We start from the raw sequence: 60,948 nt of genomic DNA, 5'->3' as shown, positions 1-60,948 counted from the left end.
GGTCATATCCAAAAGAATCATTGCCAAGACCAATGTCTCGAAGCCTTTCTCCCATCTCTTCTTCTAGGAGTTTTACAGTTTTGGATCTTATGTTTATGTCTTTAAACCATTTTAAATGGATTTGTGTGTATGTTGTAAAATAGGAGTCCAATTTCATTCCTTTGCCTGTGAATATCTAGTTTTCACAGCACCATTTGTTGAAGAGACTACCCTTTTCCTATTGAGTAGTCTTGGTGCCCTTGTCAAAAATTAGTTGACCATACACATGTGGGTTTATTTCTAGGCTCTCTATTCTGTTCCATTGGTCTGTATGTCTCTCTTTATGCCAGTACCATGCTGTTGTAATTACTGTAGCTTTGCAGTGCATTTTAAAATCAAGAAGTGTGATGCCTCCAGCTTTGTTCTTTTTCTCAAGCTTGCTTTGGCTAATTCTGGGTCTTTTATTGTTCCAGGTGAATTTTAAGATTTATTTTTCTATTTCTGTAAGGAATACTATTCGGATTTTGATGGGAATCACATTGAATCTATGTATAACTTTGGGTAGTATGGACATTTTAACAATATTAAGGCTTCCACTCCATGAACATGGGATATCTTCCGATTTATTTGTGTCTTCTTTAATTTTTTTCGTGAATGTATTACAGTTTTCAGTGTACGAGTCTTTTACCTCCATTGTTAAGTTTATTGTTGAGTATATTATTCCTTTTGATGCTATTGTAAATGGGATTCTTTCTTAATTTTCTTTTTCGGTAGTTCATTATTGGTATATAGAAACACAACTGATTTTTGTATGTTGATTTTATACCTTGCAACTTTATTGAATGTGTTTATTAATTCTAAGAGTTTCTTTTGCAGAAACCTTAGGGTTTGCTAAGCAGATAATCAACTGGCTAACAGATATATGAAAGGATGCTCAATGCCACTAATCATCAGGGAAATGGAAATCAAAACCACAATGAGATATCTCCTCACATCTATTAGGATGTCTATTATCGAAAAACACAAGACAACAAGTATTGGCAAGGATGTGGAAAAATCGAAACGCGCGGACCCTGTTGATGAGAATGCAAAATGATGCAGCCGCTATGGAAAATGGTATGGTAGTTCCTCAAAAAATTAAAAATAGTGCTACCAAGTGATCCAGCATCTCACTCCTGGGTATATATCAAAATAATTGAAATCAAGATCTTGAAGAGATACCTGCACTCCCATGTTCATTACAGCATTGTTCCCAACAGCCAAGATATGAGAACAAGCCAAATGTCCATCTACAGATAAATGGATAAAGAAATTGTGGGATGTACATACAATTTAATGTTATTCAACCTTAAAAAAGAAGGAAATCTTCCTGTTTGCAACAATATGGATGGACCTGGAAGACATTATGCTAAGTGAAATAAATTAGTCACAGAAGGACAAATTCTGCATGATTTCACTGATATGAATAAGTATAAAACTGTCGAACTTATAGAAGCAGAGGGTAGAATGGTGGCTTCTAGGGGATGGGGGCAGGGGAAATGGGAAGTTGTTGTTCCATGGGTATAAAGTTACATTACACACGCTGAATAAATTCTAGAGATCTGTTGTGCAACATAGCGCCTATAGTTAACTAGACAGTTTTGTACACTTATATAACAAAATATTTATATAACATATTTATATAACAAAATATGTTATGAGGGTAGATCTCATGTTAAGTATTCTTACCACACACAACAAAGCAAAGAGACACAAGGAGACTTGGAGGTGATGATTTTGTTTATTACTTTGATTGTGGTGATGCTATCACAGGTATATACACATCAAATTGTGTAAATAGGTGCTGTTCTTTTTGTATATCGATTATACCTCAGTAAAGCTGTAAACAGTGTGTGCTATTTTACCATTGAATGCACTGCCTTCCTCTCAGACACTTACACTCCCCACCATGCTGTCTCTACCCAATATTTCCTCATAGAGAAGGAAGGAGGCGTTTCCCGCAGCCACCTGCTGGAGGCCTGGCTGCATAAATCTTTTCTAGAGGCTGTTGTCCCCAAGGAAGAATGTGACCCAGGTGGACAGTGGGCAAAGCTGTGCCACACTGACTGGTTCTTTATGATTCTGTTCAAGCTGCTCTCCTTTAAAATTCTGTTTAGAGGGACTAATTTTTGTGTTATCTCTTATCCATTTGCAAAATCATAACAAGATTATTTCATAAGGAATGAAGAAAAGAAGGCTTTGACACCCAATAGTCAGTATGCCTTTGTCCCCCTGCCCTTCCTTCCCTATACAAACATGGCCTTTCTTGTTCCTGTGACAAGTTCTGAGGGGCCTATGATGTCCATGAACGACTATATTCAAATGCTGAACTTTTGGTTCCCTCAGTGTCTCGGTCTGGGCAGCAGCGTGGGGAGATGAAACACACAGATGGGTGCAGACGCAGCTGGGCTTGAATCTTGATTGTGTCCTATACTCGCTGTAATAACAAGAATAAAAATATGAATAAAATGAACAGCAATATAACATGAGCTATGATCTTACCATTTATTGATGGCTACCTGTGTGTCAAAACCTATGCTAAGCTCTCTAAGTCCATCACCTAAAGTAACGCAAACAATAACATGACAGATAAGTATCAGTGTGCCTGTGTTCTAGGTGGAGTAATTGTGTCAAGATCTCCATTATCATCACATAGCTAGCAATGATGTAAGTTTCAGTTACCTCGTCTATGAAATGTTAACATAATAGTCCAGTGCGGTGTTCTATTGTGGGGTCTTGTTTTAGAATGCCAAGCACATTTATGAGGTGGACTAGGATGGAGTGGAGGTTTTATCTGGCTCTCTGGGTCTTGATTTTCCTGGGATGGAAATCCAGCTCCTTGCTTTCTAACACACTCCGTCTGCAGATTCACATTGGCCTGGCCACAACGTGACGTTTGTGAGGAGCTCGCCTTTCTGGAGCTGCCGCACAGCAGGCTGCTGATCCTGCCATTCTTTCACCATGTTGCTTCTGAATTTTCTTCAAAGATTTGTGTTAAAAATCTCCTTCTCGTAAATTAGTAGTGTTATAGCAAAAAAAAAAATAATAATAATACTAACACGTTAAAGAGAAGGAATTAAATTTTCGTATTCCCATTTGCCCTAAACCAGGCGTGCTTGATAAGGTTAAATTTGTCGCTAACTAGAAATTTCTATTTTTTTTTTAATTTTTTGTTTATTGCAGTAACATTGGTTTATAACATTGTAAAAATTTCAGGTGTACATCATTGTACTTCTATTTCTGCATATATTACATCATGTTCACCACCAAAATACTAATTACAACCCATCACCACACACATGTACCGAATTATCCCTTTCACTCTCCTCCCTCCCCCCTTCCCCTCTGGTAACCACCAATCCAATCTCTGTCCCTATGTGTTTGTTTATTGTTGTTATTATCTACTACTTAATGAAGGAAATCATACGGTATTTGACCTTCTCCCTCTGACTTATTTCACTTTGCATTATACCCTCAATGTCCATCCATGTTGTCACAAATGGCTGGATTTCATCGTTTCTTATGGCTGAGTAGTATTCCATTGTGTATATATACCACATCTTCTTTATCCATTCGTCCCTTGATGGGCACTTAGGTTGCTTCCAAGTCTTGGCTATTGTGAGTAATGCTGCAATGAACACAGGGGTACATGTACCTTTGCAAATTGGTGTTTTCAAGTTCTTTGGATAAATACCCAGCAGTGGAATAGCTGGATCATATGGTAGTTCTATCCTTGATTTTTTGAAGAATCTCCATATTGTTTTCCATAGTGGCTGCACCAGTTTGCACTCCCACCAGCAGCGTAAGAGAGTTGCCTTTTCTCCACATCCTCTCCAACACATGTTGTTTCCTGTCTTGTTAATTATAGCCATTCTGATCGGCGTGAGGTGATATCTCATTGTAGTTTTGATTTGCATTTCCCTGATAGTGATTTTGAACATCTTTTCATGTGTCTGTTGGCCATCTGTATATCTTCTTTGGAGAAACGTCTGTTCAGGTCGTTTGCCCATTTTTTTATTGGGTTGTTAGTTTTTTTGTTGTTGAGATGCATGAGTTCTTTATATATTTTGGAGATTAAACCCTTATCAGATGTATGGTTTGCAAATATCTTCTCCCAATTGTTAGGTTGTCTTTTCGTTTTGTTGATGGTTTCCTTTGCTGTGCAGAAGCTTTTTAGTTTGATGTAGTCCCATTTGTTTATTTTTTCTATTGTTTCTCTTGCCCGGTCAGACATGGTGTTTGAAAAGATGTTGCTAAGACCGATGTCAAAGAGCGTACTGCCTATGTTTTCTTCTAGAAGTTTCATAGTTTCAGGTCTTACATTCAAGTCTTTAATCCATTTGGAGTTAATTTTTGTGTATGGTGTAAAGTAAGGGTCTACTTTCATTTTTTTGCATGTGGCTATCCAGTTTTCCCAACACCATTTGTTGAAGAGACTTTCTTTTCCCCAGTGTATGATCTTGGCTCCTTTGTCAAAGATTAGCTGTCCATAGATGTGTGGGTTTATTTCTGGGTTTTCGATTCTATTCCATTGATCTGTGCGTCTGTTTTTGTGCCAGTACCATGCTGTTTTGGTTACTCTAGCTTTGTAGTATATTTTGAAATCAGGGAGTGTGATACCTCCAGCTGTGTTCTTTTTTCTCAGGATTCCTTTGTCTATTTGGGGTCTTTTGTTGTTCCATATAAATTTTAGGATTCTTTGTTCTATTTCTGTGAAAAATGTTGTTGGAACTTTGATAGGGATTGCATTGAATCTATAGATGGCTTTAGGAAGTATGGACATCTTAACTATGTTAATTCTTCCAATCCAAGAGCACGGAACATCTTTCCATTTCTTTGTGTCTTCTTCAATTTCTTTCAGCAATGTTTTATAGTTTTCGGTATACAGATCTTTCACCTCTTTGGATAAGTTTATTCCTAGGTATTTTATTCTTTTTGTTGCAATTGCAAATGGGATGGTATTCTTAATTTCTCTTTCTGCTACTTCGTTGTTAGTGTACAGAAATGAAACTGATTTTTGTGTGTTGATTTTGTATCCTGCAACTTTATCATATTCGTTTATTACTTCTAACAGTTTTCTGGTGGATTCTTTAGGGTTTTCTATATATAAAATCATGTCATCTGCAAATAGTGACAGTTTCACTTCTTCCTTTCCAATTTGGATCCCTTTTATTTCTTTCTCTTGCCTGATTGCTCTGGCTAGGACTTCCAGTACTATGTTAAACAGGAGTGGTGACAGTGGGCATCCTTGTCTGGTTCCTGTTCTTAGAGGGATGGCTTTCAGTTTTTCACCATTGAGGATGATATTAGCTGTGGGTTTCTCATATATGGTCTTTATTATGTTGAGGTACTTTCCTTCTGTACCCATTTTATTCAGAGTTTTTATCATAAATGGATGCTGTATCTTGTCAAATGCTTTCTCTGCATCTATTGAGATGATCATGTGATTTTTATTCTTCATTTTATTAATGTGGTGTATTACGTTGATTGATTTGCGAACGTTAAACCATCCCTGCATCTCTGGAATAAATCCCACTTGATCATGGTGTATAATCTTTTTTTTTTTTTTTTTTTTTTTTTGTGAGGAGATCAGCCCTGTGCTAACATCCGCCAATTCTCCTCTTTTTTGGCTGAGGAAGACGGCCCTGGGCTAACATCTGTGCCCATCTTCCTCCACTTTATATGGGACGCCGCCACAGCATGGCTTGCCAAGCAGTGCGTCGGTGCGCGCCCGGGATCCGAACCAGCGAACCCCGGGCCGCCGCAGCGGAGCGCGCACACTTAACTGCTTGCGCCACCGGGCCGGCCCCTGGTGTATAATCTTTTTAACGTATTGTTGTATGCGATTTGCTAGTATTTTGTTGAGGATTTTTGCATCGATGTTCATCAGTGATATTGGCCTGTAATTTTCTTTTTTTGTGTTGTCCTTGTCTGGTTTTGGTATCAGGGTAATGTCAGCTTCGTAGAATGAGTTAGGGAGCTTCCCTCCTCCTCAATTTTTTGGAAGAGTTTGAGAAGGATAGGTATTAAGTTTTCTTTGCATGTTTGGTAGAATTCACCAGGGAAGCCGTCTGGTCCTGGACTTTTATTTTTGGGGAGGTTTATGATTACTGTTTCGATTTTCTTACTGGTGATTGGTCTATTCAAATTCTCTACTTCTTCTTGATCCAGTTTTGGAAGGTTGTATGATTCTAAGAATTTATCCATTTCTTCCAGATTGTCGAATTGGTTGGCATATAGCTTTTCATAGTATTCTCTTATAATCTTTTGTATTTCTGAGGTGTCTGTTGTAACCTCTCCTCTTTCATTTTGATTTTACTTATTTGTGCATTCTCTCTTTTTTTCTTGGTGAGTCTAGCTAAAGGTTTGTCAATTTTGTTGATCTTTTCAAAGAACCAGCTCTTGGTTTTATTAATTTTTTCTATTGGTTTTTGGTCTCTATTTCATTTATTTCTGCTCTGATTTTTATTATTTCCCTTCTTCTACTGATTTTGGGCTTTGTTTGTTCTTCTTTTTCCAGTTCCTTCAGGTGCATTGTTAGATTGTTTATTTGAGATTTTTCTTGTTTGTTGAGATAGACCTGTATCGCTATAAACTTCCCTCTTAGAACTGCTTTTGCTGTATCCCATAAATTCTGGCATGTCGTATTTTCATTTTCATTTGTCTCCAGGTATTTTTTGATTTCTTCTTTGATTTCTTCGTTAACCCAGTCGTTGTTCAGTAGCGTTTTGTTTAATCTCCACGTATTTGTGGCTTTTCTGATTTTCTTCCTATAGTTGATTTCTAGTTTCATACCGTTGTGGTCAGAAAAGATGCTTGGTATTATTTCAATCTTCTTAAATCTATGGAGACTTGTTTTGTGGCCTAATATGTGATCAATCCTGGAGAATGTTCCATGTGCCTTTGAAAAGAACGTGTATTCTTCGGTTTTTGGATGAAATGCTCTGTATATTTCTACTAGGTCCATCTGTTGTAGTGTGTCGTTTAAGGCCAATGTTTCCTTATTGATCTTCTGTTTGGATGATCTATCCGTTGGTGTAAGTGGAGTGTTAAAGTCCCCTACTATTATTGTGTTACTCTCTATTTCTGTTTTTATGTCTGTTAATAATTGCTTTATATATTTAGGTGCACCTACATTGGGCGCGTAGATATTTACAAGTGTTATATCGTCTTGTTGGATTGTTCCCTTGATCATTATGTAATGCCCTTCTTTGTCTCTTTTTACAGTTTTTGTTTTAAAGTCTATTTTGTCTGATATGAGTACTGCTACCCCAGCTTTCTTTTCATTGCCATTTGCATGGAGTATCTTTTTCCATCCCTTCACTTTCAGTTTGTGAGGGTCTTTAGGTCTGAAGTGTGTCTCTTGTATGCAGCATATATATGGGTCTTGTTTTTTTTATCCAGTCAGCCACCGTATGCCTTTTAATTGGAGCATTTAGTCCATTGACGTTTAAAGTAGCTATTGATAAGTATGTACTTACTGCCATTTTTTAACTTTTTTTTTTTTTCTCAGTGTTTTAGTAGTCCTTCTCTGTTCCTTTCTTCTTCTATACAGAATTGATGGTCACTTTAGTTTGACCTCTGTCTGAAAGCTGTACTCTTTAACTCCCCTCCTCCCTCATGTTTTTGATATCATATCTAACCTCTTTGTTGTGCATTTGTATCCATTACGTTCTAATCATGGAAATAGATAATTTTTCCTATTTGTGGTCTTATCTTTTCCCCTTAAATCAGTCCTTTTAACATTTCTTGTAGCACTGGTTTCTTGGTGACAAACTCCTTTAATTTTTGCTTATCTGGGAAAATTTTGATCTCTCCTTCCATTTTGAATGATAACCTTGCTGGGTAGAGTATTCTTGGCTGTAAGTTTTTTCCTTTTAGCACTTTAAATATATCATGCCATTCTCTTCTAGCCTGTAAGGTTTCTGCTGAGAAGTCAGCTGATAGTCTTATGGGGTTTCCTTTGTATGTAACTTGACATTCTCTTGCAGCTTTTAGGATTCTCTCTTTATCTTTAATTCTGGACATTTTGATTATGATGTGTCTTGGTGTGGACCTCTTTGGGTTTAACTTGTTTGGGGCTCTCTGTGATTCCTGTACCTGGATGTCTGTTTCCTTCCTTAGGTTAGGGAAGTTTTCATCTATTATTTCTTGAAATAGATTCTCTGACCCCTTGTCTCGCTCTTCTCCTTCCGAGACACCTATAACACGGATGTTAGTGCGCTTGATGTTGTCCCAGAGGTCCCTTAGACTGTCCTCACTCTTTTTAATTCTTTTCTCTTTTACCTGTTCACCTCGGGTAATTTATTCTAGTCTTTCGTCCAGCTCACAGATCCGTTTTTCTGTATCCTCTACTCTGCTTTTGAGTCCCTCTAGTGAATTTTTCATTTCCAGTATTGTATTCTTCATTTCTGATTGGTTCTTTTTTATACCTTCCATTTCGTTGTTGACATTCTCACTGAGTTCGTCTATTCTTCTCCCCAGATCAGTGAGCATCCTTAACACTCTTAGTTTGAACTCTCTCTCAGGTAGGTTGCTCATTTTTGTTTCACTTAGTTCCTTTTCTGGGGTTTTGTCCTGTTCCCTCACTTGGAATGTATTCTTTTGCCTCTTCATTTTGCCTCTTTCCCTGTGCCTGTGTCTATGTATTAGGTAGGTCAGCTACGTCTCCTGCTCTTGGATAGGTGACCTTATGTAAGTGATGCCTTAGGAGGCTTCCAGTGTGCTTCCCTCAGTTCTCAATGTTCCAGGGGTGACCCCTATGTGGGCTACGTGTGTCCTTCTATTGTGGCGTGTTTGCTCTCCCTGTAGGTGCCCAGGGAGGCCGAGTTATGCTCCTGGCAAGCTGTTGTAATGCTCAGCTGCTTGTAGTTGTTGTGGGCCCTTCAGTCTCTTTATCAGGTGTGGGGAGCCCCAGCACAGTTGGCTGCAAGTCCTAATACCACATTTGTGTTGCAGTATTTCTTTTAAGTGAGTAGGCCCCCAGCGTGGCAGGTTGTTAGGCTCAGGGCCTTACAATTGCTGTAAGCCTCTAGCCTATTAGGTCTCTTGTCAGCTCTCTGAGGATTGCAGCTTGGTGGGGCTGGCCTCAGGCACAGGAGCACCCAATTGTTTCAGGTTTTGGAAGGTGGAGGAAACCTCCTATGTGGGTCTTTGAGAAGCACAAGTCTTCTGCGGCTGAGAAGCCCTGCCGCCCACAGGTCCACACACACAGTCAACACAGTCCTGCCCCGTGTGAGCGCCCCGACCTCCCCATGTGGACCCAGTCTCTCCACGGCGGGAGCCCCACACACTCCGCCACCGCCCCACACTCTCCACCCGCTCCTTGTGCACACCCTGCCCCTCTCAAGTCGGCTCAGTTGCCAGGCTGCAGAGAATCCAGTCACCAATCTATGCAGGCCCACAAGTTGCCTGAGGGCTTATTGTTGGGTGAGGCCAGTCTCTAGGGTGGGCTGCCCGCCCTGGCTGAGCTGGATTAAATCGGTGCTCTAGCGGGTGGGGCAGACCCTGGGCTAGCAGGCCTCAGGGAGAACTCCAATGGCGTCTGTGTCAGCACGCCCACACCAGGCCACAACAATGGCTGCCGCCAATGTCCCAGTCCCTGGAGAGGTCTCACCCCTCACCGAGATGCACTCAGGACCTATTAGGTGACTCTCTTGTCACCAAAGCACTGTACACCTTTCTTTCTGGTGATTTTAGGATGCTTTCTGAAACGGGTGAGTTTGCGCGCGGGCCCTTTAAGAGCCAGTTTTAGTTTCTTTGTGAACCGGGTTTTCTGGGGGTGCTCCCCAGTGCTTTAGTAGCAGGCACAGTCAGATATTATGCCGCTAGTGTCGATTGTGCTGGGTCCACAAAATGCCCACAGCGGGGGCGCTCCCGGCTCAGGGCCCCACGCCTCCAGCGAGGGCTGCGGACCTGTGAGCTGCTCCCGGCGGCCGTGAAGCTGGTGGCTTGTGAAGGCGGCGTTATTCCTCTCCGGAAGGGAGTCTCTGCCTCTTCCACCTCAGTTAGGATTGTCCGTTGTTGCAGGAGTTCCTCTCATCCAGTTTTCAGTTCTGTCTCAGGGGTAATTTTCCCACGAGTAGTTGTAAATTGGCTGTGTCCATGGGAGGAGGTGAGTTCCGAGTCTGCCTACGCTGCCATCTTGACTCCCGTTTAATGTGGTGTATGATAGATATTTTAATCTGATTTCTTTGAAATTAAATTTTGTTTACAATAAACTTCAAACAAGTCAAAAAGAGGAGAGACAAAAATGTGGTGTTTTGTGTTGTATTCTGCTTTTATGATTTTTATATTTGAAGAATTTTTAATTTGATTCTTCCAAAACTATATGCTAATTTTTTTTCACAAGGGCACCTACTAGAAAAACATTGAGAAGCAAATTAAGATATATTCACGGTACTTTAGGAGACTAGGAAACAGAGGTGTCCGAGCCTGAGGGCTGCTGTTTTCTTGGTGTCCAAACTCCTTTGGGAAGTCCAAGGAAGACTTTCCAAACTTTCTTTCTGTAGTAACACGTTCTCAGTTAAAAACATTTGACTGAAATGTTTACACAACTTCATATTTCTCATTTAGTTAGATTTCTACCTTCATCAACTGGAATATGGATTTCACCATCCTATTCCTCCTAGATCTAAGTTACAACTGTTTACGTAAGAGTGTCTTCATGGAGGCAGGACAATATAAAGTAGTGATCTGAACACTACGAGGAAGGGCCACATCAGGATCATTGAAGAGATTTTGTAAATCTCCATGTTTCCCCCCACACACACACTCACACACCGCCTGCATCATGAAAGTTTTGATGCTTTGCTCAGGGAGTGCCTGAACTTCTCAGTTGAATACAATGCCCACTGTGAACCATCATTACTAACGGAATCCTTCATCCCTTAACTCTGCTGAGGCTGGAGGAGGGTAGGAAAACACAGGTATAAAAGAAAGAGCAGAGGTTTCGTATTCAAACATGTCTAGTTTTAGACCTGGCTCTTAGTAGAAGAGCCGAGAACTAGGAATCATCACGGTTATTTGACAAAACTCTTGTTCACTGTGTCACCATAGGCCAAGACCTTGTTACTCCCTGATCTTCGGTGTCTTCACTAGTGAGAATTGGTAAAATGATACACGACTCTTAGAGCAGTTGTAAAGTTGAATGAGGAAATCGTAAAGCCCATAGCACAGAACCTGGCGCATCGAGGGGCTCTCTTCAACCATTGCTTCCCTTTGGTCTGGGTCTCAAAGAGTCATTTAATCCTGTCCACTACTTTCCCAAGTGAACATGCACACAGAAATATTTTAAAAGATCAGTTTATTGCCAGACAACACTATACATTATAGAAAAGAATTGCACTAGGTAGTTTTCTGAGGGGAAAAAGTCAAAGTCAAAGTTTTTAAGTGCTAGAAATGAAAGGGAAAATGCTTCATGGAGATAATGGTAATTAATGGTTAATTAAAGATTGAAAACCAGATCAAGGTTAGGACAAATGAGTTCATAGGTCTGTACACACTCTTAGTTAAAACAAGTCTCATTATTCCCTGGTCCAGAAAACAAAATCTTCAGTTATCGCCAATAAGAATCTGACTTGGTCAGTTTGTTAAGGCCATGGTTCTTTCAGAGCATTAGTGTTAGAACAGCGGATGTGAAATACTGCAGCATTGAGCAAGTAATGCTCTACATTGAAAGTTTTCATCTTACGGCACTCCTTTTTCTATGCAAGAATCCCCTTAGCGAAGCAGAAAGAGGTGGTCATCCAACTTCTAGATAGTAAACACACACACACACACACACACACACACGTTCAAAGTCTAACTGATATGGATCACTGCAATAAATCAACAACAAATAGAGAAAATACACTCAGCCACGGTTGTACATTAACTGGGATAGAACTTGATGTATGAAAGAGTAAGTAATTATATATGAAACTGAGAAATTTCCCCAAACCTCTTTTAGTGCTCTTTATTTTCAAATAATTTTAGCTGGAAAATATTTTTTTCTCTAACTCACTGGCCCATCATCCTTTCCAAAACATGTGGCTCAATGAAACCATTGCTGTGAACCTTTACAATTTGCATGTTATTATTCAGCTCTTGTATTTATCTTCATAAAAAATTTCAAAACCTTCTCTAGAAATTCCTTCAGCCCCCCCCGCAAGGGGGAGTGCTTACTTAAACATAATTCCCCAATAGGATATGTGCTCTTTGAAATCAGAAAATATGTCTTCATCTTTGCGTTCCCAGCACCTAGTCACATAGAAGGCAGCTGCATCAGTATTGGCTGCTGGAATAGGGTTTGGAAGGGTCGTGAGAGGAAGTAGCTTGTTTAGAATAACCCATGTGGCAATGGAAAAGAAAGCTGATCATGGGCATCAAAGAATCACTGGGCAGTGTGTTGATTGATTACATTTGGGACCACTCTTAGGTTTTCTCCCTAGGATTTCGATGTAAATGGTAGACATACAAATTATCACTGTAGGCTGTCTATAAAGAAAACAATAGAATCATATCACTTAATTCTCATTAATACTTTGATTTTGTTTTGTTTTATTTGTACTCTTCTTAGGTATGATCTCCTGTCAAGATGGACAGTAGACAGACTTGGCGTGTAGTCAAGTAAGTTCAGGGTTGGTTATACTCTAGATCAGATGCCCTATACACCAAAATCTTCTCTGTTTTCTTGAATAATTTAATATGCCCTGAATAAATCTGTCTCCCGGATGAGGCTGAGTGTGGAAAGAGAAGCTGATGTCAGTGCCTGCCCAGTGAAGTTAGTGAGAAAAGACAGATACAAGTAGGAAAAGAGAGAAGCAGGTCCTGAAAGTTCCAGAAATTGTTCAACTAAAACTAAGCGGTGACACCACATGGTCGTAACCAGCTCCTGTGGACTTCCATGTCTCCTTAATTTGCAGAGCGTTGAGAATAAAGACCTAAGAGACAGAGGATCCAGGCTAACAGGACAGCTTTGGAAATATGGAATAACGTGACCTTGTGAAGGAAAGAAACCCTCTCATCATGTTAGTTCTTACCTTCCACTGTTGATGTGAGGACCGAGCGAAACCAAGCATTTAACATGATATGAGGATTAAGTCATACAATACTTTAAACTTTGCTTAAAATTTGCTTGCTCCTTAAGAAAATTCTTATGGATTTTGAGCAACTGAACCCTTGGGTCACTTAACAATCCAAACTACCTGTATTTTGTGAGGCCACCATTTCTAAAGAGAGTCTGCAGGTTTTGTGGGTCTTAACTACTTCTGTCTGGACGTGACACACATGAATTTCTATCAGATCCGTTTGTCCAGCACTAGTCCCCTAACCTCACTTAACTGTAGGAGAAGGGATCTAACAAGTACAGGGCACATGGGTATTCAGGGAACACTGCTACATGGTTTCGTAGGACCTCAGCTAGTTACTTCATCTTCTTAATCTCCATTGCTTTCTGTAAGCTGAGTCTAATTCATGACTGGGACAAGGGCGGTTGAATGTGCACTCGTGGAGGACTGTCCTGTCTTCACTCCATACTACTGAATGAGCTTGTACAATTTCTAAACTTTCCTCAGTCTCAGTTTCTCTCTCTCTCATATGACAATAATCCTATTGAGGATTAAATAAGATTTAATTGGTTTAGTACACTGCCTAGAGTACAGAGTAAGTGCTCAAAAACGCTTACCTATCTCCATGATCATTATATAATTTTAACATAATTAGTATCATTTAATGATAATTATAATTACTGGACGACAATAAAAAGGTAAAATTCATGTGACCATATCCATCTTACTTTGTAAAAGCTCTCAATACTTTTAAAATATTTGTTTGTTTTCCTCCACTCTGAGATTTGTTATTTGAAGCATATACTGGGTTTCTTGTATTTTGCTATGGCCCTTTTTTAAATAGTTAAAGTATTCTGCACCCAGTAATTGTGCAATAAGTGTTTGTTTACTGACTGCCTAGCAGCGCCATAAGGCTGTTTGACGGAACTGGCAGACTATAAATACTATTTGTTTTGCAGAGTTCTTTCTCTGTACTTGACGAAGTTTAATTATATCTGGATGGCCTATGAAATGACATACTGAGCAGTGGACTTTGTGTTCAAGAAGTTAGATGACGCTATGATTCATACTGGGTGTTGAATTTCAGTATCTTATGCTTTGAAAGTGCACTTGCTGTGTGCCAAGTAGAAGGAGCAGAGGGAAACGTCATGGGAAGCAAGACTATTTTGCTTCTGACCGTGGGGGTCCTCGGGGCATATTACGTTTACACACCCCTCCCAGATAACGTTGAGGAGCCGTGGAGACTAGAGTTGATGAATGCGCATGTGAAAATTATAACAAATTTGGTGAGTATAGAGTTTTATTGACTCTGAATATTTAACAGTTTAATCAGAAGAAAGTAATTATCTGTTTTAATTATTTTTTAAAATTTCTACTATCTTGGAATCTTTGCTCTTAAAGTTTGCTTGCTGATCGTAAAACCTTTTTTGTACTTTAACTCTGCCGTAACGCAAACTCTTAAGAGAATGAATACGGAGGAAGTAGTCAGCAGTTTGGTTTTAAATATTAAAAGCCAAAATGTGCTGGCTGAGAAAAATTAAAAGTCTTATTGTGAGTTTTATGGCATAAATGCTGCCAGAATGAAGCACTTTCAAGTGTGAACTTCAGAAATGGTGAAATTCTGCAGCACTGTCATTAGTTACAGACTTCTAGGCAGTAATCTGTATTCAGGCATGAAAATGCATTCTCACTGAAATAGCTGTAAACAGGTCACTGGTAAAAAGCCCAGGGCAACTGGTCGCACATGACTCCAGTCGTCCAAAGGGAGCTGCAGGGGTGACGGCAGCTGCTGGCTGCCTGCCCACCAGGTGTCCACGGCTGGCCCTCGGAGACCCGTGGTTCTTTTCCAGTGAAGCTGACTCGCTGAAACCATATGGTATCTCCTTTAACCTTCTCTGTCGCAAACTGCCTTCCTGTAGCAAAAAAATATATATGTACAATTCAGGGAGGGTTAGCCTGGATATTAAAGCACTTGGCTGGTTATGTCTTTCCTCGTGTATTGTTTTAGGTGTTTTGACACTCTCTTCTGGCGTTTAATGTAGCTCTGAATAAGTGTGATAATGTCTTATCTTCCTTGTCTTATTAGTGATTTGACTATTTTTTAGTTATTTTATTGACACAGGTGTTGTTGAATTTGGTGGAATCTAGTTTTAAGTCTTAATTTCTAAAAGTTATTCTTCAATTATATTTATAAGTATTTTTTGGTTCTTTTTTTGATTTCTCAGTATTGGGTGAATTATGTGTCTATATATTTATAGACACATATTTATACACACACATATAGTCCTCTTTCTGTCTTCTAAAAAACGGTCATTTTCTCTCTAGTACTTTTTAATCGTTTTCTACATTTTTCTTTCCTTTTGTTTGTTTTTCTTATTTCTATCACACAGAATACCTTGATTTTCTTTTAATTTGGCGTTTATCTCTGAGATTATTTTGTTTTTTTTCTTCTCTTCCTTTTCTGAATTCTACTGGACAAGTTTTAGTCCCCTGTCCTTTGATCAGTCCCCTCCAGATATCTGCCTGTGTCTTCCGTGAAGATGTGTATTTCTGCTCTATGATGTTTCTTCTTATGTTATTTAAAAATTCAGTTTATAATATTGTGTAATATATTTCCTCCTCTTTGTAGGAACTTTTTTCTAGTTTGTTTTCTTCATGTATTGGAGACTTACTGTATTTTTATAGTACATAGTACCCTGCCTGAGTGTTATGTATACAACTTTTTTATATTTTTATTTGAATGAGGTGGCTTTCTTGGGCAAACTATTTCAAGAATGTCCTGGGGAATAGGGGTAGGGTCAAGACTTTTTTCTTTCAGTTTTTGTGCTCAAAGACTCCTATTGCTACAATTTATATCCGTATGTATATGTATACATGTTTCTGTATCTCTATCTCTGTAAATTCTCACCTATTTTTTCTCTCCAGCCCTCCTGAATCCCCTAGTCCCCCGTTGACAGCTGTTAGCAGAGGACTCAGCCTCGCTCTCCCAGTGTTACCTCCACTGAGAAGTTCTTTCTGAGCTCAGTTTCCTCTGGCCCTTCCTGGGTGATTTCCAGTCTCCTTGGCCGAGTCTCTCCAGGATGAGGCCCATCTGTTTCCCCCACTAGTGGGAGACTTTGATCTCGGTGAGGCTCTTTCATTCTGGGAGTAGATGTTTCTTGTCTTTTTCTAGGATCTGCCCCCTTTAGGGTCCTTGGCTCTCCTTTCTTGCCTTTTGTACTGTCCTAACACCGAGGTTTTCTGTGCAGTTCTGCTGGTTTCTGTTGCTTTGGTCCAGTACTGCACATAGTTTGTAGTTCGTGGGTTTTCTGTAACTCTTAGTTCTTGCTAGAAACAGAGTTTATCTTTGTTGTGGTTGTTGATTGGTTGTTTTCTTTCTTGCTCTGTGTGCTTTCCTGCAGCAGAAGTGTAGGTTTACCTTAAAGCCCTCATGCCTTTTTTTAAGAAAAAATCTCATTTATTTGCTAAGTACATCAGCTTACCATATAAATGGCATCTTTTAAAAACCTTTATAAAGGCCATTACCTATGGATGAAGTAGCCAAATTGTTTCCAATCCTCCTCCCCTCCCCCCAAACGAAGCAAACCTTAACAACTTCTTGCTTGAATTTACTGCCATCTGATCTTACTCTGTGCTCTACCAATCAATTTGAGAATAAGTTAAAGAATAGTAAGACAAACTTTTAATAACTCAGTGATGGAGATCAATGGGAGTCATGGAACGGAATCGACTGACAACTGGCCTGTGATGCAGTGTTATTGCCTAGGACGTGAATATCAAATATAGATAACTACAATGCCGACTCTGATAGACTGCTCAGCAGTACCCCGGAAGGACCCTGAGGTTGCACCTAGGCTTGGTAAGAAAGAACACTGCGATCAAATAACACCATCAGACTTATCCTAGGTTCGGGATTATATGCATTTGTGAAAGTGTTTTCCACCCTTATACTGGATTGTAAGGTTTTCTTTAGTTGCACCAGGACAGTTTGAAGCTTCTACGTTTGAGACATCTCCTGAACATATGTCCACACCATAACATGATTGCTTTGGGATCAAATTAATCTGAGACATGAAACTAAATAATACAGAATAATAACTAGAAATCACATTTCAATATATGAATTAGAAAATTATAAACAGATTATTGTCAGTTTAACTCCTAAATTACGTTTCATAATGCTCACACTTTAAAAAAAATTATTGTTTTAAGTAATTTCTCTGGTGATGATATTTAATGATACATATATATCATTTATGTTGTTGTTGGCTAGTTAGAACATATTAAGCCGCTTGTTAATACTCTCATAAAGAAAGAATAGACAACTGTGTTCTGAAAACAGCTCCCCACAATGCAGCCTCAATGGTTCCCAGTATAATTTCAGCCATCTAGCCCAAGAAAGTTCCAGATAGAATGGTTTTCAAGAGCACCTTTGAAATTCCTGTCCTGCAGATCTTTGATCAAACTGTCTCTCCTTTCTCACTAAATCTAAACATTTTAAACTCTCATAATTTTTCAGACTTAACCGATTGACATCAATGGAGCGTCCATCATAAACTTCCTTCCTGTTGATCATTGAGAATCGATCCCCTCCTCCTCCTCCTACCTGAGCACCTTCTCAAGGTCTTTCTTCATTCTGCTTCTATTAGAGATTGTTTATGTGAATGTCCATTTTTACCAATGGTCCCTGAAGGTTGGGACCTATAAACAGGCACCTGGCATCAGTTGTACCTTCTAGAACTGTGCTCTGCAGGTAGTGAAGGTCCAGGACATTATGTTGAAGTCATATCACGCTCACTTGCATTGAAGAAACTTGTGTCCAGGGAATACCCTGGGTTGCCCTGAGTCCCTGTGGAGACATCATTGCTCCCAGAAGCCTCTCTGCTTTCTTCCCTCAGGCATCCCAGGGGATTACTGTTCCCAGCACTCTTAAAGGGGACTCTGCTCAGCAAATGTGCCAATCCAGTAAACACTCAGGTTGGATCTAATTTCAATGTAGCTTTTCCTTTAAATCCCAGGAAGGCTGCAGGAAGCACAGTTTATGTAAGAGAAAATGAGAATTCAGTTAGGAGTCTGTAAAAACTAGGAAACTTTCAAAATGAACAACAACAAAATGCATAAAATGATAAATTTTTTAATAGCTAAAATGTAGAGGTGTGTTTATTTTCATGACTATTTCTCTGATGCCAATTGTGTTTTGGTGAATCTGAAGTCCTTGTAGGTTACACAGACAGAGAATATGCACAAAGGAAGAAACTAGAGATACAGTTACTGCAACTGGGGGGAAAAGAAGGAGTATGAGAGCACAGGAAAATCCCAGGGCCTGGAGTACATCTGGGCACAGAGAGAACATAGACTTAGCAGGAGGTCTGTGTGTGTGTGTGTGTGTGTGTGTGTGTACTCATATGTACACTCCTATGTCAATACACTTATATATATGCTCATCTATATATATACAGCCACCATATATATATATTTATATGTAAATATATTTATGTCTTTGTAATACATGCTTTTGAACTAGAGATGAACATGAGGAAGTGTAGGAAAAAAGGGGAGCAGATGACCATGAAGGAGGAAGGCAGCTGCATTTTCATTGGGAAGTTGGATAATGTGTTACCAGTGCCTGAAAGCAAGCCAGGATCATATCTCAGAGGGTGCATAATGATGAGGGGAAGAGGAAGAGGAATGGATCAGCTTCAAAATCCCCTGTTCTTAAGCTCCTGACTAGAATCCCACGAGCTCCCTACCACACCCTCCCTACCACACTCTCCATACCACACCCTCCATACCACAATCTCCATACAACACCCTCCATACCACACCCTCCATAGCACACCCTGCATACCATACCCTGCATACCACACCCTGCATACCACACCCTGCATACCACAACCTTCATACCACAACCTCCATGCTACACCCTCCATGCCACAACCACGGTACCACAGCCCCAGGTGCCCCAGACCCTTTGATAAGCACTGGATAGGCTCTGGGGCAGAGCACTTTGCAGTGCAGCCTGGACCTGAGTCAGAGCCTCACTTGTCTTTAGTTCCCACTCAAAGCCGGCAGGCAGAGGATCAGGCTGACTGGATAAATAATTGAGAGTATTTTGCTACCATAATGTGAAGTGGTCACCGAGCATTTTTCCTCTTTTTTAGTGGTGAGGGCACAAGATGGAGCAAATATCTCTCACTTTGGAAAGCATATCGCAAAGCCACAGACTTCTGAACACCTAGAAAGTTGACCAAAGTGGCAAGTCCATGAATGTCCATGAGGTTTACCGTGTGGCATTTGTGGCGCACGTATGGCGTTTTCTATTTCCTGATGACCAGATCCATAAGCTCGATGCCCAGTGTCGTGGACCAGTGTGATGTCCCGTGGCAGAGAGACAATCGAGGTCCTCGTGGTCTAGACTATGCGGGAGCGGGAGACTCCCGTAGACTTGATGCAGGACAGTGATGGTGCACTGCTTTCCCCGCTGACTGGTGGGGAAGGAGACCACACTCGGATTGCGAGCTGCACCCTGGATGCAGGGGCTGTGTGCATTTGCTCCGTTACAGAGATCACATCTGGAAGAGCGGCTGCAGGCAGAGCTCCCACCTGATTGTGCTGAGGACAATTCCACTGTCTTTCTCAGACATTCAGCCGTCTTCCGCACAGGTCACGTAGTCAACACACCCTTTACAAAATAAAACAGAGTCAGACACGTTACCACTTTATTCGAGTGGTCAGGACAGGTTTTAATCAGTAATGTGCTATTGCAACAGGGAAGAGGGTCCAGCATGAACTGAAGAACCTCGATTGGCCAGAGGTGACTGGACGTTTTAAAGGGAGAATGGGAGTGGGGACGAGAACGAGAGAGCGCTCAGTAGAGTCAGGAGGTGGAAAATGACCAAGGTTGGTCAGTGTACGTGCAGTTAGGCCAGCTGGGTCTGCTGGCTGGCAGTTATGGAGGTTAGGATTGTATTGTCCCCCGGACTGGGAGACAGAGGCCCTGTTCTTCCTAATGATTACTTCCCAAAGGAATGACTTTCAGGTCCCTGGGAAAGACACCCCTGAGTGGTGGGAGATGCACACATCTCAGAGGGGCAGAGGAAGGACTCACTATTGTAAGCCCTTCTCGTAAAGGCTCTGAGAAAGGATGGTCAGGGGCTCATCTGTCAGGTTGGCTAGAACAAACAGTTCATGCTGGGGCAGCATTGAGCTTCTCCGGCAGGCACTTTAAGGGGGTTTATGCTCAACCTAGGGATGTGACCTTGGGCTTGACCTTGTTAGAATCTATGTTAGTGTTTGCTTAAGTCTTCTAGTGTGGGGAGAAGGGGTTGGACGAAACCACTTGTACTGAGTCTGTAGTTTTTATGGGCCAGGTTGAGGCCTAGTTGGGAAGGGGACTCCCAGGAGCCTGGCTAGTGTTTGGTCAAGGAGAGAATTTTTGTCACCTCTAGACTTGTGACAGAAATCATCACGTCTGATTTTTCACATCTTTGATTGTGGCAGTGACCTTTGAGATTCCCTTCGATGTATTATTGCTCGTCTCTTACAATTTCTGGAGAGAGGAACAACATGGTCCAGAAGTCCATACTGTCTCTCACTTGATGGAACAAGGAGCCAATAGAAGGACACTGTCAGTCACCAAGTATGTCTGTTTCAATCACCCTTTGAGAGAGACTGAGGAATAAACAAGCATGGATTTTCAGATCCACTGGACCTGTTTTAGCGTGGAATAAGTCTGACACACCATTCCATACTCGGTATCTTTAAGCCCCCACTCCATTTCTGGCTGTGGTCGCTTTGGAGTCCTCAAGAATTAATACCATTTCAGAACCAGCACACAATATTCCCTTCCCAAAGTCTGGGTGTTCCCCTTTTCCCAGTACAAAGTCATCAAGCCAAAGGTCTTGGTTATCTTTGGGAATGCTAGGAGGCTGACTTATAGTGCATATTTGTAACAGTGTTGCATGGGCCTCTCTCAGGGCACCCTGACTTTCCTTGATTCAATGGGTCTGGGTCTGTGAAGTGGCTTAGCTCTGGAAATTGGGTGAGAAGCCATGATAATGCAGATAAGTCAGACTTCAGCCCATTGCCCAACCACGTCAGTCTTCCAGACAGCGTGATCACTTAGTTGCTGTTATAGATCTCTGAGATTATGATTCAACCCTGCTGCTCGTTTCAGTAACTACATAAACCTTGTATTTGGTTTTTAATCACTACTACTTGCCCTACAACACTTTGGAGATCTGATCATTCTCACTGAAATCAGAAGGTCCATGTCAATGTCAGAATCATCCACTGTCATTGCTGGAGAACAGATGACTCTCATTACAGGTATTTTTACTAAGACATTAGGTTTCCACTCACGAATATATTTCTTAGTGTCTTAGTATAGAGTATCCTCTGGACTTCCCTGAAATACACAGTGTCGGGATGGGTTATGGGTTATAATAATAAGTTAGGTCAAATGTTACTATTCTCCTAGGTTTTAGATTTTTTCATCTACAATGCTAGGGAAATTTGGCCTCTCATCTTCCTTAAATGCATCTACTGCTGAGGCTGGTTGCTGTTGCTTCTTCCGGGGGAGGCTTAGTAGGATTTGGGAATTTAGGGTGTTCTGAATCTATGTAAGTGTGTCTATCCTGTACACAGAATAGTACTTAGTTGTAAAAGTTAGACGAAGCTGTAACTTTCGACTAAGATATCTGGCTGGTCTGTGTCTTCACCCTGCATTGTAATTCCACAATCTGCAAGATCAAACTTTGGTTCTATTATCAGATGGAGATGTAAGAGAGAAGAGATTTCTTCTTGGGAAGGTGTAGAGATATCTGCCATGCTGAGTGTGGTTGAGCTGAAACGCTGAAGCCCTGCAGAGGTGATTTTTCTTTCAGTGACCTTTCAAGTGCAGTCGATGCTTGAACTCATCATCTTCGTCATAACGTTTTATTGCAGCAGCCACTTGGTCTCCAAACTCTCTCCTAATAGAGCGATTACAGACGTTAAATCTAATAACTGTTTTGCTCTACATTTCACGCATTAATGGGTCCCATTTTACACTGGCAATGAGGCCATGACTGTCTTTAAATCTAACCAGGGCTGTTATCTAGTTCCAGCATGTGTCTTACATGTTCTCCTTTCTGAGAACTCCTTCTAGACTTTATTCTCTATCAATCATGGCTTTGTTAGAATATGGACATTGCTATAAGTATCTCGGTAGAAATAGATTAAGAATATGGAATTTGAGATGCACAACCTTTAGAGTGCAGGGGGGAAGGGAAGCCACCGATAATCCCAGCTGCCTGCATCACTGAAGGGTGATTCTCAGAGGACAACCAGAGGCATGGGAAGCCACGCTTGTCAGTGTCCATATGAATGCCCACAGTGGCCCAGAGAAAATAACGGCTTTTCTTCATCTGTGCCCTCTCAGTCTTGAAAGAGTGCCTCTGTGTGACATAGTTTCATCTGGCAAGGAGTTCTGGGAAATGTGTTTCCCTGACTTGCCTTTCAGGAACAAGGCAGGGATGCTTCAGTGTTGAAAATAGACAATTTTGTTTATTCCTTTTGTACTTCTTTTGTCCTCATATATTGGGGCAGAGATTGACCCAGCTATTTAATTGATCACCTAGCACCATAGTCCATGTGTTTCCAACTTAAGATGGGAGAACAAGGAATTTAATTCTTGGAATCCCAACGTTATAGGCCCGTCATGATTTGGGACACACTCACGGCTTGAGGTCCCTTTTCTTTCATGCATCCCTGTGTGGACCAGACTTCACAACCTCAGTAAACCACCTGCATTTCTCTGATGTAGAAGGAGCGTCCGTGTGTCTGTTCCTTTGGCCTAGAGTGAGATTTCCTCCTTTGGGCAAACTCTACACCCCTTTCAGCACTCAAAGCAGAGGTCACCTATTGTTTGAAAACTCCTCCCCTGGTCTCATGTCTAGGCAACTGGTTTATCTCCCTGTTGACCTTTGCCAGAGTTCTTTGTGCATGTCTGTGAGACGTGCAGTTGTGCTGTTTTATAACTGCTTATATATTCATTTCTCCCACTTGACTCTGAGCCTATTAAGAGTAGAGAACTTACCTTGTTTATCGTTGTACTCAAAGTAGGAAGCATAGAATCTGCCACGTTGCAGTACTTCAATAATTCTTAATTGTGTTTTACCCACGGCAACTATTGTGGTAAAGATTCTGAATCTCCAGTATTTTTAACTGTGTCATTCAGATGCGCCTGTGACAATATGACACAGGACCATTGAGCACATATATGCATACTTCTATGTTCATAAACAACGTTGGCATTTGATATTTGTAACCTGGTGTTTTTTTTCTCTTTCTCTCTCTCCTTTTAGGCTCTGTTTGCTGAACTATTGGGAATCGACCATTTTTTGAACATTTTAACACTCTTTATGGGCTTGCAAGAAGTCCCACCCACATCTGATGAAAATGTCACTGTGATGGATACAACTTTCAACAATGTTCCTGTCCGTGTATATGTACCAAAACGAAAGTCAGAGACACTAAGAAGGGGCTTATTTTATATTCATGGTGGTGGTGGATTCTCGGGGAGTGCTGGTATGTTCCCCTTGTTGAAAATTTTAGTTTATCATATAGCAAATATTTTATTAAGATGTTGACTCCTACATATCAAGAAGACATGTCTGTTAAGCATTATCACAGAAAACAGAACAGTTTAGCTGTCAGAAATCTATTTGTTTGGAGGTATGTTAGTTTAAAGGAATTATTTTAAATCTTTTTCTGAAAGGGAATAATCAATTCCAAAAGCTGTAGCAAATCTCAGATAAGAAGAAAAAGTGTTTCATGAACTTAGAAATTTATAATTAAACTTGATAACTGCAGAAATGATGGAATGTTGTAATGGAAACCAAAATGAAGTGAGTTGAATAGTGGATGAGAAATGAGGAAATGGAGATGGTGCCTCCAGTCTTTCCATAAGCTTAGATGTGACGGAAATGAGAAAGAAGGTGTTAGATGGAAAAGAAGCACAGGGTTGAGTAAGGGTATCTTATTTTTATTATACATGAAATATATATACTTTCAATTTATTTTATGTACTTTCTATAAATATATCTAATATGTAACATTGTATTCTATACCTAATTTTACTTTATATAATATAAAATTATATTTTATTGATGTATAAATACATAGTTTATATTGTGTGTTTTGTATTCATATGTGGGCAGTCTATGACCATGTTTGTAGCTGAAGGTAAAGATGGCATGAATAGCGGTACATTGGAGAAATGTGGGGGTGGGGCTGGAGGGTGGGATGAGGTTTGCCTGACCTAGAGGATCTGAGAGGGAATTGGACTCAGTGCAGAGGGGAACTGTTGGCAACACAGAGGAGGAGGAGCCTAACTTGCTCTGTGAGAGGAGGAAAAGAGGTGTCAATGGGCACTGGTGCAGGTTGGAAATGGACATTGGGGCAGTAAAGGCTGTGATCCTGTCCATCATTTTCTATACATTCAGGCACACAGCCATCAGCTGGCAATGAAGTGATGTTTCTAAGACCAAACCTCACTATGTCATGATTCAGTTAGTTTCCATGGGTCCCCGCTGCCCAATGCACTTCTTTAGAAATCTCTCCATCAAAGTATTCCTGATGATGGGCCTGTGCTTACAAGGTAAAGGAACTAGCTATGAGCAAGCACTGGGACAAAATAGGATTTACGTGATGCTTTCTACTTAAATATTAAAGAAAACACAAAATTTTGTGCTCTAATCCAAAATATAAGCATGACTTTTTATAGGATAAGCATTTTATAATATGAGCATGATTTTTAAATTGTTAAATAAAAGTTGAAAACTTAGCATGTATCTGACACTAAGACACGAATACACCAATTCAAATAGTGTGTATTTGACACGAATACACTAATTCTTAAGATATTAATTAATTCTTAAAATTTTATTGATTATAAGTATTATAATTAGTAATAATAATAAAATAAAATAAATACATTAATTCTTACAATATTTAAAGATATTCAGCACCCGACTTTGGCACATCACTATGTAATCTCCACTCCCCTTTCAGGGCCCACATGATACAACTTTGTGACAGCCTCGTATCCTGATACTTCTCCCTTAGCACTTGATGATTTCTCCCACCTCTTGGTACTGGCAAATGTTATATTATCTTCTTAAAATTTTCTTATATGCAAAACGCAGCACTTACCCAAGCCCAATAGCAAACATGTGGGACCCATCCCCACCCCATACGCATGGCCAATAAACACCCAAATATACATTCTTTCTTGTCTGCCCAGAAAATATGAAGATAGAAATCATGTCTCGGCTGTATCTATTTCCTTTTTATCTTCTTTATATTCTCCTGCCAGTTTTGATGAAGTCTAATACTATTTCCAAGCAGTACTTTCTATACTCCTCCAATAAAGCAATTAATATTTTGCATTATTGCTTTTTGTTTATATGCCTGCCTCTCCATGCCCCCCCTGTTTCCAGCAGACTGTGGCTTCCTCAAAGTCAGGGGGTTCATTTTCACGTGTTTGTTTTCTCAATGCCTAACCCCTGCTGAATGAAGGGAGAGGAGATTAATCATGAAGACAATGAAGTTGGTTTCAATTATCCAGTGTGAAAATGTGCGGAAGGACAAAAGAGCAGACAATGTGCATTAAAAGATCACTGAGTGAAGAATTCATGTTCTATAGTGATGATGCAATATTAGACATAATTTTCCCAGAACATTTCAGTGAGGAACAAGGTGTAGTAGTAGGCTTTCTGCTGAAGGAAACACCCATCAATTCATTTGTCAGTCTCCGAGTTTATTTTCTTTTATTTCAGCTTTACTTACCTACGACTTTCTGTCAAGACGGACAGTTGATCGACTTGATGCTGTTGTCATTTCAACCAAGTAAGAGCACTGTGGATTTGCTTGGGTTTTGGCCAGCTGCCTTGTATAGTAAGATGCTCTCAGCAGTCTTGGTCACTCTTTGCTTATGCCAGGAGTGTTTCAAACGAAATGGAGAGGGTGAGAATAGAGAAAGTGAGCTTGAGCATGAGCAGAAAAGAGTCAGAGGGAAAAAAGTTGTATAGTTAGGTCAAGCAATGATCAAAAACAGAAAGTCAGGACATCACTAGAATAAAATTAATCTATTGCATCTATGGACAAATGAGCTCCGTGGGATTTCTAGCCTCCTCTCAATTACAGAGTGAATAAGAGGGAGGGCTTTGGAGCCAGGGAACCTGGTTCAAAGCCTGCTTTTAGAATTAATTAAGTGACTTTGTGCCAGTTACATATCATTTTAGCTCAGGTTTCTCATATGTAAACTGGGAGTCATATAATATGTTTTATATCATAGGGTTGTTTAGAGGATTAGGTGATAAAATACATTTAAAGCAATTAGTATAGTATATTTCATGGTATAATCAATCATTAAAAGGAATTCGGCACCAAATAACATATGGGAATTCAGGCAAAATTTAATCTCAAAAAGCATTCTATATCTCAAATCAATAAATAATAGGAAATAAACCCAATGGGAATGAACAGAAAAATGAAGAAACTATAAAAAAACATACCAGCGACTACATGCCAACTTGATAATTAGATTACACTGGAATAGAATAATTCCTAAGATTTGTTTGCTATTTATTGTTTACTAATAAAGTACAATAATTATGAAGAAAATAACGTTCTTGGAGAAGTTTATTTAGGGTAAATTATAACCTGTTTTTTTTTCTTAAGCCACAATAAAGTTTTACATTCAAGCATTTACTTGTGTAAAAATGACATTTGTAATAACTTTCATGTCCCCCATTATCATAAAGATGGATTCATAATGACCCAAAATAACAGGTTTGCTAAAGAAATATTTTACTTTTGATTTTAGCTTAGAGATGCACACACATACACATTTTTTATTAAACATAATTGACTTAAAGAACATTGTTATTCTGCCCACAGCTACAGACTAGTACCTAAATATCACTTTCCGGATCAATTTGAAGATGTATATAATGCATTAAGGTGGTTCTTACGCCAAGATGTTCTTGATAAGTATGGTGTAGACCCTGAAAGAGTTGGTATTTCTGGAGACAGTGCTGGAGGGAATTTAGCTGCAGCAGTGACTCAACAGGTATGTTGCTCGGATTTGTTTCATTTTCTTAAAATATCCTATACTTAAATATATTTATTTCAAGCAATAAATTATCAATGCCAGTATGTTTTTATATTAATACATAAGAGATTAGAGATACACAGAGACCAATATTAGAGAACATTTATATACCTAGTGCTTCTATTCCTACCTCTTGCCAGATTTTTTAAAAATAAAATGATAACATCCCCTTTCTAGGTCATTGGTTTAAGCAAATCTGTATTACATTGATTAGGATGTGTAGAAATGGTAGAATTGTAAAGAAATACACGGTATTTAATTTCATACAGTGAAGGATGTGGTTACTGGAGAGGAAGAAGGATGTGTCATCAATTCAGAGCATATGATGAACTCCTTGACCCTTAGACATATTTATTATATTTTACATGTCTGTCTTATACAATTATGTACTTGATTTAATGTATATTATATTTAACTATAAAGGACAGTTTTTAAAAATGTATCTGCAGGTTCAAAGATTTTAGCTACCAGTAAAGTTGAATTTATTGGTCAGATAGAAAATATTTTTGTATTTCTTCTTAGCTCAATCTAAAACCAGCCACCTGTTAGTTACCCATTTAATTATTACCACACCTCTTCCAATGTAAACAGCATTCTTCACACTAGATATTGAGCTAAATGAGATGTGGTAATCTTACCTAAGACAAAACACTGAACAGACTATTTCAATTCAGAAATCATTTTTACATAAAACTGTCTAGTAATGAACTTCTAAATATTTTATTTTACTAACTAGCTCTAATTACTAACTGTGCTTTAAATGCAATAAAATAAACATTGCTGCCATTTGCTTTTCCTGTTGTGTGTGTTGGGGGGTGTGTGTGTGTAAAATGTTGTCATATTTATACTAAGGGAAAGAATGTCACAGTGCTGTGTTTTCTTCAATTCTATGTAAAATTTTCAGAAATAGACTTCAGTTTAGCCATTACACTTTACTCTCAGAAGCATCAGAGTGCACATGGATTCAATAATTACTATTTATGACATACATCCGTGGTTCTCAAACATTTGCATGCGTAAGAATCACCAGAAAGGCCTCTTAAAACACAAATACCTTGTTCCTCCCGCCTGTTCAGTGAGTCTGGGCTAGGGGCTAAGATTTTGCTTTTTTTTTTTTTTTTGGTGAGGAAGAGTGTCCCTGAGCTAACATCTGTGCTCATCTTCCTCTATTTTGTATGTGGGTTGCTGCCAGAGCATGGCTTGATGAGTGGTATAGGTCTATGCCTGGTATCCAAACCCACAAACCCAGGCCAACAAAGTGGAGAGCACTGAACTTAACCACTATGCCACCAGGCTGGCCCCAAGAATTTGCATTTTTAGCAAATTCTTGGGTGATGTAGATGCTAGTGGTCCAGGGACCACACTTTGAGAAGCTAATCTATGAGACACAATGGGCTATTCCATTTCTCAGAACCAAGTAAGTGAGCATTAAAACATCTGCTAACTGTAATGTTCAATATTACTGGTCACCAGCTATTTTTGTCATGTACCCTATTAATAGGAAAATTTTAGTACCCCCCCAATATATACATATTAATTTGTAGATAGATTTGTCTTAATGCACTAGTGTAATTTGAATATTTAAAACACATAAACATTAAAATGAATGAGACTTTTTACCCAGGATTCATCTGTTTAATGTCAGAGCCAAATTAGAATTCCTAGTTACATGATCTTTCCCTTAAAAAAGAATGCCTGTTGACCTAATAATATATGTCCATAAATTTTTTACTTAAAAAGAATCAGTTTCCTCTGATTGCCATTCTAGGTTGTAAGATTAGATCACAGATTACATGGTCTCTCTCCCCACCCATGAGGAAAGTAGTACAAATCATTTTGTTTACATTCACGGTATTCAAGTATAGACACCTAGTCTTAGATGTAATATTGAAAATTGGAAAGTTTTTTGAGATATCTTTCTTGTTGTTTCTGATTATCTTTTTGAAATTCTGAATTTATCTCATATCAACCTATTGTTTTTAAATGAAAAAATATATTTTAAATGAAAATTATTATTTGAGCAACTTATTTTAAATTGTTTTCAGCTCATCGATGACCCAGATGTCAAGATCAAACTCAAGACGCAGTCTTTAATTTATCCTGCGCTTCAGACTCTTGATATGGATTTACCATCATATCGGGAAAACTCACATTTTCCAGTGCTGTCCAAATCACTCATCGCTAGGCTCTGGAGTGAAATGTTTACCACGGACAGATCTCTTGAAGAAGCCATGCTCGTCAATCAACATGTACCAGTGGAATCAAGCCATCTGTTCAAATACGTTAATTGGAGTTCCTTGCTTCCTGAGAAGTTTAAGAGAGGGCACTTTTATAACAGTCCAACTCTTGGTAGTTCTGAGCTGGCGAAGAAATATCCAGGGTTTCTAGATGTGAGGGCAGCCCCCTTGTTGGCTGATGACGACAAGTTACGTAGTTTACCCTTGACCTACGTCATCACCTGTCAATATGACGTGTTAAGAGATGATGGAATCATGTACGTCACCCGACTTCGGAACGCTGGAGTCAGGGTGACCCATAACCACATTGAGGATGGATTGCATGGAGCACTTTCCTATCATGGATTTAAAATTGCATATAGAACCGAAAATCAGTATATGAACTGGCTAAGGGAAAATTTATAGTAAAAATTCGAGCAGTGGTTCATAAAAATGTACAAACCTCAGAATAGGAAACCAATTATTGAGAATCAAAGGGTTGTTTCAGTGGATGTTTATCATCTGTGACTTTTCTGAGGTCCTCACAGCCATCGTGTTGTTTATTTTTTTAACTCAGCGGATTCTTCTCCATTTATTCCTGATTCTAAGTGTTGTTTACTCACTTCTGTACCTTAGAAAATATCAACATTCCTATATATTTTTTTTCTTGCTACTGTTACTCATTTTTATGGCTCTAAATTACAGTGTGAGTTTTTTGATTGCCTAGTAACATTACTGTTGAGAAACAGTTTTAAACAAACACATCTGGCTTGTGAAACACCTCAGTATAATTTGCCTCAATATAATGCCACGTGTCTATCATTACAAAATTCACTTCTTAATGCAAACCTATTCCTGTGCTAGGAAACCAAATTAATGCCAATGATCTCTTAGGCACTTTAGGGTAAAGCAGCTCTATTCTTGTAACCAATTAGTGACACTGAGGTGGGAGGCAGTACCTCCACAAGTAGCCATGCTGAGTGAAGCTCAGAACATGGAAGAAGCAATAGAACCAAATTGAAAAATTTGGATCTCTGAAAGTTCTTATGTCCATATGGACATAGAAGAGGGAAAAACTAAGACTAAATTGGTGTGTTCTTGGACTGTCTTAGACAGTTTGCGCTGCTATAACAGAATACCAGAGTGGTGGCTTACAAATGATAGAAATTTATTTCTCCCTTTCTGGAGGCTCAGGGTGTCAGCATGGTCAAGTTCTGGTGAGAGCCCTCTTCTGGGTTGCAGACTGCCAACTTTTCACTGTACCATCACACAGCAGAGGGCAGGAAGGGGAAGCAAGCTCTCTCATGACTCTTAGAAGAGCTCTCATCCCATTCATATGGGCTCTACCTTCATCACCTCCTCTAATCCTAATTACCTCCCAAAGGCCCCTCCTCCTAATACCGTCACATGGGAGGGTAGAGTTTCAACATATGAAACCTGGGGGGAAACAAACATTCAGTCTATGACACAGACCATGGAGAATAAACTGTGGTGAGCACATGGAATGTAATGTTTGGACAATTCTGGGGAGGCACTGAGGAAGGCGGCTCAGGGCTTCTCACAGCCACCAGAAATGAAGGCTATTATCAGACAGAAAGAGGTGTAGGTTGGCGGATGGGAGAATCACAAGCTTTCATTTATGCTTTTATCAAGAAAAACAATAGCATTCCTGGAAGTCCCACCCAATATATTTCTCATTTTACGTCTCATTTTACAGAATTGTATTTCACGTGTATTTCATGTGGACACCCTTAACTGTCAAGGTTGCTTGAGGAATCATATTTTTTAACCTGTGCACGTCATCCTCAGCAAAATCAGTATTCTTTCAAGTCAACTCATAAGTGAGAAATGGATATGCAACTGGCAGATAGGCCACGAATCCTACAGGAATAAATGGTTTAAATTACTTGTGGAAAATATACATAGGAATGTTTTTGGTCGTGTATTACATGAGATCGGTGTATCAATGAATCATACCTGTGCTTCTCAAAGGAGCATCACGTGGTTAGTTGTCTACTGTAAAATTTGTGTAGTCAGTTGGAGAGGACTTTTCTTTTTTTCTTTTTTACTTGTATCTCTATGTCCCACACCTTTACCTCCTTCAAATCACCTACCCGTAAGTCAAAACAATGTATGTTTACTTCTAGGTGTGGACATAGTCTTAATTTGGAATAGGAAGATACACTTAAATATGGACACAAGTTATGAAACAAGATACCTTATTAAAGCTACATACATAATAACGAAGAAATGAATTGATATTAACTGGACTGTGTTTTCCGAGATTTCCTGCCTGAAGATACAGTAGAGGGCAGGAGCAATAACTAACAAAGCATAAACAATGAAAGAATTCTCTGTTCTTTATCTACAGGTTAAATTTCTGGTACAAAAGTCCATTCAGATCCCTAATATTGGTTTTTACAAAGTAAAACAAGATGAATAATTACAGGCATCCCTACCTTACCAGGTGGCTTCTTGGATCCTAAGTCACAGGAACCGGCGATTGCTAATGGCCCTTTACCCTCCCTGCATCAGTCATCCCTCCCAGTCACCTTCCTCTCCCACGCTCTAATCTGTGTAAGGCATTCCCTGTCCCTGATTCTGTCCCTCCCTCAACCCCTTCCCAATCCTATAATCTTGCCACTGTGCTCTCTGGAGCTCATGGATCCTCATGAGCAAGATTCCCAAGCTTCATCTGTGCCTTCCATCAACTTCTGTCGGAATGCAGAACTTAACAGAGGATTGAGCTTCCTCTAGTTTTCCTCACACATTAATCCTACCATAGGAGCTGAACATGTGCTAAGTGTCTTCCTTGCTCATTGCTGCCACAGACTATTCTCTCTCCCATCAGATTCCTGTATCCTGGTGGCCGAATGTATCACCAGTTACCCTTCCATTATCTAGTCATCTGCTGATCTCTGAGTACTGGCTCTCATGTCTCAAAGACTTCAGCTTTAAGCTCACTGTTACTATCTCCACTATTACAATTGGGGATCAAAGTCTGTATAGATGATACAACCAGAGACATGGACTTTAAGTTGTCTGACTTGCACAGCCCCCAAAGGATCTTGTCCTCCATTCTGAATAAACCATCTGCCTTTATGATCTTCCTTAGACCTCATTACTAACAAAAACTCCACCCTATACTCTCAGTATCAAATAGGCTACCTGTCATCTGCTGTCTTTTTAGGTCACTCCCACAAATACTCCCAATTGCCACAATACATGAATTAAACCAGCATTTCACAATTGCTCAATCTGCTCTTGTTTTTTCTTTTCTTTGTTACTCAGATCAAGTTCTACAATCAGTCATTATGATCCCTTCCTTGCACACACGCCCAGCTCCCATCTATCTCTCCTTCTCAGTCACATTTTCTGCATCCATCGTTGTTCCCTCATCTCTTCTCAGGGAAGTGCCTCTGGTCTTGGGGCTCATGTGTCTTTTTTGGTAATATCGTTTGGTCTCATGGCTTTCAATGATCTGTAAGCTGAGACCCAACTTACATCTCCAGCCTGGACCTTCTTAACTCCAGGTTAGCATCTATCCCTCTGTGCACTTGACAACTCCAGTAGGATTTAAATAAAAACCCTCAAAATTAAATTTCTGATCTTTCCTCCAATAACTGCCAATTTTCATCTTTCTCACTTCTGTAAATGGCAACTCCATATTTCCAGTTATTGGAGCTAAAAACAAACACAAATCAAAAAAATGAACAAACAAACCTCACTATCTTCGGTTCCTTTATTTCTGTCGCAGACGTTATTGAATCCTCTCACCAAAATATACCCTGCATTGGACCCATTTTATTCTCACTTCCACTGCTAACACCCTGATCTAATCCACTCTCAATTTTCCCTGAGTATAGTCTGATAGGATTCTAACTGATCTCTCCCCTTTCACCTTGTACGTTTAGAGTCAATTTACAACCTGTCAAGCAGAATGATCTTTTAAAAATGAAAGTCAGATCATGTTACTCCTCTGTTCAAGGTCCCCCAAGGGCTTCTCACTCAGTAAGACTGAAAGCACTAACCACTAGCGACTCTAACTCCTCTTGCCTCTCTATTCATCAAACACCCCTAGGATGCTCCAACTGCATCATGAAGGCTTTGCTGTCTGTGTGTCTTCAATGCTTCTCCCTCAGATACCCACACGGCTCACTCTCTTACCTCCCTGAATGTGGCTTTGTAAACTCCACAGCAACCACCAAAGGAATGAGATATCGCTAATAACCCTAATATGAAGGCAGAAGAGAATCATAGAAATACTCAGTTCAACATAAAGCTGGAAAAGATGAAAATGGTACAAAGAACACATGGGATAAATAGAAATCAAATAGCAAGATGTAAGCCAAACATGATCAATGATTACATAAAATGTAAACAGCCTAAACATCAAAGGAAAACTGAAAGATTGTCAAATTGGATTAAAATGAAAGATCCAACTATCTGCAATCTAAAAAAAATCCCCTTTACGTTAAAAATGTATATAGATTAAAAGTAAAAAGATTGAGTAGGACATACTGTACATCTTCTGTTCATGAGAAATCTGGAGTGGCTCTATTAATATCAGATAAAGTAGATTTCAGAACAAGGATAAAGAAGGGTATTTCAAAGATAAAGGGGTCAATTCATCAAGAACACAAAACCATCTTAAACGTATATATACCCAGTAGCAGAAATTCAAAGTGGAAGAAGCAAAAAGTGATGAAATTGAAGGGAGAAATGACAAATCCATAGCTACAACTGAAGATTCCCACAGTCTTCTCTCAGTAATTGGTAGAAGAAGTAGGGAGTGTCGACACAAGTAATCAATAACCAATCTATAGATAAGACAAATATTTGATGAGCTAAGGTGAGGACTAGTCCAGAATCGCTCCCTTCCCCAGGGAAGAAAGCACTCCAGGGAAGTGTAATTTACAGCATGGTTATAAACCATTTCAGAGCAAAGAAAATACATCAAGCATGACAAGAAAACAATTTTTTTCCTCCAAAGACACAAGGAAATGCTTTGCCGAAGTTTAGCACATACACAGCAGGTCAACTTGTCCTCAGTTCTCTGGGAAGAAAAGCTTATCATCAAAGAGTCACTGGTATCAGCATCAGAGAAAGGGAGTAATTACATCCCTATCTTGAAGGAGTGCATTCTTTGCTTTGGGACAATGTTTGGAGCAGATGTACAGTGCGTGTTTGCTGGGCCATAAGTCAGGCTCCTCTGGGAAAAACGAGTTTTAGATCAAATCAGATTTAAACAAGAACGGCTTCCCCATATGCCTAAATATGTGAACACTTCTTGTTATTTTCATCAGGAGAAAATTATAAGGGCATAAAGGTCTCGAATAGTGCCACCATCCAACCTGATCTAAACGGCATCTGTAGAACACACCACCCAAGAGCTGGCGCGTAGACATTCTCTTCAAATATATATGGACCACTCACCAAGAGAAGCCACCAGCTGTGCTGACTCATAACAGTCTCCTTACCAGCCTTAGTTTTGTGTCAATATATGTTAATTAAACACAGGCATGGGCTCAAAAGATTACCAATAATCAGTTCTTTTAAAGACCCAAAAACGAGAATGAGAATGTGGGTGTATTTCAGATATTTAATTTAGTGGAGCAGAAGCGTATGCAGCTTGTCGCCACCACAGAGCAGATTCAGTGTCAGCTTTGTGATGAGCCTGGAGTGAGGTTCTCCGGCCTCCTTTAGTGATGATTCTAAAGGACATTACACAGCGGAGCCTCATACAAACACCGTGGTCAGTCTGTCCATGTGTAATCCTGTAGTGACAGGGCATTGTGCACAAGCCACCTGGGATATATTTGATGCAAAATTCAGCATGACGTAAACAAAATCACTGAGGCCCACATAAGAGGTTTCCACACTTCAGGATTTAATGAAACATTAAAAAAGGGGGGGGAGGGGAAATGACATGGGGTTTCAAGGTTTTTATTTTGCCAAAAATAAAAAATATTTTCCAAAGAAGGAAGGAAAGAGAAGAAAAAGAAAAATCCAAACTGTTATCTTATACTAATTCAAAAAGGAAAGCTCTTTTTAACACTAAAAATGTAGGATTTTTGTAATCTCTGAAATTATAAAATAAACTTATAAAAAGTGTGAATATTCAGTTTTGTCTTCAATAGTGCAGTGGCCCAGATGTCCAGAGAAAACCTTTAGGCACCTACACCTTTAACTGCTGAAGGAAATATATAACGAGTCTCTATACCTCGTGAGGGCATTGGGTCAAAAGTAGAGGAATGTTCAGAAGCAAAAATTTTAAGAAAGTACAATCCCAGACTCTTACCTGAGATTTCCCTCTGACATCGTAGGTGACATAGTGAGTGTCACGTGTCTAAGATTGTCAGATGGCCTTACGTGGTGGAAGCAGTTAGCTCCATAGCCCAGTGTGACAGGTGAGCAATTGTCCTTCATCAGCTAGATTTGATCTGAGAATTCTGTTCTAAAACGCAGGTTCTATTATTCTTCAGGTACAACGAGGAAACAGATCAGGAGACGACTGCCACTGGAAAGACAGTTTGTCACAGAGGCCAAGAGGAGGGAGTGCCACACTGTGGGGGGACCACAGCAGGAAGCACTGGTTGGTCAGGAGGCAGAGGGAGATGTGGACAAGAGCCTGTATTGTGGTTTCCACGGGAAGGCACAGGCAAGCTAAGCAGGGTTACGATCTGCAAGTCTGAGGAATTTCCGTGGGCTCTGAGGCAGAGGGGCTGTCTCTAGTCGTCTGGTCCCTGGCCCTAGAGGGATTGGATAAAGGAATAATGGATAAAGGAGGCTGTGGGGTATGGGTTCCGCTCTGGTGGGGTTGCATATGAAGGGCGTGCTCACAGGTGAGTTGGTTGCTTATCTCTAGGCATTAGCTGACCCCGAGAAGGGCAATCTCTACCTGGTCAGCAAGACCTCAGATACTGAAACACTAAAATATAGAAAATAAAAAGACACGCTTAATACAACTTCCCAAGGATGCCACTGGGTAGCAATACTTGAATTCTACCAGAGATACCATCTGCGCTTGTCCAAGTAGTGGACACCTCCAAAAACATCATGCATGGGCTCCAAAAATTAAGACACTTCCAAATATCCAGGAGTTACATTTCAAAATTTTCTTAGATTCTGCAAAAATAAGATATTAAACCGAGACTTGCAAAATAGAAAATGAAAGCTCTCATCATATGTGTATATATGTGGAATGATAGACATATAGATATATAGGTATATGCTAAATATCATACCATCTAGAAGACAGAACTAAACCTGTGGTATTGACAGGAAACTTCATAGTCTCATATACCTATAACAGTGTGAAAAAAAATAGCCTTAACTTTGCACTCAAGATGTTAGAAAACATAACATAAACACAAGTAAATCAGAAAGAATTATGAAATTTAAAAAAGTATAAATAAATAACAACATTGACAGAATTAATTAATGAAATTTATAGGTTTTTTTAAGTTAATAATTTTGATGAACCAAATCAACCTCGTATCCTAATTGAGAAGAAAAATACACCAAATGAGAAAGGATAAATGAGAAAACAAAAACGAAAGAAATTTGTGAATTGATTTGCTCGCCAATGAAAGTAAGGTTTTGAACCTGGAAAATAGATATTTTTAGCAAAATAAACATGAATCTAAACTGTATTTTCTATCTAAAAAGATACATTACCATAGCAAAAGTTTACAAAAGAATTTTGACAATGGTCAGGCTACTGCCTTTCCCAGCACAAAAAGCAGTGTTCCTGGGCTGGTCTGAAGGACAAAATCTCCCAAATCTTTAAAAATGCAATTCTAGGGTACGTAAAGGGAATATTTCAGTATTCACTTTATGAAGTAATTATATCAAAACTAGAATGACAGTAGAAAAGGAGAAAACTACAGATCCATTTCACTTATGCATATCAGTGAAAAATTCTAAAAACATATAAACAAAGAGAATACATTAGTGGATTATGAGACCAAAATATCATGACTAAGAAGTGTTTATATTAGGAATGAAAACATTGTCAATATTTTCATTAGCAATAATGAGAAAAATCATACTCTTGTTTCTAAATGTCCCTAAGAAATATAAAAATTAACAGTCACTTTTTAATTTTGAAATATATAATAGTAATGAAAGGATATTTACATGGCTAAATATATTGATTGTAATCCAAAATTAGCTTCATGCTAATCTGTACTAAAATTAAATAGAAATCATTAATATCCGTTATTAATTTGACCATATTTCATTGTTCTGAATAGATACTATCCATTAAGATTCAAAAAGAAAATAAAATTTAAAAGGCAAAACAACTGGAAAGGACTTAAATTACCATTATTTCAAGTGATATGAGAGCATGAAATCAGATAATCAAATAAAATCTATTTAAAATAGAAATTCAGAAGGGTGGCAGTTTAGAAATTTAATAAATGAAAACTGATACATTTCATATAAACAAAAAACAACCAGTTAGAAGAAAAGTTAGAAAATATTTACCAATATTCTCTTTTCTTTTTCACTGAACTCCCTTGTCTGTAAGGGCTCCTCTCTTCCCTTTACCATCTCCTAGCCCAGTTCTGTCTCACAATGAGCGGTGTGCACCTTTTATTAAGTCTTTTCACCTTAGTAAGTTCCGTGATCTACTATGACTCTTGTACAGAATTTTACGCCGTTGGCTGTACCTTCTCTTTTGGGGTGTGTCAGGGGGTAATTTTACCTCAATCATTGGCCCTCATTTCCTTCACTCTTCTGTATGGTTTTTCCAGACACCTCCCTCCCACATCCCATTCTCTGCAAAAATTTGAGGCAAGAGCTTGAGAAATGACTTTTGTAATTTGCTGCTTACTTTTCTATTTACAAATAACGTGAAGTTTGAGGTTGTGTAGTTTTACTTGTTCTTGAACTGTATAGATTTTTGGGAAGATGTTTCTTGAGATTTGAATTTTTGTGGTCACCAGTACCCTTGACTGCATGGACGACTAACAATTGAAAATTAGAACATACAAGATGGTTTAACAACATATTAAACTGAGCTGAAGTGAGTATTAGAGGATTAAAAGGTAGGTGTAAAGAAGTGGACTACCTCACAGACAGAGACAAAGATATGGAAGGTTTGAGAGATTAAATACATGGAGACTAAGGAGGGTAAGTACTGGGGGCTAATCTGCAGTCCTTGCCATAGTGTGTGGTATATGGTTAGGGCATATTTAAATTTATTTGTCCATGAGCTGCTAGTTCATAAGCCTTCTCTATTTTTATATTGTCATTGCAGTTTTATTATTAATACGTAGGAGTGTTACTTATAGTCAAAGAAATTAATCCTTCGTCGCTAGATGAGCTGTCGTTTTCTCTTGAGATATTCATTTATCTTTGACAAAATTTGTCTGCACTCTATAAAAGTTGATGTCCTATTATCTTAAAATTGATTTCAAATTTTAATGCACTGTGCTAATACATAATCTGATATGTCAAAGTTCTTTAAAATGGTGAATTTTTAATATGTGAACTATATTTCAATAAAGCAGTTATTTAACAGTGGCATCAAAACCGATGACATAAATTTAGCAAAACGTGTGCAAGCCATGTTCACAGACAAATGAAAGCTTTTCTAGATATTCACCAAATGCATAACGTTAAGAAGTTCTTTTTCAAGAGTCAAAAGAGAATCAATACAATTATTCACCTGAAATCAGAATTAAATGTTCAACAAAACTTTTGTAAATAATTTTTAACATGATCTGAACTCACGACTTTGACCAACTACAAAATAGTTTGGATTCTTATACAGAAAAGAAAACTGTTTTTAGATGGAGAGATGGTAAAACTATATACTTATAAAAAATCATATATATAATGCATACATATTATTTATTACAGTTATGGAGTTTGCGTTAGAAAATTATGAGGTAAAGACTAAAAGTGATAGTTTTAGAAAAGTGAAATACCTACAATTAAGCCACCAAACAATTGCATGTAGAATAGGAAACCTTGTGACAATACCAAAGATCAGTTGATGACAAAAGTGAACAATTCAAGCCCTTTCTTTTAGTGTAGGTGAGCTGTGTGATATGAGACACTGCCCAATTAATACTCTGGGTCTGTTGTGTCTCAGAAAAACTCCAAATTTACAAAAAGTGTTGTCAGTTTGTGACCCAAATATTGAACTCCTGGCATAGATATATTTGAATATTTCACATCATCAAAGAATAATTTTAACGAGACATGAAGAAATGACCATGACAGAAAGTACTCTGGTTATGTTAGGTCAAGGTTCCAGACCTACTGGGAATTTAAGGCAAGAGACTAATATGCCCCGTGTGACACATACTGAAAATATTTGGCTCAGCTTTCTGAAGACGACTCTGAAAAGCACCGCAGATCCTACTTTTTAAAGTGCTCAGTATATATGTGGAAATGTTGTGAATCATCGCCAATCTATGAATCTATTGAAAGAGACAGAATACAATGATTTTAATCATCTGTGTTCTTTGCAAATGCTTGTTGTTGAGTCATTGAAGAGTTTTACAGAGATTTATTATACTGTTAATTCCAAGTCAAGATTTTCTTGAAATGAAAGGAATGGTAGCCAACTGCGCAATTATCAACAGCTGCCTGACTTGTTTCTCCGATGAACCAGCCAAGTCTGAAGCTCCAAGCAAAGAAAAGCTTATCTGTGACCTAGCCAGATAGGTATAAAATTTTGTATTGAAATTCACTCTTTTCTTAATAAAAATCAGTGACAATGATTTTCACATATTTCTAACAGGAATCAATATACAGGAGATGTTAATATACAATTAATTGACAGCATTATATAAATTGACTGCCAAAAGAACAAGAAATATTTGAAGACCATAGAGTAGACATTGATAAAGTTAGAGTTGCTTTTCAGTAGTCATCACTCCTGTGAATGTAGTGTTAATTATATTGAGTTGACACAAGAGTTATTGAATTAACTTGGACAGATACTGTTTTGAAACTAATACAGTTTTGCTTAAAAGGCAAATGAATTTTAAAAAGATGAACCAATTTTGTCAATATGGATGGATATAAACATTACAGGGAAATGATTTTTTGATGTTCTATTCAGTTATTGAAAACATTTAAGTGTTCTTATGAAAATTTGGGTATGTGATTCTACAGTTTCAATGATAATTTTATAAAGCCTTAGTAAAAGTTATCATTAATTATTTTTATATTGATTATTATATATCAGTAAAATTAATTTAAACTATTTTTACTTTTTATGGATGTTTCTAGCTGAACGTTTAAAATTACCTATATGGCTTACATTTTCTAATGGACAGCAGTGATATAGATTATTCTTAACTTGTTTTCATTATGGGTGCAATTTATTAGAAAGTTTAACTCTATGTTTTTCTTTAAAGTAGTTATAAACAGAAGGCACGTGGGAGTTGCAAGTAAATTGGTTATCTTTGGCTAGAAGAGACAATTGGGAGTATACTTTAAATGTTAACTGACACATTTAGAAATATCCTGGTATACATTTTACTATGCTGTTCATAATTGAATGTTTCATTATGTGTGTAGTTACCACTCACTGTTACAAGAGATACTAAAAAGAAAGCAAACATTAAAAAGCGGTTTAAATCCCTTGTCTGCAAGAGAGGCAGCGTGATAACTCACAGTTAAAGGAAAACTTATTCACTAAACCAACATGTCCTGAAAGGCCGCTGGGCGCCAGGCTCTGGGTGGGGTACAGCCAGACACAAGCTCTCAACGGTGAGTCTCTGCTGGGAGAGAAAAGCCGGAAAATGATTCAGACGCAGCCTGTGCTCTGATAGTGTGTCTGTGACTGAGTGGGTGCGGGGGTCAGAGTGGAGCCTGTTCTGATGCTCTCTTCAGGGAGGCACAGGTGCTCACTCGGATTATAAACCCCGTGGCACTTACAAGGTTTTCGAGCCACAGAGCTTGCCACCCTGAGGGAATTGCAGAGAAGGTGAGGACACCAGCTATTTCTTTAGCCTTGTGCAAGCATTCAGTCTTGGCTCTCAGAAGTTGCAGGAGGACGCAGCTGAAAATCCTGACTGTGGGAGAGAAGTTCCCCAAGATTTTTTGCGTTCCCTGACCACAGCCGTGTGGGCCAGTCCACGAAGGAAGCGGCCGATTTGTCCACTTCCTGATCCACTGTTCTCTCCTGCTTCCCATCACACAGCCGGTGGCCCTGCCAGGTTGAGGCACTGCCTTGCAATATTAATAATTGCCTAATTTCGAACGGCTTGTGTGCGTGCAGCACGATTTATGTCAGTGTCGGCCTGTGCTTTTCTGCAGCAATAAATATCGCTTAGGTAAATCCCTTTGGTCCATGAACAACTGAGATCCCATCTGATAAATAGATTGCTGGGGTCAAGCTATTTATCCTAGATGAGGTGAGAAGGTTGAGGGGAGTAAATGCAACCACTTTCACAATGGATTTCTCTCTCTCTGAGATCTTTTACAGTATCCACAATGATATTTCAAGTTTGCAAGCAGATTTCTGAATTCTTGGAAAGAAAGATAGGTGTTAATTGAAAAGCTGAGATGAATTTGGTGAGAATCATACGCTCTCAAATCACAATCATTTTCTAAGCATGTGAGAAAAGCCTTAATTTGCTATTGGAAGCATATTTAAATCTTAACACTTAATTGGGTCACAGAGAATAAGATCTTAGATTTTAGCTCTTCTTTAAATTCTAACAGCATTTCCATGAACATTTTGGAAACTTAATCACAGCTGCAAGATTGGGAGTCATACACATCTCTGGCCTGGGTGGAAGTTTGCTGAATGTGAGTAAACTGAAAATCAGGAGGAAGTCAAGAACTTGGCTCACCAACAAGCTCTTATGTCAGTATTTTTACACGCCGTGTCTGGTTCTCGGATGTGCCGTCGTTTTTATTTCCTTTTCTGTTCTCCAGGACACAGATTCGTGTAGTGGAAAGATGTCCCCTCCTGGTGAGCAGTGCTCTCTCCTCACGTTCTTCCCCATGCACCACGCTTCTCTCTGCTCAGTATCTTCTCGTAGATGAGGAGGAGACCCGTCCTTCAGCTCACGCCTGAAAGCCTGCTTGCTGGAACCTTACACAGTGTGTATGATCTAAAAGGGAGGGTGCGATCCAGGTGCACAGTGGGGAAAAATCAACAAAACATTTTCCAAATCCGTGCAAAGCTGCATTCCTTTAATGTCTAGAATTCTGCTTGGCACGTATTTTCTCCATTTTTTAACAGGTGAATAATCCACCAGCAGTCAAGGAGAGGAAGGTTTTCTGGTTTTGTTTTGTTTTCTGTTTGTTTATTCTTTGTTTTTTTGTTTTGTTTTTTCATGATAAAGGTGATTTGTTTAGGGCCGGCCCCGTGGCTTAGCAGTTAAGTGCGCGTGCTCTGCTACTGGCGGCCTGGGTTAGAATTCCGGGTGCACACCGACGCACCACTTCTCCAGCCATGCTGAGGCCACGTCCCACATACAGCAACTAGAGGGATGTGCAACTATGACAGACAACTATCTACTGGGGCTTTGGGGGGGAAAAAAAAAGGAGGAGGATTGGCAACAGATGCTAGCTCAGAGCCGGTCTTCCTCAACAAAAAGAGGAGAATTAGCACGGATGTTAGCTCAGGGCTGATCTTCCTCACACACACAAAAAAAACTGAAGTCAAAAAAAAAAAAAGATGATTTGTTTATTTTATATGCTCATTCTCTTTCTTTTATTTTAAAAAGTTTTTTTTATTGCGGTAACGTTGGTTTACAACAGTATATAAATTTCAGGTGTACGTCATTATACTTCTATTTCTGCATAGATTACATCATGGTCACCACCAAATACTAATTACAATCCATCACCACACACATGTGCCCAATCATCCCTCCCACCCTCCTCCCTCCCCTCTTCCCCTCTGGCAACCACCAATCCAATCTCTGTCTCTATGTGGGAGAGGAAGGTTTGGATTTCCGTTGGTCATTATGCCTTTGTTCCACTACACTCTCTGCGCTTTGCAATCGTGGCCTTTTCTGTGTGTCCCCCAATGTGCCGGAGGGGTTCTTAGGGTTCACTCATTAAGTCGCTGCACTGCATATTTCAATCCACCAGTTTAGGCAGCGCCAAGGGGTAAATTTTTTAAAATGGGGGATGGGTTAATTCGGATCCCTCTGGGCATGAATTTTGATTGTGTTCCTTTCTCACTCTAATGTTAATAATAATAATATGTACAGTGATAATCATAGTAATTATAGCATTACCATTTATTGGGGACCTCCTAGATGCCAAGAGCTATGGTTAGTTCTTTATATTTGTTTGTAGTTTAACTCAAATAATACCCTATTAGATATGAATTAACATGACTTTATCATAAATGAAATTATTGCATTAAGAATGATCTAAGAACTTTCCCTTTGATCAGATAGCTAAAATTATGTAAGTTTCAATTACCTCATCTTTAAATGGTAAGCGTAATATAGACTTATATTTTTAAACAAAAAATGCCTTTATTATTTAGGCTATGATTGAACAGCAAAGGGCTTATTTAGCTCTCTGTTACCTTGCTCTTACTCAGAACTCTAGCTTCTGGATCTCCAGCACATGGCAGACTTGTGATTACTTTGGAATTGAACTGGCCTCCCTGTGATGAGTGCAGGAGTGCACCTGCTGCAATTCTAGCTGAAGTCCACGGTCTCAGCATCCTGTCTGCTGTCGCCCTTGAATTCCTCTCTTCCTTCTTGGGATTGTGTAAATGAAACATAGAGCTCAGTCAGATAGATCACTAGGCCTTCCAGCTCAGGGAGTGAGAGTCGTCAAGAAGACAACCTGCTCCAAATTGTAATAGTTTGAAGAGAAACGCACACACATACACACACACACGCAAGAGTCGGGAGACTCCTGAGAAAGCTTCCTTTGTGGTGTAATGTTGGGGAGAATGGCAGCTTCTGCAGAGAGTGACAGACGTTGAGCAGGACCCTCATCCTCTCTCTCTGGTGCAATGAAACCTTAATAAGCAAGTGAGGGGGCACCACGGTGGTTGTCCTTCGGGCACTGGTGAGGACACACTGCAGCTGTCAGCAGGACGAAACAGCAGCGACAAAAACACCCTCCATACTGTGGGGAGGAGCTCCACTTAAAATGAGAGTACTGCAGCTAAGAAAACAATCTGCTCTTCAGCTTTATTGAGATAGTTGACAGATCAGACTGTAAGATACTTAAAGCACACAATGTGATGATGCGATGTACGAACACATTGTGAAAGGATTCCTTTATCCAGTTAGTTAACACAGCCATCACCTCACAGACTTACCTCTTTTTTTCGATAGAACATTCAAGTTCTACTATCTTAGCAAATTTCAATTATAAAGAACAGTGTTATCAACTATAGTCACCATGTTATACACTAGATCTTTTTTTGTGGTTTGTTTATTATAGTAACATTGGTTTATAACATTGTATAAATTTCAGGTGTACATCATTATACTTTTATTTCTGCATAGATTACATCATGTTCACCACCCAAATACTAATTACAACCCATCACCACACACATGTGCCGAATTATCCCTTTGGCCCTCCTCCCTCCCCTCTTTCCCTCTGGTAACCACCAATCCAATCTCTGTCCCTATGTGTTTGTTTATTGTTGTTATTATCTACTACTTAATGAAGGAAATCATATGGTATTTGACCTTCTCTCTCTGACTTATTTCACTTTGCATAATACCCTCAATGTCCATCCATGTTGTCACAAATGGCTGGATTTCATCATTGCTTATGGCTGAGTAGTATTCCATTGTGTATATATACCACAACTTCTTCAACCATTCGTCCCTTGATGGGCACTTAGGTTGCTTCCAAGTCTTGGCTATTGTGAATAACGCTGCAATGAACACAGGGGTGCATGTATCTTTATGCACTGGTGTTTTCAAGTTCTTTGGATAAATACCCAGCAGTGGAATAGCTGGATCATATGGTAGTTCTCTCCTTGATTTTTTGAGGAATCTCCATACTGTTTTCCATAGTGGCTGCACCAGTTTGCACTCCCACCAGTGTATGAGAGTTCCCTTCTCTCCACATCCTCTCCGACACGTTGTTTCCTGTCTTGTTAATTATGGCCATTCTGACAAGCGTGAGGTGATATCTCATTGTAGTTTTGATTTGCATTTCCCTGATAGTGAATGATTTTGAACATCTTTTCATGTGTCTGTGGGCTATCTGTATATCTTCTTTGGAGAAATGTCTGTTCAGGTCTTTGGCCCATTTTTTAATTGGGTTGGTAGTTTTTTTGTTGTTGAGATGCATGAGTTCTTTATATATTTTGGAGATTAAGCCCTTATCAGATGTATGGTTTGCAAATATCTTCTCCCAATTGTTAGGTTGTCTTTTCGTTTTGTTGATGGTTTCCTTTGCTGTGCAGAAGCTTTTTAGTTTGATGTAGTCCCATTTGTTTATTTTTTCTATTGTTTCTCTTGAACGGTCAGACATGGTGCTTGAAAATATGTTGCTAAGACCAATGTCAAAGAGCGTACTGCCTATGTTTTCTTCTAGAAGTTTCACAGTTTCAGGTCGTACATTCAAGTCTTTAATCCATTTGGAGTTAATTTTTGTGTATGGTGTAAGGTAAGGGTCTACTTTCAATTTTTTGCATGTGGCTGTCCAGTTTTCCCAACACCATTTGTTGAAGAGACTTTCTTTTCTCCATTGTATGTTCTTGGCTCCTTTGTCAAAGATTAGCTGTCCATAGATGTGTGGGTTTATTTCTGGGCTTTCGATTCTGTTCCATTGATCTGTGTCTTTGTTTTTGTGCCAGTACCACGCTGTTTTGGTTACTCTAGCTTTGTAGTATATTTTGAAATCAGGGAGTGTGATACCTCCAGCTTTGTTCTTTTTTCTCAGGATTCCTTTGTCTATTCGGGGTCTTTTGTTGTTCCATATAAATTTTAGGATTCTTTGTTCTATTTCTGTGAAAAGTGTTGTTGGAACTTTGATAGGGATTGCATTGAATCTATAGATGGCTTTAGGAAATATGGACATCTTAACTATGTTAATTCTTCCAATCCAAGAGCACAGAATATCTTTCCATTTCTTTGTGTCTTCTTCAATTTCTTTCAGAAATGTTTTATAGTTTTCGGTGTACAGATCTTTCACCTCTTTGGTTAAGTTTATTCCTAGGTATTTTATTCTTTTTGTTGCAATTGTAAATGGGATGGTATTCTTAATTTCTCTTTCTGCTACTTCATTGTTAGTGTACAGAAATGCAACTGATTTTTGTATGTTGATTTTGTATCCTGCAACTTAACCATATTCATTTATTACTTCTAAAAGTTTTCTGGTGGATTCTTTAGGGTTTTCTATATATAAAATCATGTCATCTGCAAATAGTGACAGTTTCACTTCTTCCTTTCCAATTTGGATCCCTTTTATTTCTTTCTCTTGCCTGATTGCTCTGGCTAGGACTTCCAGTACTATCTTAAACAGGAGTGGTGAGAGTGGGCATCCTTGTCTGGTTCCTGCTCTTAGAGGGATAGATTTCAGTTTTTCACCATTGAGGATGATATTAGCTGTGGGTTTCTCATATATGGTCTTGATTATGTTGAGGTACTATCCTTCTATACCCATTTTATTCAGAGTTTTTATCATAAATGATGCTATATCTTGTCAAATGCTTTCTCTGCATCTATTGAGATGATCATGTGATTTTTATTCTTCATTTTATTAATGTGGTGTATCACTTTGATTGATTTGCGAATGTTAAACCATCGCTGCATACCTGGAATAAATCCCACTTGATCATGGTGTATAATCTTTTCAATGTATTGTTGTATGCGATTTGCTAGTATTTTGCTGAGGATTTTTGCATCGATGTTCATCAGTGATATTGGCCTGTAATTTTCTTTTTTTGTGTTGTCTTTGTCTGGTTTTGGTATCAAGGTAATGTTGGCTTCGTAGAATAAGTTAGGGAGCTTCCCCCCCTCCTCAATTTTTTGGAAGAGTTTGAGAAGGATAGGTATTAAGTCTTCTTTGAATGTTTGGTAGAATTCACCAGGGAAGCCGACTGGTCCTGAACTATTATTTTTGGGGAGGTTTTTGATTACTGTTTCGATCTTACTGGTGATTGGTCTATTCAAATTCTCTACTTCTTCTTGATCCAGTTTTGGAAGGTTGTATGATTCTAAGAATTTATCCATTTCTTCCAGATTGTCGAATTGGTTGGCATATAGCTTTTCATAGTATTCTCTTATAATCTTTTGTATTTCTGAGGTGTCTGTTGTAGTTTCTCCTCTTTCATTTCTGATTTTACTTATTTGTGCCTTCTCTCTTTTTTTCTTGGTGAGTCTAGCTAAAGGTTTGTCAATTTTGTTGATCTTTTCAAAGAACCAGCTCTTGGTTTTATTAATTTTTTCTATTGTTTTTTTGGTCTCTATTTCATTTATTTCTGCTCTGATTTTTATTATTTCCCTTCTTCTACTGATTTTGGGCTTTGTTTGTTCTTCTTTTTCCAGTTCCTTTAGGTGCATTGTTAGATTGTTTATTTGAGATTTTTCTTGTTTGTTGAGATAGGCCTGTATGACTATAAACTTCCCTCTTAGAACCGCTTTTGCTGTATCTCATAAATTCTGGCATGTCGTATTTTCATTTGTCTCCAGGTATTTTTTGATTTCTTCTTTGATTTCTTTGTTGACCCAGTCATTGTTCAGTAGCATTTTGTTTAATCTCCACATATTTGTGGCTTTTCTGATTTTCTTCCTATAGTTGATTTCTAGTTTCATACCTTTGTGGTCAGAAAAAGATGGTTGGTATTATTTCAATCTTCTTAAATTTATGGAGACTTGTTTTGTGGCCTAATATGTGATCAATCCTGGAGAATGTTCCATGTGCATTTGAAAAGAATGTGTATTCTTCGGTTTTTGGATGGAATGCTGTGTATATATCTACTAGGTCCATCTGTTCTAGTGTGTCATTTAAGGCCAATGTTTCCTTATTGATCTTCTGTTTGGATGATCTATCCGTTGGTGTAAGTGGAGTGTTAAAGTCCCCTACTATTATTGTGTTACTGTCTATCTCTCTTTTTACCTCTGTTAATAATTGCTTTATATATTTAGGTGCACCTACATTGGGTGCATAGATATTTACAAGTGATATATCCTTTTGTTGGATTGTTCCCTTGATCGTTATGTAATGCTCTTCATTGTCTCTTTGTACAGTTTTTGTTTTAAAGTCTATTTTGTCTGATATGAGTACTGCTACCCCAACTTTCTTTTCATTGCCATTTGCGTATCTTTTTCCATCCCTTCACTTTTAGTTTGTGAGTGTCTTTAGGTCTGAAGAGTGTCTCTTGTATGCAGCATATATATGGGTCTTGTTTTTTTATCCAATCAGCCACCCTATGCCTTTTAATTGGAACATTTAGTCCATTGACGTTTAACGTAGCTATTGATAAGTATGTACTTACTGCCATTTTTAAACTTTTTTTTTTCTCAGTGTTTTAGTAGTCCTTCTCTGTTCCTTTCTTCTTCTATACAGAATTGATGGTCTCTTTAGTTTGACCTCTGTCTGAAAGCTCTACTCTTTAAGTCCCCTCCTCCCTCCTTTTATGTTTTTGATATCATATCTAACCTCTTTTTTGTGCATTTGTATCCATTACCCTCTTATCATGGAAATAGATAATTTTTCCTATTTGTGGTCTTCTCTTTTCCCCTTAAATCAGTCCCTTTAACATTTCTTGTAGCACTGGTTTCTTGGTGACAAACTCCTTTAATTTTTGCTTGTCTGGGAAATTTTTGATCTCTCCTTCCATTTTGAATGATAAACTTGCTGTGTAGAGTATTCTTGGCTGTAAATTTTTTCCTTTTAGCCCTTTAAATATATCATGCCACTCTCTTCTAGCCTGTAAGGTTTCTGCTGAGAAGTCAGCTAATAGCCTTATGGGGTTTCCTTTGTATGTAACTTGACTTTCTCTTGCGGCTTTTAGGATTCTCTCTTTATCTTTAATTCTGGGCATTTTGATTATGATGTGTCTTGGTGTGGGCCTCTTTGGGTTTATCTTGTTTGCAGCTCTCTATGCTTCCCGTACCTGGATGTCTGTTTTCTTCCTTAGGTTAGGGAAGTTTTCATCGATTATTTCTTGAAGTAGACTCTCTGTCCCTTTGTCTCACTCTTCTTCTTCTGGGACACCTATAACACGGATGTTAGTGCGCTTGATGTTGTCCCAGAGGTCCCTTAGACTGTCCTCACTCTTTTTAATTCTTTTCTCTTTTACCTGTTCAGCTTGGGTAATTTCTTCTAGTCTTTCGTCCAGCTCACAGATCTGTTCTTCTGTATCCTCTACTCTGCTTTTGAGTCCCTCTGGTGAATTTTTCATTTCCAGTATTGTATTCTTCATTTCTGATTGGTTCTTTTTCATATCTTCCATTTCTTTGTTGACATTCTCACTGAGTTCATCTATCCTTCTCCCCAGATCAGTGAGCATCCTTAATACTCTTTGTTTGAACTCTCTGCTGGGTAGGTTGCTCATTTCTGTTTCACTTAGTTCCTTTTCCGGGGTTCTGTCCTGTTCCCTTACTTGGAATGTATTCCTTTGCCTCCTCATTTTGCCTCTTTCCCTGTGCTTGTGTCTATATATTAGGTAGGTCAGCTACGTCTCCTGCTCTTGGATAGGTGACCTTATGTAAGTGATGGCTTAGAAGGCCTGCAGTGTGCTTCCCTCAGTTCTCAATGTTCCAGGGGTGACCCTTATGTGGGCTACATGTGTCCTTCTGTTGTGGCCTGTTTGCTCTCCCTGTAGGCGCCCAGGGAGGCTGAGTTCTGCTCCTGGCCAGCAGTTGTAATGCTCAGCTGCTTGTAGTTGTGGGCCCTTCAGTCTCTTTATCAGGTGTGGGGAGCCCCAGCACAGTTGGCTGCAAGTCCTAATATCACATTTGTGTTGCAGTATTTCTTTTAAGTGAGTAGGCCCCCAGCGTGGCAGGTTGTTAGGCTCAGGGCCTTACAATTACTATAAGCCTCCAGCCTTTAGGTCTCTTGTCAGCTCTCTGAGGATTGCAGCTGGGTGGGGCTGGCCTCAGGCATGGGAGCACCCAATTGTTTCAGGCTTTGGAAGGTGGGGCAAACCCCCTATGTGGGTCTTTGAGAAGCACAAGTCTTCTGCAGCTGACAAGCCCTGCCGCCCACAGATCCACACGTACAGTCAACACTGGCCTGCCCCGTATGCATGCCCCAGCCTCCCGAAGCAGACCCAGTCTCTCCATGGTGGGAGCCCCACACACTCCACCACCACCCCACACTCTCCACCCGCTCCTCGTGCACGCCCTGCCCCACTAAAGTCGGCTCAGTTGCCAGGCTGCAGAGAATCCAGTCACCAATCTATGCAGGCCCACAAGTTGCCTGAGGGCTTGTTGTTGGGTGGGGCCAGTCTCTAGGGTGGGCTGCCCGCCCTGGCTGAGCTGGATTAAATCAGTGCTCTAGCGGGTGGGGCAGGCCCTGGGCTAGCAGGCCTCAGGGAGAACTCCAATGGCGTCTGTGTCAACATGCCCATACCAGGCCACAACAATGGCTGCCGCCAATGTCCCAGTCCCTGGAGAGGTCTCACCTCTCACCGAGATGCACTCAGGGCCTATCAGGTGAGTCTCTTTTCACCAAAGCACTGTGCATCTTTCTTTCTGGTAATTTTAGGTTGCTTTCTGAAATGGGTGAGTTTGCGCGTGGGCCCTTTAAGAGCCGGTTTTACTTTCCTTGTGAACCAGCTTTTCTGGGGTTCTCCCCAGTGTTTTAGTGGCAGGCAAAGTCAGATATTATGCCACTCGTCTCGACTGTGCTGGGTCCACAAAATGTCCCCAGCAAGGGCGCTACCTGCTCAGGGCCCCGTGCCTCCAGCAAGGGCTGCGTACCTGTGAGCTGCTCCCGGCGGCCGTGAAGCTGGCGGCTTGTGAAGGCGGCGTTTTTCCTCTCCAGAAGGGAGTTTCTGCCTCTTCCACCTCAGTTAGGATTGTCCGTTGTTGCAGGAGTTCCTCTTATCGAGTTTTCAGTTCTGTCTCAGGGGTAATTTTTCCATGAGTAGTTGTAAATTGGCTGTGTCCGCAGGAGGAGGTGAGTTCAGAGTCTGCCTATGCCGCCATCTTCCCCAGGTGTCTTCTACAGTAGATCTTCAGACATCATTCATCTTATAGCTGAAAGTTTGTATACTTTTACCAAACTATCTCTATTTTCCTCAACCCCCAGCCGCTGGCAACTACTTTTCTACTCTTTGTATCTCTGAGTTTGACTTTTCCTTTTTTAAAAAGATTATAAGTGACATAGCAAAGTATCTGCCTTTTGCTGTCTGGCTTATTTCACTCAGCATAATGCCCTCCAGGTTCAACCATGTTGTTGCGAATGACAGGATTTCCTTCTTTTTTTAAAGCTGAATTATCTTCCATTGTGTATATTTCACATTTTCTTGATCCATTCATTTGTTGACAGACAATTAGGTTGGGAGGAGAGCCAGCGGCTTGTGTGCCAAGCACGCCAGAATGGATATGTACGTCTAAGTCCACACACTCACTTGCCACAGCCTCTCTCAAAATCTACTTCCTTTTCCTTAGACTCCATCTTAAATGCATAGGTTATTGGACCATTTCATAATGTGGTGTATTAGAAGAAAATGGAGGTTTTGAGGAACCGTGTTATCAAGTGTTGTGGTTTGGAGAGTCAATGCATCTATTAGTACTTTCTTTCTCCCCTGAGTTCTAAACCAGTTGACAGATTACACACAGAATTCAAGTAAATGAAAGTCAACACATAACCATTATTTCTAGGAAGGCTTTGGAGAATGCGTGTTAGGTGTTGTTGGTACATCACCTTGAGTTAGAGAGAGTACCCATCTGCGGTGGCTGTCCCTGCTGCCCGATCCCCGCCTCCTCCCTATGAGCCTTGCTGCCTGGAGGAGCAGAGGAGGGCAGAAGGCCTCAGGCCACAGGAGTCCCTGGAGGATCACCATGTGCAGACAGCAGAAGACAAGAGAAAATCAGAAGGCGAGCCTAGTTTTTCCTCGCCAAAACACCAACTAGCCACATTATCTTATCTTCCCTGGAGAGAGTGGCTGGAAAGACACTCCTGCAGACCCTGCCATGTTGATTCAAGTCTCTCACATGGAAATGGATGGGAAAAGGGGTCCTTGTAATACTTACAAATCTCGTTTCTTTCCATGTTCACAGCTGTAGCATTCCTGTTGTTTTTTAATTACAGGGAATACTTTGACATTTATTTCTTCACTTCAGAGCAGATGGCTTGACCTCCTAAATAGATGGATGGCACACACACTTGATGCTGCTGTTCTGGGAGTGGAGTAAGAGAATGGTTTTCTTTGGCTACTGTGACTTTTGCCTTCACCAAGCAGAGGTTTGATTTCCAAATCAAGTCAGCTCTGCCTCAAACACAATTTTTTAAATTAATATATTTTATTTGTCACCACTGCAATATAGACTATTCCTCAAAGGGGTCCAGTATCTCATTATTCTCCTGTGACTATGGGAATCTCTGAGTGACGACCCAGAGTGACCATTTTTAGAAACACTGTTGTTCTAGACACATAAAACTATAAGGCCCTACCTATGCCCCAAGTAACCTAGCTAGACAGGAGGAAGTTAATAAACCCTTACACGTTGGGATGTTTGGTTGTATTTGGGCTAATAACAAAATGTTTTATTGCAGAATAATTCTTGTTTGAAGTAATGTAGAAGGTGAAGGTTGGGGTCAGCTGAGAATGTTAAGCCACTCTCAGGAAAAGTGATCTTACATTCTGGATTTTGCTAGAACATATTAGAATGTCTTAGGACAATTCAAGGTTTTCTTATACTAGTATAGTCTGGATTTCTGAAGCTGACATTCTCAGGAAGAATTTTTTTCTTCTACATCTTCTCTAGTAACACAAACGTAATTAGAGACTTTTAATCCAATAGTGTTTAGAAGACATTCTGAGATAGGTTTGTTTTTTTTCCCCTAGCTTGGAAGCTATGGAGGTTTACAGAAAAAGTTAAAGTGAAAATTTCATCATCTAAAGAGTGATTGCTATCATTGTAGTTATGGTTACTTACAGAACCTAGAAGAACTTCCTATTTTTAGGCATATTTCTGATTTATAATATTGGAATATTCTCCTTTTACCTCCATAGCTTGTGAAGTAATCTAAATCTTATCATTTTAAATCCGTTTTGCTATAGTGATATGTTTGTGCTTGGCTTATAAATTCTATCAAATCTTTATGATTTGTGTTGTTTCTTTGCCCTAAAGTGTCTAAATCAACTACATTCAAACTAATAGATACCAACATCTTTTTGTTTAATTTTGTTAATGTTTGTAAATGTCTGTTAATGTTTAAATTACACTTTGTTTAGGATTTTCTCAATACATACAGTTTATAATAAAATTTTAACAATCATCTCACCAATGTTTAATGTTAAGTACAGATCTCGACAAATTTCAGCATTCTGAAGAACAGAAAGAAAAAGCTAGCTCTGAGAATAGATTAAGAGAGGTATTCTCCTGATTTCACTCATCCACATGTATAGGGAAAAAATCCATTTGTAGCCATTGAAAGAATGGTGTGATAGTGTGCCTCACACATGAATTTACCGGAACAAGCAAGCTCCCTAGCGTATTTAGATGTTATTTATCTTTCACAACGTTTATCTAGAATCAACTCCTGAGCATTATCCATCATGAGGCACGTGCATTGCCAGCGTGTAGAATTTTTATCTAAATGACGCTGAAGAAACAGGACACTTGCCTAGAATGTGCTCTCAGGGCCGCTGCCTTCAAAAGTCCACGGTGCTTCTCCACTAATGTTTTAAATGTTTGGATCGGGAGTTCCATTGAGAGTACGATGTAAGCTGTGGAGCGTCTCCCATCCACAATGTGCTTGGACTAAAAATGATGCTTTCAACCTCAGGGAGTTCTCAGCACTCTCCTTGTAACATCACTGTATGTATCTATCCTCCTCTCTCTCTCTCTCTCTTTTTCCCCGTTGCCCACTGTACCGAAGTCATTTTTTGCACCACCTCAACTGACGATTCAGGCACCGATTTGCTAAAGCAGATCTCGCCGAAGGTAGTGCTGTCACTCTGGCCATGGAGCCACGTTGCTGCTACTTCTGTCATTTACCTCGGCTGGAGGAGCTCAGTGTTTCTGCTGCGTCCAGTCCCTCAAGTTGCTCTTGGGAGCAGCCCCATAGTGCCTCACCTTCTGCTATACGCCTTTTAGAAAATTATTTTCAATGAGACATAATTGACATATAACATTATGTTAGTTCCAGGTGTACGATGTAATGATTTGATATACGTATGTATTGTGAAATGATCACCACAATAAGTGTGGTCAACATCTGTTCCCACACGCAGTGTAAGTTTTTTTTTCTTATGATGAGAACTTTTAAGATTTACTATCTTAGTCACTTTCAAATATACAATACAGTCTTACTAGCTATAGTCACCTTGCTGTACTTTATATCCCCGGAACTTACTTATTTCATAACTGGAAGTTTGCATCTCTCTCTCTTTCTCACAGAGACAACCAAAAATTGTCAACTTTGTTGAAATGAGCTTGACATTTTTTTATGCCACTGAAAGACATTATCAATATTGTAAAAATAATTTTAACATCCCTCAATTATGTAGGCTTGTGTATCTCAAGATGCCTTAAATTATTAAAATTAAATCTCCTCCTCCTGGTGTTTTGAAAGTCCTTGTCTCACAGGCTATCATCATGTGTTTTCAGATGTGGAATGATCTTGAAATAAAACATAAAATCAAGACACAAGCTTTACTTTACCCAACCTTACAGGTAATTGATTCGTATTTGCCATCTCACCGAGAAAATGAACATGGTATAATTCTGACCGGGAACATAGCCGTGAAACTCGTGCGTTCATATGTCACCAAGGTTGAAACATTTCCCCAGGCAATGAAAAGAAACCAATATATGCCTCTGGAATCAAGACAACTCTTCAAGTTTGTCAACTGGAGTAATCTCTTGCCCGACAAGTATAGGAAGGACAACGTTCATATGGAACAAGTTCTTGGAAAGTCTAGTTATTCACTTCCAGCACTTATGGATATCAGGGCATCACCCTTGCTGGCCAATGACTCCCAGTTACAGAATTTGCCATCGACCTGTATTCTTACCTGTCAGTATGATATCATGTGAGATGACAGACTTATGTATGTTTCAAGACTTTGAAACGCTGGAGTTCAAGTTGCTGATGACCATATTGAGGATGGTATCCACGGAGCTTTATCATTCATGACATCACCACTGTGTTTATGTCTAGGTCTCAGGATAAGAGATTGGTATATTGGTTGGCTGGGTAAGAATTTCTAAATATATTTTATATAAAATATATATGGCCGTCACTTAATGGGTTGTAATTTGTGATATCTGTAATTGTAGTGCAAAGAACAATGTCATTTGTGCTGTCTAAATCTAGATGTGAAGCAGTTATAACAGTTAGTGTTTGTCCTTGAACTAGTTACTAGTTCCTCTGACTCACAGAACCTGCAGGTGTAAAATGTATATCATCCTGGCTATTTTCCCTTTACTTATAGTTTATTATGATTATGTTGGCCCTAATAGAGACCAAACCTTATGAAACTTGAGAAATAAGAATAGGTACTGGCAAGTCAGCAAAGATAGTTTTGCGACAGGCACAGAAGTTGTAGTATTGAGTGGAGAAACAAAAACTAATAAAAATCCTGCAAGGTGATTGCATTAGTTTCCTGTCGCTGTTGTAACAAATCACGACAGATTTGATAGCTTAAAACAAGGGAAATTTATTCTCTCAGAGCTCTGGGGGCCTGGCGTCCAAAAGTAGTATCCCTGGGCCAAAATCAAGGTGCTGGCAAGAGCCACCTCCCGCTGGAGGCTCGAGATGGAGCTGCTTGCCTCCTTCATCTGGTGGCTGCCGTTTTCCTCGCTGTAGCCAGACCAGTGTAATCTCGAAGGCCAGCATTTTCAAATTCCTGTCTTCTCCATCTTCACACAACCTGCTCCTCTGCCTCCTTCTCAGAAAGATACATGTGTTTGCATTTAGGGTCTACCCAAATAATCCAAGAGAATCCCCCATCTCAAGATCCCTAATTTAATTACATTTGCAAATACCCACCTTTCTTCCCATATAAGGTAACATTTACCAGCATTAGAATTTAGATGTCTTTTGAGAGGCCATTTTTTTTTCACGTTTTCCGTCGAATTTTATTTTTTTAAAAATCGATCAACATTATAATCACTATAATACAATCTAATCTAAATATGCCTCAACAATGTAGCCCATCTGAGTATGGAGCGAGAAAAGTTTTCTAAAAAAAAACTGTCAAATACATCATCTCAAAATACTCAAATAATAAACCACTTTAGCAAGTGTTTTATTGAGTGGAATCATAAACCAAAACAAAGATTTATTGCTGTAAAAACAAATCTGTAGTTTGTGGGATGAATCTTGAGTAGTAAGCATAGTCAGTTGAATCAAGTTAAGAAGTTAAAAATGGAGCAAGAAATGTGTGTGTGTGTGTGTGTGTGTGTGTGTGTGTGTTTGCGCGCGCGCGCACGCGCGCGCGTGTGTGTGTGTGTGGAGGGGAATCTACAAGCCAGTTGACCCAAGAGCAACCGAGATATTGAACTTGCTGAGTTGAGAACAGACGTTATGTCAAATCTCCTATTTTCAGAAGGCAATTAAAAATAACAACTTCATCAGTCCACAAACCACATACATTTTTTTAAATGTGGAAAGAAATTAACTATGTGCAAAGAGCCATTTTTCTTCAGCTCAAGATCAGCACCCAAAGGATAAAAAAGCATTCACGAATATCACAAATGAAAACAAAATGAATGTCACTGGAATCAGTTATTTTTTCCCCACTGAGGCTTATAAAATTGATACAGAAACTTGATCCTATCACAAAGTATACTTTCATAGTTCCGATGTAATTTCCTGTAAACTCTTTTAAAATATATTTTTTTAAGTTGTTGTGAAAATGACTTTTCATGATACTGAATCTGGTTCCAGTTTTTTTTCATCATTTAGTATACTGGCTATTGGTTTTTTTTTTTTTTTAGTGAGAAAGATTAGCCCTGAGCTAACACCATTGCCAATCCTCCTCTTTTTCATGAGGAAGATTGGCCCTGAGCTAACATCTGTGCCCATCTTCCTCTATTTTGTATGTGGGATGCCTGCCACAGCATGACTTGATAAGTGGTGTAGGTTTGTGCCTGGGATAGGAACCTGTGAAGCCTGGGCCGCTGAAGCTGAGTGTGAGAACTTAACCACTACTCCACCAGGCCAGCCCTTGTCTTCCAGTTCTAATCAGGAAAAAATCTCTTGGTCATTTCTGCATTATGACAGCACACTCAACAAAAGTAACTGATGTGCAAACAAACCATAAATGGTGGCTCAAGAGAGAGCGCATTTTGTGGATTGTCCCACTGTCTGAATATTCCTCACAGTGATTCTTTTTTTTATAATTATTTATTTATTTATTTATTTTTCCCCCAAAGCCCCAGTAGATAGTTGTATGTCATAGCTGCACATCCTTCTAGTTGCTGTATGTGGGACATGGCCTCAGCATGGCCGGAGAAGCGGTGCGTCGGTGCGCGCCCGGGATCCAAACCCGGGCCGCCAACAGCAGAGCGCGCGCACTTAACGGCTAAGCCACGGGGCCGGCCCCCTCACAGTGATTCTTGATGAAAGACTCTTTCAATCTTGTGAGCGTGAGTGTGCAGTCTCACTGGCATGTAGGTTCATGTCCTTGGACAGGAAGGCTGACTCACAGCTGCAGAAAAGCACAAGGAGTTTAGTTTTAATTCCTGAAAACCTTACACCCCACAGAGCAGGAGAGCACGTTTTCCTTTTTATTTTGCTACTTAAGAATGTGGCAGAAATATATGCTGACGTGACCCAGTCAATCATCATTTATTTATGTTGTAAATTTGGTCTCAGAACATTTCTGGAAGAGAGACATTTCACAGGAGCCACTGCAGGGCAGGCTTCCATTGGCATGTCTACCCTGGGCACCTGGCCATCCTCTTTTGGGGCTGTGTGCAGGCACTGATTACCGTTCACAGGCCACAGGGTTAGTTTCACTGGCCACACTCCCAACGTTGGTTGCCTTTTATGTGGCGGATTTGAGAATTGTGGTCAAGCCGTTAAGTTTGGAAACCTCCAAGCAAAAGTCATCTGTTCTAATTGCTTTATTGGCAGTATAAGGGAAGACCTGATTACATCCCATGCCATGACAGCTAAAACTTCCAAGCTTTTCGTTCTCTTTCCTACCTATGTTATCCAGACATTGACGTGTTTCCACATTTTGCATCTCACCCAAAGAGAAACAGTGACATGGAACTTGAGAATCAGGGTAAATATTCTCTAGGTACCAGGACAATGGTTTGTATTGTAGTTTGTGCCTTAGACCAAATCTCATTGATCTATTTCCGTAATCCACCTTTGTAACACCTGGGGAAATTAGATAGAATAAATTCTTGACTTCATCTCTCCAAACTCTGCAATCATCTGTTATTTTTATTGATAATCTGCCTTGAGCCTCCTGGAAACATATAAAGTACAGATTTCCAAAACACATATCCAACACGTAAGCAAGTAATTTCCAAAGTATGTCAACAGTGCTTAATCCTAAAGGAAATTTCTAGGTTTTCTTCTCCTCAGATACCCATTCCAACATTGTATTAGTTTGCTAAGATTGCCATAACCAAGTATCACAAATCGAGTGGCTTAAACAACAGGAATTTATTGTCTCACAGTTCTGGAGGCTTGAAGTCTGAAATTAAGATGTTCCAGGTCATGCTCCCTTTGAAGGGGCAGGGGAAGTATATATTCCAGGCTTCTCTCCTAGCCTCTGGTAGTTCCTTGGCTTGTGGCAGCACAACTCCATCATCACATGGTGTTCTCCCTATGTCCGCGTCTCTGTTCAAATTTTCTCCTATTTGTGAGAACATCAATCATATTGGATCAAGGCCTAGCCTAACATCCTCATTTTCACTTGACTGTCTCTATAAGGACCCTATCTCCAAAGAAGGCCAGATTCTGAGGTTCTGGGGGCTAGAAATCCCACATATCTTTTATGGGGGACACAAGTCAACCCATAGCAAGCATGATATATTCCAAGCTCTTAAAAGTAATCTCTGTCCATTGAAAAAAGGCCTCCTGCCATTGATGATGTTCTGACAGGAAGAGTTGATCAACTTTCCTTCAGTCTACTTCTCTGTGGGGAACAGGTGTCAGCAAGAATTGAGCTTCCAGTTGAATACACCATAGGTCCCATCACAGCCTGCCATGTACTCAAAAGTGTCCTGATGAATCACCTCAACGATGAGACATACCCTGTTCTCCTGTCATCTTTGATCCAGGCTAAGGGAGGCTTCAGCCACCCCATTGTACACTCACAGTACTGGTACCTACGCAAAACCCCAAATAAAAACCCTCGCTTGTATCTTTTCTGGGAATTCAGGGTTACAGCCTTAGCTGCCCATTCTCCTTGCTCAGCACTTTGCAGTAAAATTCCTACTCTCTTCCACTACAGCCGGTGTCAGAAATTGGCTTCCTCCAGGATGGGTGAGCAAAGTCACCTCAGGTCCCACATCAAGTCAAGGAAGATCTGCAGATTTATACACATATGTGTATATACACATGAAGAGGCATGGAAAACTTTACATACATACATAGATATCCTCACTGAAATTGACCGCAATTCACTTGCACCGGAAACCAGCTTCGTAGGTTTCTCCAGGTTCCGACGCGAGGGTTGGCGGACGCTCCCGCGCGCCCCGGGCGAGGCCGCCTCCCCCCCCGCGGGGCCCGGGGGGCGCCGCCCGAGCCCCTCCCCGCCGCCCCCGGGCCCGCGGCCCGTCCCGCGCGGGGCTCCTGGACGCGCTCCCGGGGGCGCGCGGGCGCGGGAGGCCGCCGGGCCCGCGCTCTGCGCCCGGCCTGGCGCCCCCCGGGCCGCGTTGGGCGCGGCTCCCGTCCGTCCGCCTGTGCGTCGGCAGCACTCGCGCTCCGTGCTGTCGGCGTGACGCGTCTGCAGCCTCTGCGTCCACCCGGCGGGGACTTGCTCGCCGCGGAGTGGCCGCGTCTGCTTCCGCTGAGGCGCCCCGTGTGCGCGGAGCCCCCGCAGCCGGGCGCCCGCGCCGCGGTCTCCAGACCCGGTCCTGCGCCGCGTCTGCAGGAGGGGGTGACGGGGGCTCTTTCCTGCTGGCTGTCACAAGGGCCGGTGTGCAGGGCAGGGTCGGGAGTCTAGGAGGTTACATTCCGTCGCCTGTGGGGCCATTTCTCATCCACCTTCTTCCGTTCATGTGACTATTTGGCCGTTAAATCTGCCGGAAAATTGTGAAATATTTCCACAGAGACTAAAGGGAAGCATTTAACCAAATTGCTGGTGTCCTAGTAATTTTACGAATGTCTGTGTATTTGGATATATATGTGTGTGAAGGCGTAATATTTTGGATATACACAGAAGTAAATATCCATTAGAATGTTTCCCTAAGATTAAAATATGGTTTATACTTGT

The 60,948-nt window shown here is 39.8% G+C and overlaps 1 protein-coding gene and 2 pseudogenes across 1 annotated transcript; 2 read left to right on the top strand and 1 right to left on the bottom strand.

The window, feature by feature from the left end:
- Window positions 1-14,215: 14,215 nt before the first annotated feature.
- Window positions 14,216-29,867, top strand: LOC131411747 (arylacetamide deacetylase-like). Its single transcript, XM_058550747.1, has 5 exons — window positions 14,216-14,353; window positions 23,414-23,636; window positions 25,889-25,958; window positions 27,012-27,183; window positions 29,271-29,867. The coding sequence occupies exons 1-5, from the start codon at window positions 14,216-14,218 to the stop codon at window positions 29,865-29,867; spliced, it is 1,200 nt and encodes a 399-aa protein (XP_058406730.1).
- A 25,274-nt stretch (window positions 29,868-55,141) lies between these two features.
- Window positions 55,142-55,756, top strand: LOC131411381 (arylacetamide deacetylase-like 2; annotated as a pseudogene).
- A 2,584-nt stretch (window positions 55,757-58,340) lies between these two features.
- Window positions 58,341-60,948, bottom strand: part of LOC131411374 (polypeptide N-acetylgalactosaminyltransferase 1-like) — an 8,329-nt pseudogene continuing 5,721 nt past the window's right edge.

The sequence above is a fragment of the Diceros bicornis genome, chromosome 2 (genome assembly GCF_020826845.1).
Source record: "Diceros bicornis minor isolate mBicDic1 chromosome 2, mDicBic1.mat.cur, whole genome shotgun sequence".
NCBI lineage: Eukaryota > Metazoa > Chordata > Mammalia > Perissodactyla > Rhinocerotidae > Diceros > Diceros bicornis.
The sequence above is the reverse complement of the archived record's forward strand: the minus strand, read 5'-3'. Positions and strand labels throughout refer to the sequence as shown.

Bases quoted from the DNA above. Each gene is read 5' to 3' on its own strand.
- LOC131411747 (XM_058550747.1), top strand. From the start codon at position 14,216: ATGGGAAGCAAGACTATTTTGCTTCTGACCGTGGGGGTCCTCGGGGCA. The intron at 14,354-23,413 runs GTGAGTATAGAG...CTCTCCTTTTAG, and splicing joins TGAAAATTATAACAAATTTG to GCTCTGTTTGCTGAACTATT. The intron at 27,184-29,270 runs GTATGTTGCTCG...AATTGTTTTCAG, and splicing joins CTGCAGCAGTGACTCAACAG to CTCATCGATGACCCAGATGT.